The 72,089-nt window shown below is 44.6% G+C and overlaps 1 pseudogene; it reads left to right on the top strand.

Moving 5' to 3' along the window:
• Positions 1-30,662: 30,662 nt before the first annotated feature.
• Positions 30,663-69,649, top strand: LOC147702355 (uncharacterized; annotated as a pseudogene).
• Positions 69,650-72,089: the final 2,440 nt, after the last annotated feature.

Below are 72,089 nucleotides of genomic sequence, written 5' to 3'. Positions count from 1 at the left end.
CCATGTCAGGAGGCCAAGAATTTAGGAATCTGGATGAATCCTTCTCTCTCATATGAAGGCCATATAAGGCGCCTTGTGGGCAAATGTTTTGGAGTTCTAAAGACCCTAAACAAAACCTTAGACCTCCTCCCTATATCGGCCAGAAGAACACTAACGCATGCACTGGTGACCTCGCGATTAGATTATGGCAACATTTTGTTCCTGGGGGCAACTGAGGGCAGCATAGGTCGCCTACAAGTTATACAGAACTCCGCCGCCAGACTGGTGTTAAGAAGACCCAGGAGAGCTAGCTCGAAACTGGCACTGGATGCGCTTCATTGGCTGCCGGTGAAGAAGCGTGTGCTATTTAAGTGCCTCCTTTTTTGCCACCGTATTGTCTGGGACAAGTCACCGGCATATCTGAAGGATCTAGTTAGCCGCTATGAACCTACTAGGACCCTCCGTTCAGAGGGTACCGGATTGTTGACAGTCCCCAGGATCAGGAAGGCGAGAATGGGCGGACGCTCTTTCACGCTCCAAGCAGCTCAAAACTGGAACAAACTCCCTCCTGTGTTGAGACTGGAGGGTAATGAACTGCGGTTTAGGGCTCTGCTTAAAACATACCTATATACTGCATAGAGTCTGGGTGTTCTATACTGGTTCACTGGTAGCTTAGCGCGGGGACACGCCGTGATGGCGTTACTGAGCGCTCTATAAGCTCTTTATTATTATTATTATTTATGTCATCAGTTATATTATAGGTAGAGCTACATGTGATGTCATGGTTTATTTAATCGATGATGCAATTTGTGATGCTGAATATGCTGCAATGTGTGATAACAGAAAAGGAAACAAAATTGAGAAGTGGTAACCTTCTAATAGTTGAAGATCAGGGGCCTCATTTATGAAAAGTGACGCATCGCTGCGTGAAAACAGCGATGCGTCACTTTTCACTGCGCACTTCTTACGACTTTCCTGATGAGTCATATTTAATGTATGACGCATCATGTTGCAAGGAGTTACAGATACGTCAGTATTTCTGTTGTATCTGTAAGCGCAAAAGTGGCGCATTGCTGGAGTGTTTCACAAAAGTGACGCAACTCCTGCAATGCGTCCTTTCACATGGGGAAAGCCTCATGTGAAAGGGCTTGCGTCAGTCTTACGCCTGCTGTGAGGCAGGCACAAGATTTTGACGCAACAGCGTCCTAAAAGAGACGCAGTGAAATCTCATAGATTTCACTGCGTCACTATTACGAGGCTTTTTGCGGGGGAACGCCTCCTCTGCATACATTATACCTGACGCAGGTATAATGTGGCGCAGGGGTTTAAAAAGTGACGCATCTACCTAGATGCGTCACTTTTTAAATATGGCGCAAGGAGGTGCATTTTTTACACCGCTGGTGCGTCACAAAAAGTGACGCACTGGCGGCGCAAAACTGACGCAAGGCCTTCATAAATAAGGCCCCAGAACTTTTGTATTGTTAAGATGAACATCTACTTTAACTAACTCAGAGATGGGCAGTGAGCAATTCTTCAACTTAAGTTTGTTCCTCGCAGTCTCTCAGTATCAATCAGGCTCATCCCTCAGAGCCAGATATAGCTACCCTAATGAATGCCTTGAAACTGGAAGGGAGTTTTTTCAAATTGTACAGTGAAGTTTGTATTGCTGGTGATATTGATATAATTTTGGATGCTGAACATACAAAATGGATGTGCACTACTGCTGCTTTTATTTGCCTTCATTAGTTCTACAATTTGCCTACATTTTTGGCTGCGCGGCTAATTTTATTATTCCAGTCACATTTCCTCAGGGCGTTGTTCCCAGTAAACACCAGTTCTTGGAAGGCATCTTCAAAACACATAACGGCCAAGAGCCAACAGGACAATATTATTCCTTTATTAAATGCCAGCAAAATAATGTTATGGTGGCTGGATGGGTTATTCTGGATCTTACTGAGTGCAAGTGTTGATTGCTAATGGCATTCTTTCGGTGGAAAATGTTGTTTTGTATGGTATAGAAACTGTTGGAAACTTGATATCTGGCTTATTTTGAGTATTCAGGTGAAGCACTGCTGACTCGTTTAACTCAGAACAGTGATTCAATCTAATTCAATCAATGTTCGAGGCCAACAAAGTGGGACTTCCTCAACTTCCTGAATTTAAACTTTGACAACTTCACCAAGTTAAGTAAATTGGCAGAGCTTTATTAAAATCCTATGAAAAATATGTTTTTGGTGGGAATGTAAAGTTGCATACTTTTGGAAACCTCTCAGAGCAAAATTATCATTTTCCACATCATGGGAAGCTCCTGAGGCCAGATGTATCAAAAGGGCAGTCCCAAAAAGTGATTGGGAATTGTGTGCTAACTTTTTGCGACAATTCTATAATTTTGCAATTGGACCTATAGGACACATAGCAAAATATCAATTCACAGGGGGTTGTAGAAGGTCGCTATTTGTTACCCTCTGTGTTTGTCTACAAACAGAGGGATTATGGGCTGCAAAGAACAGCAAACGACTACCCATGTGTTTGAATTCCCAAATGGGAACTATTTTTGCTTTTTTTTTAATCAGCCATGCTCCTTAACGGAATCAGTGCCTGTTTTATTAAAAAATAGGTCTACTGTTTGGGAATACCTCAGGAGAGCAGGCAGTGGTTTTATGGTCTTAACTACACCATACCCATGGAACACTTTCCCATTTGTTAATCATGTTACCACGTTCTTTGTGTTGGTAACTGATTAATGGTTTGTGATCACAATGACCACTTCACCATAGACACCACTTGTATTGTGTTGCAGCGCTTAATATCTCACAAAAACCGTTTTTTTTTGCCTGAGCCTCTCCTATGACTTCATTGATGCTTCATAGATACACCACTCTTTGCAAATTTGGCACTGCACAATATGTTACCCTTTCACGGAGTAATAATAATAATAATCCACATTTGTAAAGCGCACAATCACCTGTAAGGGTCTCCAGGCGCTGTCAGGAAGATTAAGCAAGCTATTGCACATGGTGCTGGGCTAATCTGCCGCCGGCCCCGGGAATCAAACTGTGATCCTCAGATTCCAGAGTCAGTCACCCTGGCCGCGGCGCCACCCCTCTCCCCCAGAGTATACAGTGCAGCAGTGTATGAATTTAAGCAAATCTGTATGTACTCTGGTGTACTAAAACCACTGTTTCTCAAAACAGGATCTTACCTCAGGAAGAATTGTCTTACCCCACCTGTTCTGTGGGTTCAACAGTTTGCGCTTTAAAATGAACAGTCCCATCCAATAAAAACGATCACACCTCATTTATCCTTCTCGTTCATTTTTTTGTGTTTTCGGTGCAATGCAATGGCAGGCAGTACCGTAGCTGCATCCAAACGAAACACAGCCCAACGCAAACTGGTTTGGGGAATGCAGGGAGTGGGTGTCTGCCGCTGTATACACTGTAAATTCTCAAACACATTGCACGAAAAGTCAAAGATTTTGGGAAATCCCCAAGTATCCTGTCACTGTGATTTATGGCTGGTCAAACTAACATGTACTCTACCTACTTTTTCCTATGCAAAACGGTCACATAAAAAATGCTTGTAGAGAAAGGTATCTTTTCGAAGGATGTTTTGACTTCTGCACATTTTTAATGATTGAGGCAAGGGTTTGTGCTGTAAGTATAGGGGTGAGAGAACACTTACTTTGCCACTAGTATAGTTAGTGCAGAAACTGAGGACAGCCATTTCCAGAGAAATGAAGTAGCCGTTTCGACGTATGGCTGTCCTTCTATCTAGGGTTTATAATCTAGCTGCATGCTCTGGAGCTGCTCCAGAGCTGTTCTAACACCAATGCATGCCTGTATATAGCTTAGGGCTCTTTCAATCATACAACTGCAGAGTCAACATGACCCAATCACAGGGCCATTGAACTCAGCCTTCAATGGATGAGCAGCTACAGGAAGACAGGCACAGAGAGGTGATGTTGCCAAGAGTGAATCCTCGAACAGTCCAACCAACAGCCTTCTGTGATCACGAGCTTTCCCCTCACAAACGCAGTTACAATAATCTTCATTTAATAGGTAATTATTCACAGGCATGTCTTGTGAATACTAGTATGGTCAATATAAAAATCCTCAACTACATATATATATATATTCACTAAAAAACCAAAGGTAAAAGGGCTTTATAGTTAGGTTCAGATTTTACACACACAAAACCATAGAAATTCAGCAGTTCTCTCAAGTAACTATAACTTATTTCCTAAGATAACTACGACCTGTGCTCCACCATGCAGTTTTCTCATCAATAATGTTATTGAAAAAGTTGCAGTAATATTATCAATGATGTGGGGGTCTCTAGTAGGAACCCTTATTTGAAGTCAGGGTAATGGGGATACACCCCTAAAATAACCCCTGCTCACCCCCTTGGTAGCTTGACATGAGCAGACAGGCTTATCTCAGAGGCAAGGTGAAAAACACTTGTGAGCACATACAGTAATACATACAGTGAAACCACTACAAATAGACACCAAACCGGTTTAGAAAAATAAGGAATCTTTATCTAAAACAAAACAAGACCAAACGACAAAAATCCATAATACAGTAATGAAAAATGACTTTCAAATGGTAGAAAACAGTTCTGTTCCAAGGAAATGTGAGATGCGACACTTTTACACAAAGTACCTTGGATGCGTTGAAAAAGGCAAGCAAAAAGGGGTGCAGGGAGGGTCATGCGTCGGTTCCTTACACTCAAGGAAGGTGATGCGTCAGTTCCTTGCTCTGGGGGAGGTGATGCATCGGTTCCTCACTTCTGCGCAGGAATGGTGCTGCGTCGATTCCTTTCCGGCATCGGTTTCCTACTGCGTGGGGAGGTGATGCGTTAGTTTCTTACTGCGTCCCCCAATGATGCGACAGACTTGGCGCTTCGATGCGATGCATGATGATACGGTGCACCGGGTCGGTTCTTCTCCAACCGGGCATGTGTCCGAACCGTTGCAGTGATCTCGGACTTCGGAGATCGGTGCACAGGATTCGTCGCACAGCAGACACTTCAGCCGCAAGCAGGCGCTGCGTCGATTCTTCAACAGCGGTGGCAATGCATCTGAAATCTTCTTTCGCACCGCTGCGATGCGTCGGAAACAGGCGATGCGTCGATTTACACAGTTCTTGCAGTTTCCAGTCCCAAAACAACATCTAGAAGCCAAGAACACTGGCAGGCACCTCTCAGCAGGTCAGAACACCTAGCAAACGAGTTCAGGTGGGACTGGGGATGAAGTCTTTGTGTCACTGAGACTTCAAAACAGGAAGGTGATGCGTTGGTTCCTTTACTGAGAACAGGTGATGTGTCCGTTTCTTACTGCGTGGGGAGGTGATGCGTCAGTTTCTTACTGCATTCCCCAATGATGCAACAGTCTTTGCGCTGTTATGCAATGCGTGACCCCCTCCTTGATGCAAGCCTTGACCCTGTCAGTTACCCGGTAAAGTTTGTGCTTCATAGGATGACTATCCCCAGTGTTAACATTATGGACGCACCACTGAGTGACACCAGGGGTCAGGGAGAACAGAACAGCAAACTGTCCCAACAGTTGGCAGCAGTCATTTTGGGTTTCAAGGGTCAGGGCGGGGGATAATGTTACACCGTCCACTGACCCATCATGATCCTGGGAAGGTTTACTGGGAGCTTTCTCCCAGCCTTCTTTCCCCAGACTTAGAGGTCCTCCTACAGGATGCCCATACATGAGTTCAAAGGGACTGAACCCCAAGGACTTCTACAGTACCTGTCTATAAGCAAAGAAAAGGCATGGGTTCACTAAGACCCATAATCATGCCTTTCAGGGCCCCTTGAATCGCTCAACCAGCCCATTACCTTGGGGGTGGTGAGGAGTGGTGAACTTGTAGGGAACGCCTGCCACAGGGACTTCATATACTTAGATATGAAGTTGGCACCATGGTGGGACACCACCTCCCTGGGGAACCCCACACCAGAGCCATCACAGTCCAGAGAGGGTTGGCTTCCGGGTACCGGGTGGAATGGTCCACCAAGACCAAGATGAAAATGTTGCCAATGGCGGTCTTGTGATCCAGAGGCCCCACAATGTCAATACCCACCCTCTCAAAGGGAGTGCTAACCACAGGGAAAGGTTGGAAAGGAGCCTAGCACTTCCCCCCACTCTTGACACTTACCAGGCAAGTCTGGCAAGACCTACAATGAGTGTCAGAGCTCTTACACATTTGGGGCCTGTAAAAGTGGATGTCAACAAGCCTTTCAAAGGTCTTGTCTTGCCCTAAATGCCCTGCCAATGGCACATCATGAGCCAGACCCAGTATGGAGGCTTTGAAGCGATGGGATAAAACCAGCACATGGGCTGACCCAGGCTCAGCAACCTTAGGCTTGCTATACAGAGACCATTCTCCCAGTAAATCCAGTGTGATCCAGACTGATCACCTGCTGCCTGGTTAGCAGCCTGCTGCCGCAAACCAACAAGAGAAGGGCATTTCTGCTGCTCCTGGCAGAAATCCTCCTCAGAGGGCCCCCTTCCTGCTGCCAATAGGTCAGCTCCGGCAGGTCCCCCAGTTAAGCCACTTGTTCCCTTGTAGGCTCCATGGCATCCCCCACAGGTTTTGATGCTTCTTCAACCATGAGAACTTCGGGACGGTTTACCATGCCGCCTGCCTCTTCTTTTTCTGGGAGGCACCTGGGTCACTGTTTCAGTCTCCAGGTCCTCTTGAATGCCCTTACCGGCTGCCATAGACTGAGTGGTCACTAGGGTTGGGTGTAATTTGCGTAGTCGCGCTACGCAAAGCTCCTCGAAATGGTAAAAAATCTCTGCGAGCAGGCAAAAGTTCCGGGAACATGCGGAATTGCTTGTTCCGTCCGTTTGCAATGCTTTTTTCCTGTTCGCGAGCTCTGTTTGTATGCTCGGGGAGAAATATCTTGCGAACACGCATTTTGAAAGCGCGAACAAGCAAAAATTCAGCGAAGCCGCGGCTAGCGGATTTTTGGGCAATTTCGCATTCTTTGTGGTAAGCGAAATTACCCAAATTACCCAAATTACGCAAGAGGAGTGGAATTTACTGCTCAGACCTGTGGTCACACATGCCCACTCAGCCGACCCAACATCTCCAAATGAGACTTACGTCCCACCTTTTCCCAAGGGGAGTTCTCCAAATTGTCAACGGTCATGGCTGGTCGCACAGCTACTTCCAAGGTATCTGAGATCCCCCCACTCAAAGGGAACCTGTGCCACTTTGCAGAGGCACTTAGAGTTGTCAGATGTAACTACTGGGTAGAATGTGTTGGGGATCACCTGCTCTTCAGACACCAGCTGGCAACTGACAACTGTCACACTGGACCCAGAGCCTCCACAGTATGGCCATTGATGGTCACCTACTGCCTGTACTTCTTAGTGCTATCGGACAGATGAGCTCTTGGGGCCAACTCACTGTCTCCTAAGGAGAGCAGGGTCATCCCTGCAGACCCCCACCCCTCCTGGACACCCCACTCCTCCCCCAAGGCTACACTAGCCATCTTCCAGGGTGGTGCACCAGTGGGTGTGGTCGTAATCTTTTTGAGGCACCTAGGGTCCCCCTGGAAGTGACTCACTTGATCACAACGATAACATGCCCTGGGACCCTTCTGACCAGGCTTACTTGTAGGGACACATGGCTTCTTGTCAGTGGGAGGCTGGAAACCTTTCCCTTGTTGCCCTTGGAAAATACTTTGGGGCCCTGTTCTGCTGGGGACCCTGCCCAGCTTTGGCAGAGTGTCCCACACTACCTTTTTGGACCCTAGTACGGACCCAACGGTCCGCTGCCACATCAAGCTAACTGGGGTCAGTCAGCTTACTGTTAATCAAGTGCTGGCATAGCTCTGGAAAACAATTATCTGACAAGTGCTCCCATGTAACCAAATCATAGAGCCCCTGAAAATCATTTACCTTGCTACCATTCACCCATCAATCCAGTGGTCTGCAAAAATAGGATACGTATTTCACCCAAGTGCTTGACTCCAGCTTCTTACAAACCCTCAACTTCTGCCTGTATCGCTCTGCAATCAAACCATACCTCATCACCAAGGCTTCTTTCATGGGGTCATAGGATATCTGATCCTCAGTGGGAAATGCTAGTAAGGTTTCCTTCCCCTCAGACAGGAAGTGGCTCCACAACCCCTCTCCCCAGTCTCTCTCAGGGATTCTATAAGATCTCATAGCAACCTCATAAGCTTTGAACCACCGACCAAGGTCCTCATGCTTTGTGAAATCCTTAATGACCTCTTTGAGGATTATACCTTTCCATCTCTAGGCACTGATGGTGCGCTACCACCATGGGATTGGACTCTAGGCTCTTTGCCTTTAGATCCAGCTCCCTCAGTCCTTTTTCATGCTCCAAGAACATCTTTTTCTCATCCAGGGCTAATTTCTCCCTCAGAAATGCCATCTCCCTATCCTCTTTCCTCAGCTTGAGCTCCAATTCATACATCCTGGTTTTCTCCTTGTCCTCCAGCTCTTTTCCCCGAGACAACCTCTTTGAAGAGACACTGCTGCCCCCCCGGGAAGGTACTCTTCCCCAGGCAGACACACAGGCCCATCCTGTTGTCCATCTAAATTCTCCACCTCCTCAATAGGCTTATCAGCATGCTTGCTGGCATCCCTTAAAATGTCTGCAGATAGTCTTCAAATGTGGCACAGTGTAGATTTCAACCCTATCATCCTCAAATTCAAAATCAATGGATGTAATTGATGCTGGCTTTGACAGGCTGAAGATGGGTATTTCTTTTAGACGGAACCCGAGTAGGACGTCGTACAACCATTTCAACAGAACCACCATTAGATTTGGCTGACTGGCGGTGCATTGATTTATCAGCCCCCTCCTTTTTTCTAATCCCGTTATTGACAGCTGAACTATTTGGAATTTAATTCCACTCAGGAACTTCTTCATTAAGTCCCATTAAGAATCAGCATTTTTTGGATTACTTTGGCACACCATTGACGTGTTGCCTACCTCATTGCTGGGGGCGTACTTCAACCTAGGCCCCCTTCCACCCATGTCCTGAGGAAGACACATAGTTGAGGTGTTGATTCACCCTTATTGCGTCAGGGTCAAAATGGCGACGATCTCCCCCCATTTGGGGCCTGCACCCTTGCTGCTTTTCCCCCGCCCGCTGACCATTTGCACAGATGCTGTGTCACTGTGACAAGAAACTACGATAGAATATTTGAAATGTCTTTGGGGGCAGGCCGTTCGTTTGCTAAGAAGATTGGACCTTAGCATAATACAAATTAGTGGATTCTCTTTTAAAACCTTCTTAATTCCTTTTTCCTTTCTCACTTGAGCATTTATCTTTGCACTTCTCCCTACTGTACCTGGCAGTAACCCTTAGCCTTTACTGTCTTTATTAAAGTTCTCATTGAAATATAATGTAAATAAACTGCAATGTATGTTGCCCCATCAAATCCATGTTTAAAACTACTTTGGGTAATGTGAAATTATACATGTATTTGGCTTTTTGTTTTTTATCTCCTTTTCACTTACAGGATTGAATCGCATACAAATATAAAATTGTTTCATTCAATGTTATGAAGAAGCTACGTCTAGGACCACTATTGTTGTCTTTACCGGGTATTTCTAAATGGCAAGCAAAAATAGTCCCACAGAAAAAAAATCCACCAAATGTATATGGTCGCAGAATGGTCTGCACTATACTAGTAAAATACACCAATCACTGTATGTAAGACACAAGTTCGAATCTCAGGACGGCTGCCAATGTTAGAAAACGGGGTCTCTACTTGGCAGAGGTAGGTACCTTCATCTAAATAGAGACCCTTGCTTCTAGTCAGGGTAAGGGGGATACACTCCCGAAATAACCCTTGCTCACGCCCTTGGTAGCTTGGCACGAGCAGACTTATCTCAGAGGCTGAGTGTAAAGCATTTGTGAGCACATACAGTAATACAGTGAAAACGCTACAAATGGACTCCACACCAGTTTGGAAAAATAGGTAAACTAAAGCAAGACCAAACAACAAAAATCCATAATACAGTAATTAAAAATGACTTTGAAATGGTAGAAAACAGTTCTATTCCAAGAAAATGTGAGATGCAACACTTTTACACAAAGTACCTTGGAAGCATAGAAAAAGGCAAGCAAAAAGGGACGCAGGGAAGGTGATGCATTAGATCCGTACACTTAGGGAAGGTGAGGTGTTGGTTCCTTGCTCTGGGGGAGGTGATGCGTTGGTTCCTTACTGCTGCGCAGGAGAGGTGATGCATTGGTTCCTTACCCGAGAGGAGTTGATGCATCGGTTTCTTACTATGTGGGGAGGTGATGTGTCATTATCTTACTGCGTCTCCCAACAATGCGACAGACTTGGTGATTCGCTGCGTTGCGTGATGATCCAGTGATGATCCAGTGCGATGTGTCGGTTATTCTCCAACCGGGCATGTGCCAGAACCAGTGGGGTGATCTCAGGTGTCGGAGATCGTGCGCAGGCTCTCCGTCGATTCTTTGGCGGAGGTACGTCGGAAATCTTGTCTTGCACCACTGCGATGCTTTGGAAACAGGCAATATGTTGATTTACAAAGTTCTTGCAGTTTCCAGACACAAAACAACCTCCTGAGGCCAAGAACACTGGCAGGCACCACTCAACAGGTCAGAACTCCCAGCAAAGGAGTTCAGGGGGACCTGGGGGTTAAGTCTTTGTGTCTCTGAGACTTCAAAACAGGAGGGAAGCTCCATTCAATCCCTTGGAGATCTTCCTCAAGCAGAGTACCCAGCAAATAGCAAAGTTCTTCTCCTTTCCTTGGCAGCAAGTAGCCAATGCAGGCCAACCTCAGACAGCAAACAGCGCAGGGCTAGTGTTCTTCCTCAGCATCTACAGCTCTTCTACTTGGAAAATTATCCTCTTGATTCCCAGAGTGATCGAAAGTTCAGGGGTTTGGACCTCTCTTTGTATAATACACAATCCTTTGTTCTTTGAAGGCAGAGATTGTCTGTGCCACGCCAGAACCAGTTCTGTCTTCACCAGGGCATCTTCCTGGCAGGAGGTGGAGACAGTATTGTGGAAGGCAAACCAGGCCCATTCAGGTGAAAGGAAATCTCCTCTCCCTACTCTAAATACAGCCCAGGTCTTTTCAGCCCAGCCCTGACTCATCAGACTCTCTGGAGATACTGCACCTCCCCAGCCCCCTGTCACACCAAAAGCCAGACAGCCAATACACATCCTGGCAGAGGCACACTGGTTGGCTAAGCAAGAAAATACCTACTTTCTAATAGTGTTTTCTTTTTTCAAACACAGAATGTAAAAATCACCCACACTAAATGATGCATCTTAACATTCTGAGTACAGGCATACTAAACTTTATTTTCCTACCTAGTTCCCAGGGGCAGCTATGTTTATAAGATGTTATAAACAAACTCCCCATTCTATCCTATGGGAACAGGTAGCCTTGCAATAGTGAAACACAAAATTGGCAGTAATTCCCAAGCAGGACATGCCACACATATCAGGGCATGACATACCTGTCACATACATTGCACCCTGCCCACAGGGCTACAATGGGCCTACCTTAGGGGTAGCTAACATGTAGGAAAAGCGAAGGTTAGGGCCTGGCAAGTGGGTGCACTTGCCAGGTCGACGTGACAGTAGAGACAGCGCACAGACACTGCAGTGGCAGGTCTGAGAACCTTTTGCAAGGCTGCTTGTGTGGGTGGCACAATCAGTGCTGCAGGCCCACTAGCAGCCTTTGATTGTCAGGCCCTTGACACACACAGTGCAACTGCACTAGGGAATCAAATAATCCATTCATGGAAACACCAATCTATCATAACAATTTACACAGAGAGCATATGCACTTAAGCAGTGATCAGCAGTGGTAAAGTGTCCAGAGTCCTAAAACCAACAAAAAAAGGTCAAAAACAGGAGGCTCAAAAGCAAAAGATCTGGGTATTAACCCCCTTGAAAAGCCAGGTCTAAAAAGAGTTCTTTAGGAGTAATTTAATGTGAATTTTGCATTGATGAATGGAGAGCACCATTTGGCAATTGCTAGATGACTGTTAAGCGGCATTATCTAAAGGCTTATAGTCATAAAAAAATAGGGGTCTTTTTTATCAGTTTGCGTTTGCTACTTATGGAATAACGAATGGAGCAAAACAGGTTTGGCCTAATCCTTGATGTAGCAAATTTAAACAAGGTTTAGAAACAATTAAATAAACAGAGAAAATCATCTCATGGTATGTTACCCAACAAGGTATGAAGCAAACATATTTAGCATAGATGTTTCAGGCAAAAAGATTGCTTCACTACTTATTAGGCAAGCAGCAAACAACCCAATTGTCAATTTGACCAGTGAAATGTCATCCTCTAAAGTAACTACCAGCAGATTCCCCAGATACAGCTTGGTTCTAAGGATGCAGTAAGAATGGGACGGACGCCTGGACATACCCATGCCACTTAGGATGGTACCACTCTCCATAGTAGCAATACTGATAAATACCTCCAATGTTCTACATCTTGTCGCAGTCTACCAAGTAACAGGTCCCAGGATGCTGTTAAAAAAGAACTCAGTGTCTTGTGTAATATATATACAAAAGTAATGGCAGCCTGTCCACTCCATTGTTGCTGCACAGTCCTGAGGGAGCTGCAGGACCTGACCCTTAAGCGCATACACCACTGACTTGTGTCAGTTAATCATGTATGCCAATCTTTGTGATAATTTGCATTAATTGCGTCAACGTTAACTCCGGCTCAGTAATGTAGAGCTATTGATATTTCATCTTACTCTTGTCCTCCCCCCCCCATTGTAGTCCTATGACAAGCGAATCCTGACATATCCATGCCACCAAGGGCTCCAGGACCATAGCAAAATCAGTGGGGGCAGGGGGTGGCCCTGCTTGGTCCCTCGCTGAAGTTGGAACCCTCTGGAGTTCCCGCCATTAACCTTAACTTTCGCCATCAGTTCCCTCCCAGTAGAGGAGGCAGACCATTGCACAAAGTGATGGCCTAATCCCAACCTTGCCAGCAACTTGAAGATTTAGTCCCATTGCACTATATCAAATGCCATTGTGGCATCTAATGACATCGAGAGGGCCTGCCTTTGAAATGTGGTCCTCTCCCAAATCCCCTATGGAGGCACCAGAGATTAAGTATGGTGCTCTGGTGGAGCTTAATCCTGACTGGTCAGAGTGGATCAGGGATTGGATAACTGTATTAGGGGTGTGGCTAACACTTTGGCCAGTATTTTGACTTCAGCATTTAGGAGCACGATCGGCCTATAGGAGGCACATTCCACAGCTTGCTTCCCCTCTTTATGTATGATCACTACGGTGGCTAATGTCTGATCTTGCAGCAGAGAGGCCCACTGTATACTCTTCTTATACATTTTTAGCAGGTGAGGGGTTAGCTTGGTGGCAAGCATTTTGTATAGCACAATTGGTATTATGTGATGCCTATTTCTTTTTCCGGAGTGAAGCGCGCTCACCACCGCCACCAGTTGCTCTTCTATAATATCCGCCTCCAAGAATTCCTGATCCACAACCGCCAGTCACGAGAGGCGTATGTCTTGGGGGAACACTCAAGCATCATCAGCCATCATAGTCGCAGGCGTGGAGTATATTTGAGCAGAGTAATCTGCAAATGCTTCCGCTATACAGCTTCTTTCCCTACCCGTTCCACTTCCCCAGTCTTGATCTCAAGGGCCCAATTTTTTGGAAATGATATCTCTTATCAGGCCCTGCCAAGTACTTGCCCGTTTTATTCCCTATATCATAGAGGTGAAATCGTGCGCGCGGTGGAGGGCCCAAGTGTCGACAAGCAAATATTCACAGGTGCTTAATGGAACTAAGTAAGATGCAAAGAATGCTGAGGTTTCTGAGGTAAAAGGTTACAACACCTCAGTAAAATTTGAAATGCTCTGAATATTTTCTTCAAAGCATCCTTGGCAAATAATGTGTAGGCTAAAAGTATGTTTGGCATCGTACGACTCAAGTGTTTTGGCTTAAAGCAATACAGCAAGCTCGACTTCCTGATCCCTCTTCTCCTCAACCATCAATTCTAGTGAGTGAGTGGCTTTGCCTAGCTGGGACCAAAGAAATGTACCTGCTTTCCCACAGACAACATGACAAATGTCTTTTGGTTACATGAGTTATGCCAAGTGGAACCTCAATTCATTACGTATCAGGATTTAAATTCTGGGATCCAAGTAATTTCATCTCTATTCATTGCAGAAAGGATAGCTCATGGGCAGGACATGTAAATCCTTTCAATTCAGACACACAATGCACAGCCGATTCACACAACAAACCTAAATCTATGCAGTCTGTGCTAATTGGACATTCTTATATGGTATTTATAGGATTACTCTTGTTTTCTGAAAATCGTTCACTTTCTATGAATGTATCAGTTACAAAACCCATAAAGATTATGTTCAGAAACGGATGAATACACTTGCATTCTCTAATCCTACTTAATTCTGTCTATTTTCAGAAGGCACATAATATGTTAGTGTTAAGTTGAGGGAAAATAAACAATTGTACATATTAATATTTGCACCGTTTTCCCTTCACAAACTGTACTTATTTCAAGGTTGAGACATCCAATCACCTAGTCACTATAAATATAAAGGTCCCTAGCCACAAGCATCTTTGTAAAGGTAAGGGTAAAGATCAGCATGGCCGCCTCCACTTACTTTAAAAAAGGTTTTCTATTTATAATAATTTCCAAAAGTATGGCTGTTAAGATGTGCTAGCAGCAGGGTTCCAGGCATACTGCTGTGAATGTCATGTGACTTTTCCTAAAGGCCCCTTGGAGAAAGTCTTTCCCATGCACTCACAACAAGTTTTAGGGGGACCCAGTCCGCTTTCAACCCTAGAAGGGGAATTTGTCTAACATTTGGTTAGAGGTAATCTCAAAGTATTTCCAGGATGGAGAGAGGTCAGATTGGGGCCTGGGAATGCCCACAATCCTGCATACTTGTGGGTGTTCTCAGTGTTCTGAGATAAACCAAACCTTAAATCGCCCATTTCTCACCCCTTGAGAGGTATGTACAACTGTGCATTTCTCTGCACTCGTGGTAGAGAAATCTGCACTAGTATATGCATTTATTCCTATCAGGGATCACATTGTGGATTCTTGGTAGGCATAAAAACTTAAATTCAATAATAAACTTACATTTGCAACCAAGTGTACATTTTTAAATCTGGTCCACAGTTCTGTTTGGTGCTCCAGTCCTTTTGTTAGGAGTAAATGTATGTGTGTGTGAAAAATGCATGGTAAAACACATTGATACATGTCCCAGCCCTTTCAACGGCCATAGCAAAAAGAGAGAACACCCAAGATTTGACAATATATACCCATATATGTTCAAACGTTTGGGTGTTCCCTCTATTACCTATGCCCATTCCACTGCCCCTCACTGTGGGCACATATAATGCCAATCCATTTCTAAACTTATATGAGAGGACAATCAGCCCACTTGGTAGGTGTTCCTCAGCAGTAAGTGGAATTAATTGAAGTAAAATAATATGCAAATCCTGATGCTGTAAATCAGAATTTGAAAATTCCACTTGTAAATTTCACATTTTCATTGTTAAAACTTTTAGCCACAGTCTGTTCGCTAATCTGAAGTATCACAAAAACCTGTTCCTTCATCAGCCACAAGGTTGAGGCTCTGACCAATGTTCTAAAGGCACTCTTTTGGACATTAAGGAGAAATTATGAAATTTTGAGCTCTTTATGACTATGAACAAGCCCGTTCATGCTGAAATCTTGCCGCCTATGCTGCACGCTAACGCAAAGTTGCATTCAACCCAACTGCTAATTCTAAGGCAACCAACAACTGGCAAAATGAGATCTTGCCTCCTTGATACAGCATATACAGCCCGCGGTGACCACCAATGTGAAGCTCCAACCACGATTGCCCACGAAGCTCTTCAGGATCTTCCGACTATAGTGAAAACAATCCGTGACTCACAGCCTTCTGTTCGTGCTGCAGCAAAGACCATCCAAAACTCTTTGCCTGCTCCTCTTGGCCTCCTCCACGGCAAACTGGACACTTTGCGCTGAACTTTGAGAAGATTACTTCTTCATTGGTATTAACCTGGTCCCTGTATCTGGCCCACACTCCATCATGGTTGGCCAGAACTTGTGACTTTCCCCGGTATAGCACGACTAGATGACTGCAAGTGCTGCTTTTTGCTTTAAGGTGGAGTAATTACCTAAATCTCTGAAACTGCATATCTCTGGTTCTTCTGATTAGATTTTTGTCAAACTATTTGTTAAATGTTACACTATTATTCTAAATTAGTGTGGTATTTTTCTTGTGCTGTGATTTCGTTGTATTACTGTTTGTGTGCTGCATAAATACCTAAGGCAGTGGCTCCAAGTCTAGCTTTTGTGCCAAGGTATCAGAGGGTTAAGCACAGGTTATTTTAGTGACTTTTGCAGTTCACCCTGACAAGGAAAGTGGTTGTTGCTTGACAAGGGTTTTCCCCACCCTAAATCAAAAACCCAAATTCTGCCACATGGTCTAGGTTTTGATGGGTTTCAGATTGGTATGCAAAACTTACCTACAAACACAAGGTACTGCTTTCAGCAGGAGAAGTGTTGAGATGCAGAAAAGTAGAATTTTTGCTTTTGACTGCTAGCCACAAAATGTTCTTTCACATCAATATGTTATGTTATGTTATTTTATTTGTAAAGCGCGTAGCTGCCACAGCCAAGTGGCGTCCCAGCGCTATGGTGGACAGAACAACACAACACAGTGGAGGACCATACCAGAGACAGAATACTAATAAACCAAGGTGAAGAGAAATGTCTTCAAGGCTTTACTGAAAGGCAGCAGGTCGGGAATGGAACAAATGTTAACAGGGAGTGAGTTCCAAAGTCCTATATGAGTAAATTGGATATTTCTAGGCATACTTATGACATTTCAAGGGTATTCTAGTTAGGAAAATGTACTGGGATCCATCTGAGCAACATGATCCTGGTTTGTCCTGGACGTCTAGGTTTTGGAAAAGTTCAAGGTTGGTAAAGTTTAGATTAACATGGAACAACAACTGGACTGTGAGAGGAATTTGATTTTTTTGGCATAATTATGACATTTGCAAAGCCTTTTGGACAAGCAAATTTAGTTGGAACCTTTTGAGCTGAAATATCACGAAGTCTTGGAGAGTCAAATCTTCTGAAATGTCTAGGAGTAGTTGGTATTACTGGGTACTAGCCATTCCTGAGCCCACATATCACAGCTACCCACATCATAAGAATCTATGTATCATCAAAGCAAAATTATTGACTTTCAAACGTGTATTTTTGGGCATTTCCTGTTGCAAGAGTTAGGCCCAACCAAATGAATGAGATTGCATTTTTATTGGAAGAAGCGTGGTAATACTAGGCGGTAAGCCCTTTTGTCAAACCCTTCAGTTTTCAGAGCACTATTGCACAGCAATGTGAGAACAATATGTAATTTTATCCAGTGTTTGATGATTTCAGGGCATTCTGGGGAAGAAAAAGGAGTAGGATTAATGCAAGTCACATCATCATTAGCTCACCTGGGTGTTTAATTTTCAGAAATATCAGGGTTTGGTGGGATTCCCTAGGTGCCGGTTGAGCAAAGACCCAATTCACACCCCTATCTTCAACTCCAGAGTTATTAGAATTCAACAGGAAAAATCCTGATGTTTTCACCTTGCATTTTAGGGTCTTTCCTCTAACAGACAATAAGCTCATCAACACAAGTGAGGTACCATTTTTATTGAGACATGCAGCGCTTAATTTGTAAAAGATTAAGTGCTGGTGCAAGAAGCTCTATAATTAAATGCCGGTGTGCATAATACCCATGCTGATCAGTCTTAATTTTACCTCATGATTCTCTCGTCCAACAATGGATGGTTTCTTATTTCTCCCTTTGTAGCAATTTTCCAGATTTCGTTTCCTCACTGTTTCCACTTTGTATGTTTTTCCCTCTTTTGCTCTCTGTTAACCCCTCCCACACTGGTGACGGAACCGCTCCATCACGCCCCTCGGGTGGGCTGTGCTGGTGATGGAACAGTTCCGTCACGGCCCGCTCGGCGCGCCTGCGCGGCACAGATTCCACACCTGCGCTGGACGTTCCATTGAGCGGGCGGGGCTGTGACGGAACCGTTCCGTCACAAGTACAGCTCACCCGAGGGGCGTGACGGAGCGGTTCCATCACCAGCGTAAGAGGGCCGCGCGGCCCCCCCGCCCCTTAGTAATGAGTCGGAATTGCCACAGCAGCGAAAGGGTTAATGTTTGATGCGGGAATATAACCGCTGGTTGGCAAAAATGAGTGCAAGTGGCCCCCACTGGGAACCACCAGATTACCTTAAGCACTGGGGACAGTTGTGTGAACACTGAATAGAAGAACAGTATCTATTGAACTGTTTTACATTTATGACTTCCAAATATAAGTTATCATGTACAAAAAAGCACATTTTGTAAAACCCCTTCAGAGTTGCCAGATTGTATCGATAACCCCAAATTCAGATCTTTTCCTATCCTTAAACCTATATTGTACGTCACTTTTCATAAATTCATCGTTTTCCTTCATACACATTCTTCTTTCATTATATTCTACCTAATGAATTGATGCATGATCAAAAAACAATACTTTTAAAAAAAAAATTCCTTTCGGAAAGCATGGGCTAAACAGGGACTTACAGCCTACTTTGTAATCAGGCGGTATGCCTGATTACAAGGTAGGCTGTACGTCAGGCCATAATAAAACTATCGCATGCTTCTATTTGTTGATTTTTGCTTTAACTGATTACTGCCGGTTAGATCTTTAGCAAACTGGACCGATTTTTCCAGCTGATAAACCTGACCAGAAAATTTGCATGAGACTGTGGCTGTAGCAGCAGAGGCTCCTTCGCTAAGGCGGAGGGGCGTTGCCCTACTGCTCTCTGAGCAGTGCATAAGAAACATAAATTGAAAATAATACAATGTTATTTCATTTTATTTTTTAGTATGGAGCCAGGTTAGGGCAGGCTGGGCTCTCGTCAGAGAGAGGAGTGGTGGCATTCTCGAAGTGCACATGACTGTTTGTACGGCCATCTTGGACCGGCCAAATTGTCATGTGCACTTAGCATTTCTCTACCTGGCTGTGTTTCACAGCCGAGTGGAGAACTGTCCCAGGCTCCCATGCACTGCCAGGGTGGCCAAACAGACCATTCAGACCAATTATGATGCTGCTGTCATGCTGGTAACAGCACCGTCATGATTGGCTTAGTGGATTCTGGGAGCCTGGGTGGTCTCGGGAACCAGGAACAGAGGGAGGATGGAGGAGAGGCCGTGGCCAGCGACCAGCAAGTAAGTTGTCTTTTGTTTTTTTCTAATCCCCACCACCCACCGCCGTTCCCTAGCAGCCACTACTAAGCAGCAGCTAAGTTTTTCTTTTTTAGTATCTCGGGGAAGCATACAATGCTTTCACCTGCTAGAAAAACAGCAGCACTCTCTTCCCTCCCCTACTCCTCCAGTGGCCTTCTTCACCCCATGTATTCCATAGTTCACTAAACACACCATGCTCCACCACTGCCCCTCCCCACCACCCTGCAGCACTCCCACCACGAGCCGCTACTAACAGGAGGTTATACTTGTAATTGTATGGGACTGGGTCAATTTTACTGGTCATTAACATCTCATATGGTTTTATCCCAGAACCAGCACTGTGCAATTCAGAATCAAGTTCTAGGGGATAATAGGAAAGTGTCTATAGATTGGAAAATAATTTTAACGTATGGCACAATGTCGAGAAACCTATATATTTTCTCTAAAATTCTGATACTGTAAATATTTGCAAAATGTGTAGCAAATGACTTAAGCCTTCGAAACATTTTTTACCTTATAAAATGTCCATAATCGATTCAACAGGAAACAACACACAATGCACAATCCACATATGTATGAAAATCTCTTCTAAGAAAATATAAATCTCAGTCTTCACAACCACCTAATAAGATCAGGAGTATCAGTGCTTCCTGATAAAGATTCAGTATGGAGAATCAGAGCCTTCAGGTGTGATCAGTATGCCTGTGATCTCAAGCTCAGGAGAGAAGATATTACCAGAAAGTATCTAGTGGACAGGCCATGATCCTCCTCTCCATCATAAGCAGCTGGTAAAAGATGACTGGAATCAGTTGCCCTCATGAACTGCAATACAGAACTTGCAAAATATTATCTGTGGGGGTTGTCCAACCTAAACTGAGCAAATTTGTTAAAACAATATTTTAATGAATGTGCAATGTCTTACACGAGCTTACAAAGGACTTCACTGTGTCATATACGTTTGGTGGCAGCGGCAATACAGCCTTGTTTTCGTGTGCTTCAATTGTGTGCAGATCTACATATTGTAAATGGCACTGCATCCACCCAACAAAACACCATGTGTACGAGGATGCAGTTAGAGTGATTGGAACACCTCATGTTATATGCACAAATGACATCTCCAAAGGCCTCACTGGAGTGAACATCATTGAAGATAGCACTGAAAAAAAAGGCATTACTCTCCAACACATCTGTTGATTATAGTGGAAGTCTATTTTTTTCAGTAAATATCTATTGGAAGCACATCTGCTTATTTAAATAGGTACTACAGTAACCCTGGGCTTAGGACTACACTACGCTTGCGCAGTTTGTGCAACTATGCATTACGTGAATTGCACGAAGGACAGTGCAAAAATGCATAGTGTAGCAGGCATTTTTTGCTTACTTGCGGCCGTCAACGTCAAGTTGGTGCCCGCGAGTGAGCAAAATAACATCCCGGCGAGACTTTTTCCTCATTCGCGATCAGCAACATCAAGTTGCCAATCACAAGCGTGGAAAATAAACCTCCCAGCGAGATTCTCAACGTGGGGAGGTCAGGTTTCTCATTGCGAGTAGTCGCGTATGCTCGCGACCACTCGCGATGAGAAACTACCAGTCCGCATTGAGAAAGCTGCAGCTCGAGTAGAAATCTTCTTGAGCTGCAGAAAACGATTGCTTGCACTGTGCAAGATGCGGTTTGCAATGATTGCACAGTGCGGTCCAGCATCCGGCACTGTGCAATCAGTGTGAGCAGCATTTTGCACAGTGCACTACGAAGTTTGCGTAGCTTGCTGAGTGCGAAGTGCACTTCGCGTAGCTAGGCGTAGCGCTACTACGCAAACTATGTCCAGGGTTGTACTATAGTCTTACAACAACAATTAGGGGCCCATTAGGATGTCGGGCGGATCGTCACCGCCATGCAGGCGGTGGCGGTGGCAAATGCATCACAAGCATTTATAGCATTGCGGCGGGTGCTGGTGGGAAAACCGCCCGCCGCAATGTTATAAATGCATGATGCGCCCGCCACTGCGGCGGGTGCATCATAATATGCTAGGCGGGACCGACGCTTAGCTCGCAGGCGGTCCCGTTTTCCGCGAGGATGGCAGGTTGGCAAAGTTCGCCCGCCATCCTAATGGGGACCATAGTGTTTAGTATTTCTAAATTGAATTGTTACAATATCGTTTAGTCTCTATACAAATTTGACATTTGAAATTACATTATAAATGATTTTACTTTCCCCCAGTGATATCATCAACGTTGCCATTTGTGATGTCTTCTTTCAGAGATCTTTAGCAGAGTATTGAACAGGAGTTGTGCTAGTTCTCAGTGTCAAATATCACTATAGGAATCTTGATTTTGTTTGATGGTGTGATAAGGTTATTGATAATCATAATCATTTGGTACAGTTATTCATGTTCTTCAAGTTGTTTGACAATGACAATAAGGAAACAAGCACTTGCTTTGCAATAGGTCTCGCATTAGCAACGTTTGAAGTTGTTGATATTGTAAATGGCATTGTTTTTTATCTATTGGTTTTTAAAAGCGTCCGTGGTGCATTATTTATTCTAGTTTTATGTAGCACTATGCTCCAACATTTTAGATGTTGCAGCACTAAAAGTGACAGCTGTTACAGAAAACGGCACGGGTTTTAATAATGTCATGAATAAACGTCTGTATTGTAGAAAAAAAGGCCGCCATTGGAAATAACAATGCCTCTTATTTTTGTTTTCTTTTTAAAAACATAAATAAAAGGCATTGTAATTTACAATGCCAATAGCTTAAATTCTAATTACTGCGAGACCTAATGCATTGCAAATGTTTGTTTTACTTACATTTATTCGCCTGACAAACAAAATGCCTCCATGCCTTTGAAAAGAGTCACCTGTTTTTCAAATCTATATCACCTTCTAAAATACTGCTCATTATCCATTTGCCCTAATGAGATCACGCTCTTAAATACCTAAGTTTATTCCCACTTTTGAGTTAGCAGCTTGAAAGTATGCTGTTTGGGACAGCAGTGAATCAGTGTGGTCACTCTTCTGCCAGAGAATCTGTGTCATAGCTTACATCATAGAAAAGTTGAGTGCGCTACTGGGGTGTAGGCACATCCCTGTGGTGGGCACACTTATGTGGTTCCATGTGTCGGATAACACAATAGATTCCAAGAAAGTTCAATGAAAGATTCCAAATGTCAAAGTTGTAGAATTTATTTGAAGGTTTTCATTTAACTGTTTTCATGTTTCCTTCATATGAGTTTTCAAATGATCAACATAATCGACATTGTGAGATTAGAATGGCTCCAATGCATTTCGGACTAACCAAGTCCTTTCTCAAGGAGCACTACAACAGAAGATACAAAAAATGACCCAAATCAATGATAATGCTGGAACAGCAGCGTAACTGATATTGCATGAGTGAATAGGTGGGTCAACCACATGCTACCCTCTGGTATTAAAAAAACGTAAGGGAACCCCATAGTGTTCAAAGGGTGATGATAGGGAAGGTACAAGAGAAAGCGGAAGGGAAAGACTGACTGTGATGGATAAAAGACGTAAAGGTCGTGCAAGGAGGGTGGGGGCAGTTGGAGGACACAAACGGTGGCATGCCGCAGGTGTCGGAAAGGGCTCTAGGGAAGGTGAACAAAGGTAATGCAACTCCTCAAAGGGCGAGGCTTACGTGGTTATCTTCGCATGAACTGCGAGAGCTGTAGAGAAAAATGGTCACAGGAGTGCGTTAAAAACGGAGCGAGTTTCAAAGAAAGGAATTAGTCCTGACAGTGGGGTCAGGAAAAGACTTACTTGAGCCGATGTCAGCGCGTGTGTGTAGGGAACAGGTTCAGAAGGCTGGAACTACGCGGAGTGAACGCGGAGTTCTGGGGTAAAGAGGGAGAATGAAGAAAAGAGAAGAAGGACTGCTAAGGAAACGGTGAAATGGCGCGGCCATCTTGAAGAAGGGAAGAGAAGGATAGAACCATGGGGGGTGTGGGGAGGGTGTAAACAAACATGCTATGAAAACAATCAGCAAAGCAAAGGTACAGTGTATCAATAAAGCGCCACTCGGGCGTTATAAATAGCAACTCAATTCAGTCCGGTCATTAAGACCAAATGGCTTCAGTGATTAGAGTCTGTATATCGAGGCTGTTTCTCTTTGTAAGAGAACCTTGTTGTTGTCTCTTCCTTCAGTCTTGGGGACAATTTCGAGAACCATATATTTCAATTGAGCCACATTATGGTTTGCCTCATTGAAGTGGGTGGCCACACTGGATTTGGTATTTTTGGTGCGTATGTTCCTCCGTTCACCACACTGGAACACGTCCATGCCACCATTGCAACAACTGCAATAATATCATTAAAGGCAATAACATCAATCACCCCATGAGAGGCTTTGACATTAAATTAAAAGTGGACGCCACATGCGACTCCTCCAAACTCATTTATCTTCTCAAGTGCCCTTGTGGCAAAATTTATGTGGGCAAGACTAGCAGGAAAATAAAGACCCGTTTGAACGAACATAAGTCAAACATACGCAGCAAACACGGGAACACAGAGCAGAACGCAAGTAAATGAACCCCCAAAGGAAAGAGGGTTTAAGGTTTGACCCATAGAAGCATAATCACAACTACCGGCACATCACGGTAATAATAGACTTTGCAACTGAGGCCGGGGAAAACGCGACCCGCGTCCCCACACTAGCTGCCCGCCATGTACCCGCCCCAGAAATTCTCCCCTCCAATAGAAAACTTGTCTTGTCATCTTTTTACCTCGTTTTCAACAAGCAGTAAGAGTGGCTTCAATTTCCATTTGGCTCCCTGATTTCCAGGTTCTTGCAGACCGTGCACAGGGTTCGATGCATTCTGTGAGCAGCACTGCTGCGCGGGGGTTAAACGTGCCACCAAGGGCTTCCAAGGAGCCTTGATAGGGCGTGCATTCTGCAGTGTGGCAGCAGGAAGCAGGGGTGTGGAGCTGACATCACATGCACTCACTCCCTCCCTTTGCCTCTTCCGGCTTTGCTGCAGGATGAAACTGAAGTCCTCCGCAGTGAGTATTCACTCCCACCCCATTTTGAATTGTTGCTTTAATGGCAAATGAAGCTCGAGACTCTGAGGTGTGTGCTCTGCTGTTAGAAACAGTTTCCGACCTGTAGTTTGATGAGATGGTTTATGAGAGTGTCCATGAGGGCAGAAGAGAGGCACATAGTTGTAGTTTAATGGGGATTACCAATGCAACAAACACAAAAAAAAACTTTGCTGAAACTTACCGCAGAAAGAGGAATAGCAGCGTGAATACGTAGTCTGTAGTTTGTATGCCGCAACATTGTTGTGTATGGCCCAGGTCCGTTGTTTTTGCCATTGCCCAATGCATGTTGTTTGAATACAGCACTGTTAGCACGATAGCCACCGGGCACAGCCATAAAATGAGCAAACACATGGTAAAGGAAATGCATGGCGATGGTTTGAAGATAGGTAGGTGCTACTAAACAGCATCGGTGATAGTAAATAGCGAGAATCAGTCCCCTTAATGTCGGAATGTAGAAACCAAAGCTTTCTCGTCTACAATTTAAATTTTTTATACATTATAAAATATAATCATGACTTGCTAATAACTTTGCCGAAAAGACGCTTAATAGAAAGTAAAATAACATATTGTTTAGTATAGCTTTGCGTATTTGTTCGAAAACGCGTTTGCATTACTTTTCATTATAGGCAAAACGTATTAGGAGTATAGCAGAATGGATTTCTATATGCACACTATAGCTATGGAAGTTTGTTGAGCAACTTGTAGCGATAAAAAAAAATTGTAATGCAACACAATATACACAGTGTTAAGGCAGCAGTGCTCTTAGGGACAGTGCACACTAGTTTGAACACACATGTATAACAGCACTAAATTATTGCAAATTGATAAGATTATCAATGTAAGTAGAATATGGTGCACGGAGCGCAAGCTGTATAAAAACAGCATCAATTGTAGAGACGGTAAGTTCGATGTTATACTTCGCTTAAAAGCTTAGTAAGGATAGAGCTGCAACGCTTGGCTTTGCAGTTTGATGGCAGGTGTAGCTGGAGTATAGCAAAGGGGTACATACTTGTAATTTGATGTAAAGACTAGTAAGGTATAGCGGAGGGATACAAGATTGTAATGTGATAGGAGTGATGGTAAAGCACAATATAGGGTACTGAGGCAATAATATAATATAAGTGAAGGTGGGAGCAGAGCAATGAAGCACAAGCTATTGGCGCGAAAACTAAACAGAGCAGAATAGCATGAGGCCGTAATCTGCTAGGAGTGATGTGGCAAGTAGAACGTAAACGTTACAATTGTAGGTTAGGCAAAGTTGTAACGAGAGTAGAGCATAACAGCATACAGCATAAGAGTAAAGATTTTTAATTTAACTACACGGGATATACAGTGGCAACAACGTGACCGCTGAGGAAATGTACGCGAAAGCATTCCTGGTTTCACGAACTTCCACGGGACAGGTCGAGAGATTTATTTATTTAATGCGTTTTTATATAGCGCGGACTTTACCCGCTGAGGGCCCAGGCTGAAAGAAACACAACGGAGCGTGCCGCGTTTGCAGCGCGCGTGCGCATTCCAAAAAAGAAAGTGAAAATAACCTCGAGCCTAATTAACGCACCGCGCCACGCCGCCAACCAGCTGTACACACTTTAGAAGAAAGCGCGTCTTAACAAGCACGTCCACACACCCCAATCGGCGCAGGCCCCGGTCTGTACCGCATGAGAGGCAAGTCAATAACAATAGATCTCCCTGGCGACAGCGCTTTCGCGCTGCATCGCCAGGCGAGATCCTAAAAATGGTTTTAGTCTGATCGAGAAAAAGTCAATTATTTTTCAACCCTACTCGACATTCCCAAAAATGAAGTCCACAACTTCCAGCTTCTATGCAGAGCAGCTAGGTAATCACAACGCTACATAGGTGTTGTTAGTATAATTATGGAATCTACTCCCCTGTACCTGTAACAGATGCGGTACAAGCTAACTATAGAATTTGAACAAATGGGGTAACAGACTTTACCTCTGGGATACCAAATTTCGCCAATGAATAGATGGAAAATGATTTTGTGAAAGCATACTCTGAGTTATCTATTGCTTAAAGAAGATCTGATGTCATATGTGTACTGCGCTTTTTGTATTAAGAAAATGATGAATAAAACTATTAAAAATACAGAAAAGATTAAAATAAACTTTTGGTCTTCTTACGCTCTTCTCAATGCTTGACAGCAGAAGAAAGTGTACAAAGTGTGCCCATAACCACAAAGAAAGAATAAACATCCAGTTTGGTCATTAAGCAGGTAATAATTGAATTTTACTTTGTTTGTCCATTTTTTTTGAGCGGCCGTTTATCCTCCTCTGAGGGGAGTTTGGATGATTTTCGTTTTTGTTCACTTGATCTGCTACTTCAGAATTGAAGTCTGGAGTAATGTTGCTTTTTGACTATGTATTTATTTAAGCAGTTGTTTTTTATAATATGACCTTGGCAGTGTCAACTGGCCTTTAGCGTAATCAGGCAGTGCCTGATGGGCTGGTCTGACAAGTCAGTGTGTGCACCAGTTTTATGGCTGTTTGTGGGCCTGGCTTATGGTTTGGTGGGCCGGTTTCTACAGTTGATTTTCCTGATATTGCCACAAACATTGCCTCGAGCAAGCAGGAAAGCATGCATTCTCCACTACCTTGCGAAACGTCTATACAATGTGCCTTTGAATGTTCAAAAGTGCCCCATTTGCAAATGAGGGACACTTTATTAGCTATTTGGTTCACTAATGAAGGCCACTTTTATTTTTTGGTGTCCAGACCTATTGTCTACCCAGTCCGACACTCAGCCTTGGCCCAATCGTTAGAAGGAACCCAAAACATAAATACCGAACACAAGTGAATAAGCAAGTGAACTCATAAGCAAATATGCAAGTCAAAAGCAAGGTCGTACAAACAAAACGCAGGTTACAAATTGTGGTTAAGATAGATGAAAAGTAGATTCACTCAAGGAGAGAGGACACCATAAGCAGCAATTGGGGGCCCTGAGAAGTTGGCAAACACAGAGGTGATTGAAATCTAAGGGGCATATTTACACAGTAATTTGCGCCACTGCGGGGTCACTATTACCAATGTTTCAGTGGCGCAATGCCCTGCACCATATTTACAAAGTGGCATTAAGCCACTTTTTGTGGCGCAAAGCCGCTTTGTAAATATGGTACCCCTTCACGCTGGCATCTGCATGAAAGGGGCGTGCAGTGGGTATTGTTGTGGGTGCTCCACCGAAACACCCATTGCTTTTTGACACTTCTCCAGACTTTCAAGGATCTGCAATTCTGAGGCAGTGCCATGCAATAGCAGGCACTAGAGTGGCTCATGAGGAATAATACTTTTATTTCTCCTCGTTTTTGCTTTAGCACATAGAAATAGCAAAAAGCCATTAATGATTGTTTATGTGCAGGAAGGTGTCCCTTCCTGTACATAAACAATCATTAAATATTGGCTATATGCTACTTCTATGTGTGCCACAGAATGCAGCTCACATAGACGTAACAAATCAACATTATTGATTGCTTATGTCCAGGAAGGGAAACCTTCCTGCACATAAACAATCATTACCTGTAAGCAGGCACCCCTGCACTTTGGCGCAAGGGTATCTGTGTTGGCGCTAGGCAGCTATTTTTAGCGGTAGCGCTAGGGAAAACACAGGGGTGCCCCGTATTGTTATAAGTACGGAGCATGCCTGCATTTTTGAAAGGACAGAGTGTGGTGCTGCAAAACATGCCGCGCTCTGCTATTTCCTTGTAAATATGATCCAATTCACCTTAAGCCCCTCAGATACAGTCGTAATATCTATGTAAGAAGAAGATATTGAGCTCTTCTTTGAAAATTACAGGAATGCACGGTTACCTGTTGGAAGCGAATTCCAGATTCTTGTAGTGATGCCGGAGAACAGCTTTATATACAGGATTGTAGCAACCGATTTTCTATTAAAGTGAATAATGTTCTTACATTGTGTTTTTCTATATTGTTCGTCCCATGACCCAAATTATTGCAATATCCGATTAAAATATTTTTTAGAACGAATATCATGCTCTTATGCCCTCTTGCCTACAGCATATCTCAGCGGTCCCTAAAACTGCCATTGACCAGAAAGAAAGGTTCTTATCTGTTCTTAGCTCTGGCGCTAAGGCGTCTTGTGACCATCTACTCGTCAGAGAATGAACTATAGCTATGAATTGGCAAATTGTAGTGCTGCAGGCACTGACGTAACTGCCTCCCTTTGGCTTCTCCTTCATTAAAGTCAATATTTGTCCCTTATTTTCCCTTCACTTTAATCTTTGAAAGCTGAAACCGCGTGCAACGAAGCTAGGAGTGGTGACAAACACAACAGACATATAACCTTTTAAAACTGGGCAGACCGCCAACAGAAAACAGAATTTCACCATAGCACAAGTACACGCAGATACCCCAGGCTCTTTAATGAGAATTTACTAGAACAGCATCTACTCAATTCTCAGATCTCAGACGTCAGATGCACCCTCTGAATCAAATTTTAATCAGAACTTCCTATGGTTCAGCTGCACCACAGAGAAAATCACTTTAACTCTTACAATATTGTTTGCATTCAGCTCATTAATCCAGCAGAGACCGCGGAAAATAATGGAACAACCCATAGTCGAAGACCCCATTTGTAACTGCTGATGACTAGTAAAAAGCAATTTTTTTTATGTCGAGTCTACCAGACAGCACAGCTGTCTGGTTGCAAAAGGACTTTTGGAGGCTTATAAAGACCACAGGAGTGCTTGCAGCCAAAACATTGCTTTCCAATAGTTGACTTTACTGTCACTCTCATTTGCTTTCTTCTTAGTCGATAGCTTGCTTTGGCCATCGAGTGTCTGTCCCTTCCCTGGTGTATACAAAAAAATTAATGGATGAAATGCTTGAATTAATCTCACCCACTGTGTCGAAACTGAGGAGGCATGGTGGCCGAAAAACAATAGATTGGTATGCGGTCCGAGTGATTGCCAGTGGCTGAGATTAAATCGAGCATTCCATCCATCTCCTTGTTGGTGTTACAGTTGCTGCCCTAAGCGCAGCGGGTATGCAGAGACATGAGTCCTGTGCTTACTGTGCCACTGGAATCAAGCTGTACTTGGCAGAAGAGCCCATAATATGGGCAAAACCGGACCTGGGCTGCTCGTTTTCTGGTTTAGGGAGGACCTGGCCTGGCAATTCCGAATGGACTGTTCTGATTGGAGCAGGGTCAAGGCTGATTTGGATAGGACTGCTTCCCAAGTGAGATGGTATGGTCAGTGAAAAATTATGGATTGGAATGCTGCACAAGTGGTTGCCTGTGACAGAGATGATTCAAGCATTCCATCCAGTTGCCACCCTAAATGCGACGGGTATGTCCAGACAAGCGTTCCGTGCTGAGTGTGCCACTGGAATCCACCTATACCTGGCTGATGAGCCCATAATAATGGTCAAACGTGTCCGGGGTTACTTGTTTTTGCTTGTTGTCTGATTCAGGGAAGGCCAGGCCTGGCAAAATTCGGGCTGGACTGTTCTGACTAAAACAGGGTCAAGGCTGATTTGCATATGGCTGAGTCTAAATTGAAGTGGTATGGTTGACGAAAAAAGATGGATTGGGATGCGGCCCCAACCAATTTCCTGTGGCTGAGATTAATTCAAGCATTGCATTCATCACCTTGTTTTTGTTGTGGCTGCCCTACATGTGACAGGTATGCCCAGTCGAGGTTCCCGTGCTCACTATGACACTGGACTCAAGCCATATGTGGCTTATGAGCCCAAATTAAAGGCAAAGCCAGTCCTGGTTTGTTTGATTTCCAGTTCAGGGAGGACTTGACTTGGCTGTTCCTCCTGAATTGTGCTGATTGGAGCATGGTCATGGGTGATATGCATATGGCTGTGTCTGAACTGAGGTGGCATGGTGGGAAAAAAATGATGGATTGGGATGCGACCCAAGCAATTGCCATTGCTAAGATTAATTGAAGCATTCCATCCATTACCTTGTTGTTGTTGCTGTCCTTCCCTGGAACACTGACAGTTTTTACCGAAGGGTGGAAGGGGGATACTCTGAGTTTGTCCTGGAAAGGAAGGTGGCGATGCCTTCAAGAGACTTGCTTTGGAAGCAAACAATGTTTAAGGGCTCTTTGGTGTGGTTGGTGATAGCTTCTAGGTGGATGGTGAGGGCTTCATTTTTGATTTCCTTGAGCCGGTGGAGGTAAATGTTGAAGGAGTTGAGATTTGCAGGGGTCTTGTCGGAGCACCAGAGTTTTTCCAGCTTCTTGAAATGGATTTGAGGGTCATTAGTTCAGAGGTGAACCATCTGGCTTGCTCAGTGGGTCTTCCACTGGGATTGGGATTGTTTGTCTATGAGCAATGTTGTCGACCGGTAATGATGGTCCTGTTCGAGAAGTTCAGGATGTCGAGTGCAAGAAAGTCAGTGGGAGTTGGTCTGGTTCCTTTCGAGGCAATGGTCCAGATGGGTTTGATGACTTTGCTCCAGTTACATTGTGGAGGAACGGGGTGTCTCTTGGCAGCTTCTTGCGGGCCGTCAATGAAAAAGTGAACAATGCTGAGGTATGTCCAGGTCAGCTCACTGGTGTGGGAGAACTTGGCGATACAAAAGGGGATGATGGACGGAGCATTTGAGCAAATCAAACACTCAACCCCAGTCAACTGATCTGGGTTTCATCCATTACCATTCTTTAGCTCACTCAGCCACCCCAGTTCAGACATGGCCATATGCAAATCAGTCTGACCCTGTGCCTCATGAGAACAGTTCAGCCCGAACTGCCAAGCCATGTCTTCTCTTGACCGGAAACAAGCATCCTGGGACCGGTTTCGGATTCGGATTCATAATCCTCATCAGCTAGGCTATCTTGAATCCAGTTGGCAAGTGAGCTAAAGAATGGTGATGGATTAAACCCAGATCACTTGACTGGGGGTGAGTGTTTGATTTGCTTCAACGCTCCGACCATCATCCCCTTTTGTATCGCTTTGTTCGCCCTAAGTTGGCAGGGTATGCTCATACGTGAGTCCCTTGCTCACTTTGCCACTGGATTCAAGATAGCCTGGCTGATAAGGATTATGAATCCGAAACCGGTCCCAGAATGCTTGTTTCAGGTCCAGGAAAGACATGGCTTGGCAGTTTGGGCTGGACTGTTCCCATGAGGCACAGGGTCAGACTGATATGCATATGGCCATGTCTGAATTGGGGTAGCAGAGTGAGCTAAAGAATGGTGATGGATTAAACCCAGATCACTTGACTGGGGGTGAGTGTTTGATTTGCTCCAACGCTCCGTCCATCATCCCCTTTTGTATCGCTTTGTTCGCCCTAAGTTGGCAGGGTATGCTCAGACGTGAGTCCCTTGCTTACTTTGCCACTGGATTCAAGATAGCCTGGCTGATGAGGATTATTAATCCGAAACCGGTCCCAGGATGCTTGTTTCTGGTCCAGGGAAGACATGGCTTGGCAGTTCGGGCTGGACTGTTCCCATGAGGCACAGGGTCAGACTGATTTGCATATGGCCATGTCTGAACTGGGATGGCAGAGTGAGCTAAAGAATGGTGATGGATTAAACCCAGATCACTTGACTGGGGGTGAGTGTTTGATTTGCTCCAACGCTCCGTCCATCATCCCCTTTTGTAGAACTTGGCACAGTCACTGGTGGAAAAACTGGGGTCCAGGATGTGTCAGGGTATGTCCTGCACTGTTCATAGGGGTGGTGACCAGTTGAGAGAGGTTGATGATTCGCAAGTCGCGAAGAGAGGTGGTGGTGAAGTCAACGGGGTCTTCAAGGTGGAAGTTGAGTTCTCCCAAGAATATGTAGTGATCGGAGTCTATTGCTTGTGGTTTAATGAAGTCCGGGATAGCATTTCAGAAGCTGGCACAGGGGCCTGGAGGTCCGTAAGTGAAGGTTCCTCTGATGGTGGTTTTGGCTTTGGGTTTGATTTGGAAGTTGTGCTGTTCCATGATCGGTGTGGTGTTGTCGTCCAGGGCGATGCAGTCGAGGGAGTCTTTGTGGATGATGGCAATGCCTCTGCTGGGTCTGTTTGGGCAGTCGCAGTGAATCATACTGTATCTGGGGGCGTAGCTGAGGTGATGTTGGGTGCAGACACGAGGTGAGCCAGGGTTTGGTGATGAACATCACGTTGGGATCGAGGGTGGTTACGGTGTCCCAGATCTCGGTGGCATACTTACAGAGGGATCTGACATTGAGTATGCTGCAGCATAGTTGGGGTTTTTGGAGAGGCATGCGATGGAGGTTTGTGGTTGTGGGGGTTCGGACGTTGCAGGAGAAGCAGCGGTGGTGGCATGTGAAGGGTCCTTTGGTGAAGTGCTGAAAGGTGGTTCGGCAGTTGTTGTCTCGTAGCTTGGGTTGGAGGTTCCGGATTTTGCAGGCGGAGTAGCGAAGGCGGGTGTGGAACCAGGGGTACCAGTGCGGGGTGTGGTCCGGGCATGGACAGGCACAGACAGGCTTCCTTGCAGCGGCGCACCGACTGCGAGCGGCCACACAGCAACCTTCATTAAGTAGTCCTGGGGAGGTAGAAGGAGCAAGAGAGGGGGCAAGAGAGCAGCAAAAGAAACTGGCGCAGGCCAGTTGGTCGGGTGGGGGCATGACGCTGGGCTAGGCTGGCGAAGGGCCAAGTAAAAATACATTTTTTAAAATCTACACACTTCTGGTCAAGTGCACAGAAGGCTCTGCAGATAAAGCATTTTTGTGATGTAAACAAAGCAATATGACAGAGTTAGAGATCCTTTCAGACTCCTGCACTATGAGAAGCTGTGTGTAACCCCTGGGCAATCCCAGATAATAAAGTCAAGATATAATTAAGGTTAATAAGGTTAATAAGCAGGGGTTGTTGTGAGCCTAAGGCCTTTTTAGATACCTGCCTATTATGTAAATGAAGAGGTGAAAAGTCATCTAACAACAATTGTTCATCTCTTCTTTTCTAATGGCCTCACTGCCCCAATGCCAAATGATTCTGCAACTCCATTTGTAAAACGAACATATAGACCTCCTATTTTAGAACAGTGCCAGCAGAGTCTTTACAAAATGCATTTATCAATATGCTAGCTATTACAGGTAGACTTTCTTTTACCAACTAATTCCTATTATTTCTTCCTAAAATTGTAGTGTTTGATTAAGGAAAAAAGTTATTATAATTTGCAGTGGGCTTCCTTTACGTCCTCGCATTGGTATAAGAAACATACTTTTCAGTTATTCATGATACCGTCCAACTCAAATCTGTGGCAGTTGGAAGAAACAAAGAAGACAGTGTTCCACGAGGGGATATTTCAAAACTCTTCTTATAAATCTATTACCTTGTTTGTGAATCACCAATTATACCGTCAATGAACATTGAGGTCTGCCTGGATAGAGCGAAAAGCCAACTTTATTTCCAAAATCTATTAGGTCAGTATTTCACGGGAATGTTCAAATCGTAAAATCTGTTTACAAAGAAAGTATGGCAGCAAACAAAACTGAGGCACATGTAGTCTAAAATAAGTGTGCAGTCAAGCATAGATCTCAAGTGATGAAAAACACTGGCCTGCTACCAGTAGCAGCCTGTGGTGGGAGTGCTGCCGGGCGCTGACGTGGGACGGAGGAAGGGCAGGGGGTAGTAAACTCTGGAATACGGCCGCACAGAGGTAGGTACACAAACAAATTGATAAAACAAATTTTGTTGCGCGCGCTGCATCGCATTTGGCGATTGCAGTGCGCGCAACAAAAATATTTTATCTATTTGTTTGTGTACTTACCTCTGTGTTGCTGTATTCTGGAGATTACTACCTCCCACCCTGCCCCCCCACCCACATCTAGCCCAGCAGCACTCCCACCACAGGCCGCTACTGTCTGCTCCATCTGCGCACATATTACAGACTACGCTCCAAATTGTAGGTGGTGTCTCTGAGACATCTTTAGCTATCTCACCAGACTGCTGTTTTTCAAAATAATCATAAAAAATATACAAACATAGAGGGGACCTCATTTATGAAAAGTGATGCATCGCTGTGTGAAAACAGCGATGCATCACTTTTCACTGCGCCCTCCTTGCGACACCAATGATTCATCATATTTACAGTATGACGCATCATGGAGCTAGGAGTTACAGATACGTCAGTATTTCTGACGCATCTGTATGGCGCAAAAGTGACGCATTGCTGGAGTGTGTCACAAAAGTGACGCAACTCCAGCAATGTGTCCTTTCACATTGGGCAAGCCCCATGTGAAAGGGCCTGTGTCAGTCTTACGCCTGCTGTGAGGCAGGCGCAAGAAATTGACGCATTTGTGTCCTAGAAGTGGCACAATAAAATCTTTTAGATTTCACTGCATCACTTCTATGCCCCTTTCTTGCTTCAGAACGCCCCCCTGCATAAATTATACCTGGCGTAGGTATAATGTAGCGCAAGGGTTTACAAAGTTACGCATCTACTTGGATGCGTCAATTTGTAAATATGATGCTATAAGGCATATTTTTTATGCTGCTGGTGAGTCACAAAAAGTGACGCACCGGCGGCGTAAAAGTGACACACTGCCTCATAAATGAGGCCCAGGGTCTTTTGGTCAGCGGGCTTCATCTACTGGTCTGTTAAATTGTCATTCATATCTTGCTTCTGCCCACGAAGTGATGTGAATCAACCCATTTAACCCATTAGCTCTCCTCACATTTATTGACTGCACAAAGCCTTTACACATGGTTCACAACAATGTAAACATAGTTAATTTCTCTTTCAGTGATACAATTGGTTTAATTATGCTATTTAATTTTATCTATCATGACTAGTATAGTTGCCACATCAGTAGATTTTTCTTTTTAATTTAACATTTATAATAAAAAACATAAGGATAGGATGCCAAATGTTTTCTTTTGTTCTTTTTGTGGCGCTTCTTGCACAAAAAAAATAAATAACCATTGGACCAGTTTGCGAAGGCCAGACCATTTGACTTCAAAAATGCTTGTTCCTTTATTAATAGCTTCTTCTACTATCTTCCTGAGTGGGTGTAGCATTTACAAATTGTTGCTACGCAGCCTGAGCAAGATCCAGTCTGACTTTGAGAGTGGAGTAGACACATCTACACATCCAACCAACAGTTTTCCCTTAAAATAATCAACTTCGAATATATTTAGACAGTAGGACTCTTCATTTAATTTAGATTTTATTATTTTTATTTATTATTTGGGTTTCATCTGCGCACATCAACAGTGACCATCACACTAACTGCAGATGTTTACCACTTTTTGTTTGCTTAATTCCACCTGATTAGGTGTTAATTATATTTACCTTGATCTTGCCTCATAACACCTTGATAAATCCCAGGAAATACACAGAAGTGTAGCTTAATATAAAACAAGATGATTGTGCCAAATGAGCATTTATTAGTAAAGTATGCCCTCGTACTTGTGCATTTACATACATCTTTGTAAACCAAGTATAGCTGATGATGCGTTTAAGGCCTATTTTTATAACCATAAAATCAGGGGTGTGCACTGAAAAATCACTTGTACAATCAATCCCACACATATGTTGAAGCAATTATTATGTGCGTTAAAATCAGTGCTTTAAATGGAAAAAAATAAGTGCAGGTATTCATTAAAATGAGGTAGCGGTGTAATGAAGGGGCGGGGCAAGGGGTGGGGCTAAGGGCAAGACATGCTGAAACTTAACAACTGCTATATTAGTTGCAGCACACAACAAACACATAAGACATGTGTTTATATAAACAAAGCAGGTTAACTCATTACAAAAAATGAAATAGAAATGAGATATGTTAACATGTCCTTTTTTTGCAATAGTTGCACCTTCTTAATGTCATACTGTTAATTGCTGTTGTTTGGCACAATACTTTATATTTTTGAGCACGTGAGTAAAAGAAACTGAAAATACTACCATGTCGCACCAAACCTCTTATGACACCAAGTAAATTAAGCAACTAATCATGACCCTCCCCCGAAGATATGTCTTTTCTCTTCCATCAATCTATCCATTCATCCATTCACCCTCCCCTTCACACCTGTCTTGCTCGCATGCCCTTCTCTCTATCTCACACCCAAATGTGCTCTCTCTTCAATCCTCTCTTTCTCATGTTCACTCTGTATCTCTCGGTAGCCTCTGTAGCTGACGTTGTCACCCTTGTGTCCCTCCCAGCTGCTTCTCTTTCTGTCTTTCACTGGCACCCCTCCCCTCCTGTTTTGCGCACGCCAGGAGCCCATCTCTGTTTCTTCCACATCTCTTTCATTGTCATTTACACATCGGATTCTTTACCTGCTTCGCGCTTTTTTGCTGTCCACCCTCTCTCACCTCTCTGCTCGCCTGAACGGACCCTGCTCCATCAAGCCCATCACAGCGTGATGGCGAGCACCCGGACAATATTCAAAGGAAGCCCTGCTGAATAGCTCAGCAGGGGCTCAGATCGGCGAGACAGAAGCGACGCCTTGGCTGCCAGAGGCACATTCCACTTCTGCTCCCCAGCACAGCCAGTGAGCCTACCTTTTTCATGAGTACTGGTACTCTCAAGGGCAGTAGAGAAGTGCCGGTAGTCAGAGCGATAATTCTAAGAAGTGCCGGTACTCAGTACCAGTGAGTACAAGCCCATTTAAAGCACTGGTTAAAATCTTACCAAGTATGTATTATATATAAGTATGTATCTATTATATATATGTATTATATATCTCACGACCTCCATTGAGAAAGTCGCGCCCCTACAGACCCTCACTTCCCGTAGATCAAAACCTTCAGCTCCCTGGCTTACCCCGGAATTAAGGGAAAACAGAAGCCGATGTAAAAAACAGGAGCGCCTTTGGCGTCGGACTTATGATCCTGCAACCAAAACTCTCTACAGACAGGCCCTCAAAGAGTTTCATAAACTCAAACGCAACACGATGAGTAAATACTTTGCAGTAACTATTACTAACGCAAAAAACTCTACCAAGGCCCTCTTTAATATCGTTAAAGTGTTTACCAACCCCACTGCTTTGTCAGTACCCGTCACCCCCTCTCAAGCATTTAGCGAAGACCTATCTGATTTCTTTGTGGAAAAAATCGCAAACATTACGACAACAATCCTTCAGAATCGGATAGAAGCCTCCTTAGATCCTGACATCCCCTGTACAAAAGTATTCACCACTTTCAAACCTCTTACCAAGGAGTATGCCCTTAATCTATTCTTATAATGCAAATCAGGTTCCCTATTGGACCCAGCCCCTGAATGAAATTGCCCCACTAGTCATCAACCCCCTGCTTGAAATCTGGAACTCCTCCTTATACTCATGTGTTGTCCCTCCCGTATGGAAACATGCGGTATTAATCCCCATTAAAAAAAAGCAGGTGTCGACCCAGTATGTTTGAGCAATTACCGCCCTATCTCGCTCCTTCCCAAACCAGCCAAAGTACTCGAGAAGGCGGTACAAGAACAGCTGTCCAACTATCTTGAGACAAATTCGCTGTTCCACGACTCACAGTCAGGATTCAGGCTGGACTTCAGCACCGAATCTGCTCTACTTGAAGTATCCGAGTCGATTCGCGAATGCACGGATAGGGGAGAGGAGGCCATGCTGGTTTTCCTCGACCTATCCGCAGCATTCGACACCATCTCCCATCTAACCCTACTTATACACTTGCAGGAGGTGGGAGTTGGTGGGACCCCTCTTGCTTGGGTCAAATCATTCCTCACGGATAGATTCCAACAAGTAATGCTGGGCTCTTTCTTCTCCACTAAGAAACCGTTAACATGGGGGGTACCACAGGGTTCTGCCCTTAGCCCGCTCCTTTTCAATGTTTATCTGAAACCTCTCGCTAAACTGGTGGAAGCTTGGAGCGTCAGGGTGATCTTTTATGCTGACAACACCCAGCTGGTGTTTTCCTTTAAAGATCACTCTGAAAGCTCCTTGCTAAACTTTCGACACTGCTTAGTGAATATCGCAATGTGGATGTCTTCAAACAATTTGAAATTAAATACTGACAAGACGGAAGTCTTATTTTTCAACCAGAAATCCCCCATCTCTTCCAGCCTCTGGTGGCCTGCCGAATTGGACCCGCCTCCTGTACCTGTCCAAGCGGCCCGTAATCTTGGCTTCCAATTTGACACTGCCCTCTCCTGCAAGACCCAAATTAACAAAGTGACAGCGTCATGCTTCGGAAAGCTCCGCATGATTAAAAAAATCACCCCTTTCCTGCCATTGGACTCACGCAAGATAGTAGTCCACGCCATCATCACCTCCCATCTGGACTACGCAAATAGTCTGTACGCCGGAGCCCCAGCATATCTCATAAACCGTTTACAGACAGTACAGAACTCAGCGGCCAGGCTGATCTGCAATATCCCCTACCGGCATTCCATCTCACCCCATCTGATTAAACTTCACTGGCTCCCAGTGAGACTACGAACACAGTTCAAATCCTTGACCCTGGCATTTAGAGCTCTCAATGGTCGAGGCCCCACCTATCTGAGACACAGACTGAAGATCTGACGAGCATCCCGAGATCTCAGATCTAAGTATCTCCACCTCATGATCTGCCCCCACTTTCATTTAGCACGAACGGGAGGCAGGGCCTTTGCAGTGACCACCTCTAGACTGTGGAACCACCTTCCAACAGAACTGAGATTCCTGACTTCTGAGCCGCTGTTTCGAAAGAAACTTAAAACCTGGCTCTTTTCCCTGATTTAGCCTACTTTTTCTTTCTGATCCCTTCTGAACTTTATGAGATATTGTCTCCAGCGCCGGGACACCTCCGTCGGAGGTAGCTGTGCACTCTACAAATCTCTAAATAATAATAATAATAATAATAATATATATTCAGCTCTAGCCTGAAGTGAGAAGTCTACCATTGAGATTTGTATCTAAAGCCCTTAATATGTTTCAGAGCCCATATCAAGTTAATAGATTTGTGGTGGAATCATTCCAATTTGCTGTTCAAAAATGCATAGAAATTCCACTGGCAATAAACATACATTATGTAAATGCAGAGGGTTGCGCTGTCCCACCATCGAGAGTTCTCTGTTCGCAGAACTCTAAAAAACATACATTATGTATCCATGTGGGTCTGGCATCATGCACTGCTCAATTTAACGCAAACAAATTGCAACATAACTAGTAGGTTTTACCTCCTACAACTTCAAAGACCATAAATTCAAGTCTGATTAAGGGATCTCACTCATACTGCTGACTAATTCAAATACCACCAATGCAAAACTGTTTTATGAAATCCAGTCCTGGATATATACATGCAAAAAGTGTAAGATTTTATAACGTCTTACCTGGAAATATTGTCAATTTGTTTTCTAGGTGTTATTTTAAATAGCTTCGGTTCTGTCTGTCTATTCCTATCCTAATATGTTCGGAGCACACATAGAATGGCAAGCTGTTTACGCACAGACTACATATTGAAATTTGCAGTAGATGCATCAATTCATTGAGCTAATTCACCTTTACCAATTGTGACCTAAGATTTTTCTGTCATTATTACAGCTCGAGATGCAAAAATAGTTTTAGTAATGATAGCCGTTAACTCTACAAGTAATAACAAAGAGCAAAAAAACTACTTCTTTTTGTGATTTGAAATACATGCTGTGACTTTCATTTAAAAAATCGCAGATGGTGGGCAAAAAGCATCATCAAAAACATTGGTGGACACGTCCCGGGCTACGCCATGTAAAATAAATAAAATATGATGTTAAAAAAAAACATTGGTGGTGACAAGATCGTCCTGAACAAACTTCTACGGGACGTGAGCGGCAGCACTATGAAGTTAAGAGCTTTCAACAGTTCCTGGGAAAGTGAACATCTTTTGACGGAGCACCTCCTGCCCTGCCCTGTTACCACACTAACCACAATCCTACGAAAATATTTTGGTTCCTGATGCAATGTGCAATTTTTCTTAATCACGCGAATGACAATTGGGCCTAAGCCATGGTCGCCAACGCACAACAAGGGAATGTTATTCTAAGCGTCAACAGCAAACTGGTAAGGTCACTGTCATAAAACTGGCTGCAAAGAGAGAAAGAAAATACAGGGGGCACAAACAGGCAAACGCTGGCAGTCTTAATGCAGACATCACGATGGAAAGAGTTATAATGTACTATTTTAAAAATTAAAATATTGATTAAAACGAGAAATGTTCTTAATTTCTCACTAACGGAGTGGTGTAGGCACGTGGCAGGTAACGAGTGCTGCAAAATTCCCTAAAGGCAAAATCTTTGTTACTCAGAATTTAATGTTCTTTTGTTTTTTCATAGCATGCACTAATGCTGGTGATTTAATGAAAATGAGGCCATGGAAGAAAAGGAATTGCGGCTTAGTATAACATCACGGGATTCAGTCAAGTAGAGAAGCAAATATTACAGCTAAAATCAGGGGCGGCTGGAACCCCTTGAAAGTGGCCGACGAGTGAAGTGCCTCACCAGTTCGCTAAAAAGCTCAAAATAAAGTGATAATTTACTGCACCGTCAGGACCAGAGAAGCGTGCAGCCGCCAGCAGACGTAGAGGGAACAAAGACTCACGCTACTGGGGCAAGACTTATGCGCCTCTGGTCTAACGCAGCGCATTTGAAAATTAAAGCGCTGTGCAACAAAATTAATTTGACTCTACACTGCCATCCAACCTAACAGATCGCAGGTACTCTGAACCACAAGGCCAGAATAAAAGCTATTATACAAGGAATCATTTTTGTGTCCAGACCTGAATCACCTTACCATAAACTTTCAACACGTTACGGATAAGGGACAATTACAAAGACAAAGCCCGAACGTTGCTCTAAGACACTCTCGGCCCAATCAACCACGCCACCACAGAGGAAGATCATTCTAACCATACAGATTGGTCTCTCATACTAAAGAGGACCATATGTACACCACGACAGAAATTGATTTTTTGTCTTGATAGAGGTGGATAGAATTCCAAAGGACCACCGAAACGCGTCGACGCCTTAATACAGTGTGATTCGTGGCTCAAACATCGTTGTTGATACAGTATTACCACATATGTACATTACGTTGTCCCAAAAAAGCATCAGAACACACGCCTTGTATTGTACAAATCATATGTCTTACTGTTTTTCTGTCTGTTCCTAGCAATATTGCGGGTCAATATTGTTTATGTACTGTTATTTTATAATTTCTATTTTAACCTGTGTTAAGCAGTTTATTATATTTTCTGCTTTTTAAACTTTACTGTATACAATACATTTTGCTAAATTTTTTACTCCAGATCTAATTGTCATAGTTCCTTAATTTTTTTTTTCTCATTTATAGTGTTTATGTATATGACTTTGTTCAAGGGAATTGCTTTTTTATACTGGTTGGTGAACCCTATTTCCCTTGACTCTCGTTAAGGGGTACCTCTCCTATTTTAACCAACACTGGGAATGCGCCAACATCCATGGGCAAATGCATGGAAACACCCACACTACACCCATGGAACGCCTTCATGGCACAGATTAATGCACGGCAGCGACTTGTGCTGCCTTGCATTTCTCCAGATTTACCAGGCACCCAGGGCCACACAAGGTGACCTTGCGTTGATTGGTAAATCTGACTTTAGTGTTGTGTTACCCTTGCGTTACCTTGCGTGATGGAAAGGCAATGCAACACTATGATAAATCTGCCCCTGTCTCTCTTATCCTCGAATAGTGGAGATTATAACATTTAGAAATATTAGGTGTGCTAGAGACAGAAAAAGAAATAAAAAAAGATAGTGTAAAAATAGCACAAGCAAAGAAATACCAAACATGCATTAACATGTACATTCATCTAAGACATTTCATTCATATATCCACCAACAGAAATACATCCATTCATCCACTCACACTATGTGCATCGATCAACTTATCAATCCACTCACACACAAATCTTCATCATCCATCCAGCCTTCAACACACTCATCCATGCAGTCATGCAGCCTTCCATGAATCAGGCCCAGCATAAGTTGGACAGGGAGGGTCCGATAAAAAATGAGAAACTTCCAGGGTGCTAGTTAAATCTGGGTCCATTCCCCCAGTAATTCATCCTTTTCCCTTGTGCTTTGATGCAGCCACCATGGCTCTTTCAGCACCTGAAGGGATTGAGTGAAAGGAAAATATATCTGCAGTATTCCCATGGATCTCGTTGTTACCAGCCTCATCTCACTTAGGATGTCACTCATTATAAGTATCTTAGTTTAAGTACCACTCCTTTCTGCTGAAAAGTTGCTTAAAAGCCCAGGCCATCCGAAGTCTATCCAACATGTTCTTTCAGTGCATGCATTTAACTTATGTCACTGCAGCTTTATGATCATTTTAGCTTTTCCTTATTGGAGACGTGTGCAAGCTTCATTAACATTCACAAGTACAACAACAGAGCAGCACCAGTTCTCTCTCTCTCATATGGCTGAGATACCCGCCACCCCCTCTCAACACAATCCCCAAATGAGGGAAACCGGAAACGGTTCTTGAAGTTTTTGGAAGTGGGAGGGAGTGACCCTCCCGGCCGTATTTATTAAAAACAAAAAATTAGAACATTTAAACATTAATGTACAATTTCATACCACACTGCGATGTTTGGCTAACCTTAACAGATTCTCTAATACAGAGGTTCTCCTAGCCGATCTAACATCCTACAAAACATTTACTTGAAATATTGAAATTGTACATCCTAACGTTTAAGGGCCAACGGCAAGGTCGTAACCGGTGTCAAGATCCCTAACCAGACATACCCCCCCACTTGGGAGGGGCGACAGCACTGAGGCGTACTCACGTGCAACTACTACAATTTCCCTTGTCTTGACGGGGGCACTTATCAACTCGACGCCAGTTAAAGGTCGTTCGAAGACTCGTGTGAGGTATCTAGAAGGTATCGTAGACCTCCCCCCAACCCCACACAACTTACCGCATCTGCCGTCGCAGATGTCACTGGCCCCGGGAAATTCCCCAGGAGGGGGCTGTAACCCCTCCTACACAGGAAGGGGCCTTGACCGCCTTTCCTCTTCTTCCGGCGACCCATCCTTAGAAGGGACCGCCTCCCCGTTGAGGGGCCAAAGGCCACCTCCCCCGAGCGCTCCCATCCGTGTTGGGTGACGCCCACTCATAGGGATCTTCCAATTAGTGCTCACCGATCATGACCTTACCGCCTACCGCCTGACCGAAATAAATACGACAAGTGCTAACTAAACGAAACTACATTGGCCACTATGACCGAAAAACCTGTGTCTAAATGGACCTTAAATCCGACATACTTTAATCACCAACTTGTAACATTATACCAATCTTTATTACACATTAAATATCAACATAACACCAAAACAACCTGAAAACGAAATATAATAACTGATCAACTTTATTAAAACAACTAGCTGTCCCCAGGGGCTGGTGGGTGGGTCAAAATTGGCTCTTCGTTCCGTCTCGAGCTCACGTGCAGCGGGGAGGTGCAGCTTCAGAGCACAGGAACAAGAGGATGTCTTCTGGTCTTGCGTCTCTTTTTATCCATCTTCAGGGTGGGCGTAAACCCGCCCCTGCCTGCCCCGAGGGCGTGGCCGGCGGCGTCCGTGTCTAGGCCAGCCCACTCAAGGGCGGGAAAAAGCGCGCCCCGGCTACGCCGCTTCGGGCATACCAGCCGAGACGCGCCTCCCGCCCAAAAATGTCTTCCCGGGGGGATCGAGGCACTCTGCCATACGTTCGGGGGGACCGAGTGGTCGCCCCTTTCCATATGGCTGAGATACCCGCCACCCCCTCTCAACACAATCCCCAAATGAGGGAAACCGGAAACGGTTCTTGAAGTTTTTGGAAGTGGGAGGGAGTGACCCTCCCGGCCGTATTTATTAAAAACAAAAAATTAGAACATTTAAACATTAATGTACAATTTCATACCACACTGCGATGTTTGGCTAACCTTAACAGATTCTCTAATACAGAGGTTCTCCTAGCCGATCTAACATCCTACAAAACATTTACTTGAAATATTGAAATTGTACATCCTAACGTTTAAGGGCCAACGGCAAGGTCGTAACCGGTGTCAAGATCCCTAACCAGACATACCCCCCCCACTTGGGAGGGGCGACAGCACTGAGGCGTACTCACGTGCAACTACTACAATTTCCCTTGTCTTGACGGGGGCACTTATCAACTCGACGCCAGTTAAAGGTCGTTCGAAGACTCGTGTGAGGTATCTAGAAGGTATCGTAGACCTCCCCCCAACCCCACACAACTTACCGCATCTGCCGTCGCAGATGTCACTGGCCCCGGGAAATTCCCCAGGAGGGGGCTGTAACCCCTCCTACACAGGAAGGGGCCTTGACCGCCTTTCCTCTTCTTCCGGCGACCCATCCTTAGAAGGGACCGCCTCCCCGTTGAGGGGCCAAAGGCCACCTCCCCCGAGCGCTCCCATCCGTGTTGGGTGACGCCCACTCATAGGGATCTTCCAATTAGTGCTCACCGATCATGACCTTACCGCCACAGGCCGGATAGTTGACCGGCTATCCGGACCCCCCACAAAACTCCTACCTAAAGGTCATGTTTCAAAGATTTCAACCATGCTAAGAAGTCTCCTAAGAACAACTCATTCCCCTCCCAAGACAAATGCACACCATCCCCCGAATACATCCTGTCATCATTAATACAGCTATGAGAAATAGAATGCAATGTCCTGGAACGGAACAACCTACTCACTTTATTGTTAAGCTTCCTAACAGAGTGATTCAAAGCAGGTATAGAGATAGCCCCCCGCCACACCTTTCGTGGAATCAAATGGGACCATGCAATCGTGCACCCCGGAACTCTCCTCGCCAACCAACTTACCGTGGAAAGCATTGCCTCCAGGAGTAGTCGTCTACCGATGGTGACCAAATCATTGCCCCCAACATGCACTATAACTATAGACGGCGGTGACCTTGTCCGCCCTAACAAACCCTCAAAAAATGTTTGAAACTGGTCAATACAGAGACCGCCCCTTCCGTAGAAGGACATCCTGTACCCGTATTCCCCAGCTACGTGAATCATGTCACCTGCTTTGAATACGTCTGCGGCACGCCTCACGTATGAGTGGCCCACGACCCACACCTCCTTTTTCACAGCCGGTGATGTCTGACCGCTGGCCCGGTGTAAGGTCGACTGCATAGTCCGCCCCGCCTCGTAGGCTTGCGTAACTGAAACCAAACAAAAACAAGAAGCGTGAGTACAGAGTACATAATTACAGCTTCACAACATGTGCAACCGCACATATCTTTTATAACAATTGGAGGACCAACGCCCCATTCGTTTCACTTGCTCCACATTAAGACCCCTGGCTGTAGCTTCCGTAGCAGCCCCTATCCGAAAGGAATGGGTCCCAAATTCGCCCGGGTTCAAGCCCGCAGCGGCAACTGACATCGCAAGCACCCGCTGAAACTGAAATTTCGTCAGTGGGGTGGCGTCCGCGTGTCTTAACAAAGTCCCCCCCCATGATGCCACCCTTCGTGCTAGGTAATCCTCTAAACACTTTACCGGACATATGGAGGACCCTGGAATCCTGCGTATGATGACGCAGTCACCCATCCCATCCTGGTCAGTCTTAGACCTTACAAAGGAGACAGTCATTGTTTCTCCCCTGATCTGAACGTGTTCCCGGCACAAACCCCCCGCCACATCGAGTTTGTTCCTTGCAACTAGTTCGCCTACCCGCATTGCTCCGTGAAATGCTAGCGTAAACGCGGCTCGGAACAGCACTGCCTCAAACTGAGATGAACATGTGGCAGGAAGTGTAGCCAACAACTGGGACAATCTATCCAAACCTATCGGGCGCCTTTCATCTACTCTGCGACCCTCAAGGCGTTGCCACCCACGCAGCGCTTTCTGTACAACGAAGGACGCTGTTGGGTCCTGGATAGCGTGTGCTCTGGCAACAAAGGAAATGGCAGCACGATGCCTCTGGGCCGTAGCCACCGATTTCCCAGCCCTACGTAAGGACATCAGGAAATTCACCACCCATTCCTCATGACCCCAAAGTCGCTCTCTATCACTCCCCAAAAAGGCTAAATAGGCCCGAAACGCCCCTTCATATGCCTTCCTCGTCCTTGGTGCTAGACTCTCTCCCACGAGGTGACGAAGTTCGGGGCACCGAGAGACCAGAGAGCTTCGGTAAAGGGTGCCGGCTCCGGGTCCGCTGAGGGAAGGAAACCCGAAAAAGCCTGCATTTGAAAACGAGACAGTGCGTCAGCTGCCTGATTCATCACCCCTGGCACGTGTTTTGCTCTGAATAGCACGTTCAATTGCATACATAGTAAAACAATTTCTTTAAGCAGTCTTAAGATCAGTTTACAACGTGCTGCCTGACTATTGATGCACTCGACCACAGTCATATTGTCCGACCAAAATATGACCGAGTGATTTTTGAACCCATCGGGCCATGTTCTCAAGGCCACCAAGATGGGAAACAGTTCGAGGAAAGCAATATTACTCGTCAGACCCTTCTCATGCCACCAAGTCGGCCATCTTTGTGCCGACCATTTTGTGCCGAAAATGGCGCCAAAACCTATGCTTCCCGCCGAATCTGTCCATAGCCCCAGCTCCTCAGAAGAGACGGCTGGTTTGTTCCAGACGATTCTACCATTGAAATCCGCCAGGAATGCTAACCAAATACGCATGTCCTGGCGGATCTCGGCCGATAGTCTCGTGCGATGATGGCCTTCTTTAAGGCCGACCATCGCTTGGGCAATTGAACGGGAAAAGGGGCGGGCCATTGGTATCACCCTCAGGGCAAAATTCAACTGTCCCACCACTTGCTGTAATTGTTGCAGCGTAACTTTTGATGCATTTATACACAGTTGCAGCGCAGCCCTGAACTTCAACACTTTCTCGGCTGGCAAACGGAAACACCCCTCAATGGAGTCCAACTCGATCCCCAGAAACTCGAGGCAAGTCGTAGGACCCACTGTTTTACCCGGCGCCAATGGCACGCCTAACTGTTTCATTAACACACAAAATTCGGCCAAGGCCCGGCCACATTCAAAACCCCCGGCTGCCCCCAGAAATAAGAAATCATCAAGGTAGTGCATTACATCTTGGAAACCCGTTTTCTTTGTGAAAACCCATTGTAGAAAACAACTGAATTTCTCGAAATAAGCACAGGATATAGAACACCCCATTGGCATACACCTATCCATGTAATAACAACCCTGAAACATGAAACCTAGGAGACGCTGGTCGTCTGGGTGTACCGGGAGCAATCGGAACGCTGACTCGATATCTGACTTCGCCATCAGCGCCCCGGGCCCCAGGCGATTCAAAATGGCTACGGCCTCATCGAAGGATGCGTACCGCACCGAACACACTTCTGGATCGATTGCCTCATTTACGGAAAGACCTCGTGGAGCTGATAAGTTATGAATTAATCGGAACTCCCCAGGTTCTTTCTTGGGGACTACCCCTAAGGGAGAACAAACAAAATTCTGGACTGGGGGTACACTAAACGGGCCAGCGACCCGACCTCGAGTCACCTCTTTTCGGATCTTTTCCTGTACTACGGTTGTATGCTGCAGGACGGAAAGTTGGTTTTTACTCTTATCCACGCCCTGAAAGTCCCCTACCGGGATGCGGAAACCATACGAAAAACCGTTTCGCAGCACCCCAGCAGAAGTACGATCCGGGTAGTCACTGAGCCAAGGGATCATTGCCAGGGTATCAATGGGAGTGGGTAAAGGCGCCCCTCGGACTATATTAGACCTGTTTGGCACCTCCTCTCCCCCCGTTATCACCCGTTCTGGCTCTGCACGAGGCCTCAGGATGGGACGACCCACAACCACTACATTCATGTTTGAATTTACACGATCCCTGCGGTCTCGTACATTTTCCTCTGTTGTAATTAAAACAGAAACCCTTTCTTCCGGTATTGCCGGTAGGTTTCGAGTGATCGTCGGCCCCCGAACCTGACCGAAAGGGCGTCCCCGCATATTGTCGGGAGGATTCACCCACATTACTTCCCACCAATGGCATTTTTAACATCCCTGACTCCTTCATTTTATCCCAGGTCAAGGCATCATAACAATCCCAGGTTAAACTTTTATTATGCTCCTTTTCCTTTCTGAACATATTATCGTAACAAAACCAATGATTCCCCTGATGCGATGTCGAGTACCCCATGATTCGTGATTGGTAGATTGGGAACTCGGAAAGCAACTCAGGCCTACGTTCGCCCAGGATTGATGTAAAGATTCCCCAGGCATTGCCCCAATTGGCGATATTCTCATTCACTTTAAAGGCGGCCATTTTTGCGCGCCAAACACTCGGATGCATTAAGTCCTTCTGACTCTTTACATGCTCCACCTCATAATGATCAACAAGTAACGAAAAAATGTTCACATACTCCCCCGCCCAAATCTTTTCCTTAATTGCCAAAGGAACATGTTGCCCCAACTTTTCTCTCCGAGAGGGTGTTGACTCATCCCTCGCAATCGGCAATGGCCGCTTACCTGCACCTGACGCTGCCTCTGTGGTCGCAACCGTCCCTGGTGTCTTGTCCCCCACTGCAGCCGGCACGGGCACCTTGGCTGCTTCCCGCTTCTCACGCAATTGCTTAACCAGCTCCTGCGCTTCGACAGCCGTGGCGCCCTCGTTACCTTTTCCCAACCACGCTGCCAATTGTGCTGCCAACTCGGGCGGCATATCATCCTCGGACACGGGGGTGATCGGATTCCCCTCCTCTGGCACGGGAGTTGGAGCCTCGAGCGGGGCACTGGGACCGGGGATCTCCTCTCCCGCTGCCCCCCTCCTGGGCCTCTTGTTTTTCCCTCCCGGGGTTGCTCCCGCCAAAGGACGTTTTGGACCCCTTTCCTCATTCATGTCCACCCGCTTCCTTAGCTCGGACATCTCCTTCATGAGAACACGCAGCATCTGGTCGGTATTCATGCGCTTTCCAACCTTCTTCGGCATTCTCCAACAAAATAACTGAAAAACAAACAAGAACGATTAAAACGCTCAAAATTGGCTCTTCGTTCCGTCTCGAGCTCACGTGCAGCGGGGAGGTGCAGCTTCAGAGCACAGGAACAAGAGGATGTCTTCTGGTCTTGCGTCTCTTTTTATCCATCTTCAGGGTGGGCGTAAACCCGCCCCTGCCTGCCCCGAGGGCGTGGCCGGCGGCGTCCGTGTCTAGGCCAGCCCACTCAAGGGCGGGAAAAAGCGCGCCCCGGCTACGCCGCTTCGGGCATACCAGCCGAGACGCGCCTCCCGCCCAAAAATGTCTTCCCGGGGGGATCGAGGCACTCTGCCATACGTTCGGGGGGACCGAGTGGTCGCCCCTTTCCATTCTCCCTCTCTCTCTCAGAAACACACACATACACACACACATGGTCTAAGTCACAAACTGTATTTTTTACTACACAAAGTAGTGTTACAGTAGTACAACTTACTACAAGAAGCCACTTGTAATTGTAATGGTAAACAGTATTTATATAGTGCTTACTTCCTATGGTGATTTATTGAATGAATTTGCATCCACTAGTATGGAATCCATAATTAGAGGTATATAGTTAGTAAATGAGCGTTTTTATTTTGCATTTGTTTCGTTAGGTTTGTGCTCTTGGTTTCTTTGTGTTTAGTAGAGTTTAGAGAAGGGATACAATGATGGGAATAGATTTGAAAGGGAAAGTAGTAACTTGATGTTGTAAGTTTTGTCGTTATGCCTGATAACTGGGTGCTGTTAGAAATTGGGTTACTGGTTGATTGGGATATGAGCCCTGGTCAGGCAGCAACCACAATCCTAGTGAAGGTAAGGCAAAAGCAAACGCCAAAATTAACCTGTTCTCAACTCCATGGTAACTTGGCACAGAGCAGTCAGACTTTACTTGGGGAGAGGAGTTGGCCTAACGGCGAGGGCATCCGACCTCGAATCTGGGGAACTGGGTTCAAGTCTCTGCAATGACGCTGAACATCCTGTGATTCTGGGCAAATCACTTAATTTCCCCGTGCCTAACAAAATGAATCTGTCCTCATGTAATGCAACTGGTGCTATGTAAAGCACTCCGATACCCGATTCGGGACAAGTTTGTGATATATAAAACTATGTAAAAAAAAAAACTTAGAGGCAATGTGTAAAGTATTTGTGCAACACTCCAAATAGTTAAACAGTAAAAACACCACACAAAAAGATCCCACACCAGGTTAGAAAATGGAGCTTAATTTAACAAAACCAAAATGACAAAATCCAATCAGTTGAACCAGAGATATGAATTTTTAAAGAACAAACAGCAGTTTGGCACCTAAAAACATAAAGTGCCAACCACGGCTAGCTGTTTGTGCTGGACCAGGTCAAAGTCAAAACTTCAAGTCAACTGCAATGTAGCACTTGTCAGATACAGTCCCGCATTTAATCTCGCTGAAGTTTTAACTTCTCAAGTTTTGTGCCAAGAGTCCCTTTTGCGTTAGAGAGGGCTGCGATGAGCAAGGAAAGCACTGTGAGTGGCAGTTGGCATGCTGCAAAGAGCAGGACAGTAGTCGCTGATTGGCGAAATGGAGCTTCGCATTGTGGTTCCCTGTGAACTGTTGATGCTGCTGTGCAAAGAGGCATTGGCAGCGCCTCACACTGATTTTCAGAGTGAGCGGTGTGGTTCTTTTGTGAACTGGCCCATTTGTGGTCACTAACAGCCCAAAAGTTTGATTAAGAGGGCCTGCGAGGCACACAAGGTGACCAGGACATGAGAAGCACCACTTGGGGGGTCAGGTACATCTTCCCCATGCAAGAGGGCAGCAGATCAGCACAACAGGGCAGCAGTTGTTTTAGAGCAACAGACCTGCAGAGAGGCAGTCTTTTTGTAGCAGCACAGAAGTCTTTCTTCTATCCAGAGTATCCACAGGTCCAGAAGTGTGCTGAAGAGCTGGCGTCTGAGGTCCTTCTTTTATACATATTGGTGTCTTTGAAGGAGCAAGAAGCTTCTAGAGCATTCCTTTGAAGTACACCACTGTCCTACCTTCTCTGCTTTTTGGATTGCTTTGTCCCCAGCTGTACTAGGTCTAGGGATTTTGGCCTAGGCCCCCCCTGCAAGGTCAAACCCAAACATTATTTCCCTCACCCCTCCTGATTTCTGAAAATCAGTGTAGTTAGAATTAGGACTCTGCACTGCTAACAAGTGTCAGGGTACTTGCACTTTCTTTTAAACATGGTAACATTGGCTTACACCCAATTGGCACATTTCATTTACTCTAAGTCCCTAGTGAAGTGGTACTACATGTACCCAAGGTCTCCACATTACATACTACAGGTGGGCCTTCAGTAATTATTGTTCCACCCATTTAGGTAGCCCTTTATAAACTTGGCTCAGGCGTGCCATTGCACCAAGTGTACAGGTTTAAATTGTCAATTCCACCTGGCAAAAGAAAGTTTTTGCCTGGCCTAAACCTCCATTTGTAATAAATATAAGTCACACCTACGGTAGGCCTAAAGTGCCCATGGGGAGGGTGCATAGCATTAAAAAGTGGGACATGTGCTTTAAAGTTTAACATGTCCTATTACTGAAACACTCCTTCATGTATTTTTCACTACTGTAAGGCATACCTCTCCCAAAGAATAACATATGGCTACCTTATTACATTTAATAAGTGCTAACATTTGGTTGGTGCAGGTAAAAAGTTCATGTTCGAACTCAAATAAATTGCAATCTAAAATCCCACTTAATGATAAATTTGGATATTTTTAATTGCAATTTGGAAAATGTCACTTTTAGAACATTGGTATTTTCCCACTCTAAACATTCTGAGGTCTTCTTGGAGTTTCCAGTTTCCTGGGCCTGTTAATTGCTTCTTCTTCAGGAATGCATATTGGGCCCAGACAGTAAACAATTGGACATGTGAAAAGCTGGGAGATGGCAATCCTGCCAGGATGGGAGGGACATAGCTGTTCCCTTCCCCTCTTCCATTTCGAAGGGCTGCCTCCAGCTCACTCACTTTTTTTTTGTTTAAATATATTTTATTGAAGATTTATCATTATACAACGTTGCTCCAGCTCACTCACAAAGGAACTTGGCCCCAACCTTTTCTTTCCCTAGAGATCTTGGAGCATAGGCAGGGGAAGAAAGGGGAAGGAAGGAACTTTCCGGAACCAGACATGGAGTTGGACTAGAAGTTCCCCCCACTTCAAAAAGTGGTACCTGAAATATTGAACCTCTTGAGCCACTCATCAGTACACTCCTGGACCCGTATAAGACTTCAGAAGGACTTCTTGGTACTTCAGAGGACTGCCACACTGTTTGAGACCTGCCTTGTTTCTCAGAGAACTACCTTGCTGCTATCAGAGGAATGCCCTGCTACTTGAGGCCTGCCTTGTTCTTCAGCAGACTTCCCTGTGAGTTGAGGCCTGCCTTGCTGCTTGAAGGAAAGAGGACCCCTCCTTGAAGCCAGGACTACCAGAGTGACTCCAAGGGTTAGTTGGTTGACCTCCTGTTCTGCACTACAGGGACACAACAAGCTCCAGAGGCCTCCCTTTAACTGCCAAACTGACCTGCTACAACGATCCCTGCCTGGACATGAAACTGGACCTACCTGGACTTTCAATTGGATCTGCCTGAGCCCTGCTAGCATCTTCTGAAGTGAGTTCCTGGTCCCCAAATGGTGCCTCCCCAGGTGGTCCTGGACCCTTGGCTGGCATCAGTTGAGCTCCTCCTGTGAAATCCTGAAGTTTTAAAACTCTGCCTGCCAGACTTTAAGAAGGTAACTTTTTTGCAGGATTAGCCTGGTACCTTTAACTGGTATGCACTCCATCGCGGCCAGCCTGAACTTGTGACTTTGTCCCAGTGTAGCACGACCAGATACGGACAATTAGTGCTTTCTGCTTCTTGGTGCCATTTTTACTTCAACCTTTAATTTTGCATATCTCGGAGTCTACTGGGTGGATTTTTGTAGTTTTGTTCCCATTTTATTTATAATACTTTACTCTATTGTTCTTATGTTGTGTTTTCAATTCAGTACTGTGTGTGTGTTGCATAAATACTCAACACAATGCATCTAAGTTAAGCCTGACTGCTTTTCTGCAAAGCTACCAGAGGGTTAGGCATAGGTTAAGTTAGTGATGTTTGTCCTTTATCCTGGGAAGGATTGCTGTTGTTGCTTGAGAATGGTATAGACCCTTCTCAACCAATAACCCAGGGGCATATTAGCAAGAACCTCGTTAAAATTATCGCTGTTTTAGCAGCAGGAAACTGCTACCAAAACGGCGATAGTGGGCTTGCTAATATGCGTCATAGAATTCCAGTAGAAGCCCAGGTTAGATGTGCAGGACTCCTGCCGCTAAAACGGTGATAATTTTAATGATGTTCTTGCTCATATGCCCCGAGTTTCTTACTAGGGTTTTTTGGTTTAGCTGAACAATGCAGCTGTCTGCTTGTTGTATTATTATTATTATGATTTTTATCATAGACATAGAGTATATTTTAGCTGTATCCAGAGGAATATAATCTTCTCTCCACATGCTGTTGGCTGTTTGATGTTTTGTTCTGCCTCCTTTGGAGTGTTTGCACTGCATTGCACCAGGGGCTGTCACATCTCAAAAATACACAGAATAATCACACAATATGTTGTTTAGCTCATAGATTATGTTAATACAGAAAGCATACTTTTTCACTGCAGCAGGAGTTTTTGTTATTTATTTAGGACTCAAAGTCAGGGCTAGGGAAAAGGGCACTTCCTGCAATTTTTGGCTGGTTCAAGTTTGAATTTCCGGCCCCCTTTATTCAAGGGCTAAGATAGAGCCAGAAATTCAGCTTGCACCTTGCTTGGTTTGTTCGCATCTATGTAAGTTACAGACTTTAAAAGAAAACAAGACTAAACTAGCATCCTATATCTGACATGAGTCAGTTTGAGATATACTGTGTCTGCTGACAGAGAGATGAATATGATACTGCTTCATTTTTTGTCATATGTATTTTAACAAGCTTACAGTGGTGTGAACTCCATGGATGGACAAAGTCAGCAACGTGTCCTAACATTGTTTGAACGATAAAGAAAACTAAATGCCTAATTTTCTTCTGCAAGACATCACATGGCACAGGGTAGGTGGAACATAACAGGTTGATGGGCAGTGGTTATAGGCTTTTAAAAATTAAAAGAACACTGATAAAGTGTGAGTTTTTAATTCTATACTCATACTACTGGGACAAACGTATTAAGTGTGACTTTTGAAGGCAAGGCGTATACTCCTTCGCAATAAAGGCCTGGACTACATTTGGGCAGATATTCAGCACTATTTGAAATGAACTTTTAAAAACAAGCATTTGCAATGCAATAGGTCTCGCATTTACGTCAGTTTGAGCTATTTGCATTGTAAATCGCAATGCCTTTTATTTATGTGTTGGTTTTCAAAACATAAATAAAAGGCTTTGACATTTACAATACCAATAGCTTAAACTCGCTAAAATGCGAGACCTTTTGCATTTCCAATGCTGGATGAATTTAGTATGCGGCCTAAAACCGGAACGAACAGGCACTTAGCTAGTCAGCCATTAGAGTTACAAAGGGGGGAAAATGCGGCCAACCAAGAGGGACAGGGGAGACAGCATTGAAGTAAGTGGTTTTGCATTAAATTGAAAGCGTTTCAATATCAGAACATTCGCACCCGTTCAAACACGCTTTTTATTAGCTTGTGGAAAAGAAACAAAGAATAGCGAGAGATGCTATTTGTAGTAGCAAGTTCTGATACCAGGGTATGCACTTTTCTATTGTCACACTTTTCAAACAGCGTGAGAACTTGAAATAAACTAGTCTTTAACACAAGCAGGGTTACCAGCTCTTCCTAAAACATAACAGAAATTATAAAAACATACTTTGCACACCTGTAGACAGACTTCCGCTCATTGTAGAGGTCACGAACTGGCACTCAGGTGAGCATTCTGATGTCAAATGAATGTGAAAACATTTTAAACCACAAAGAATTAAGTGAACCTTACCCTGTTTGCACGACTGATGATCCGTGAATAAATCGCGTAACTGCATTTGAAATACACATATTAAGCACACGCTGAAACGTTTCCTCTTTTCCTTTTAAAACTAATGTGAACATTATTTAAAACACGTTCTTCAATTGAGCGTGTACCGTAAATGTGCAAAGTAACTAGGTCTATGCCACAAATAAAACTGACGGAGTCAGAGAATATTCGTAAACTTTGCTTTAACTTGCACTAAGAAGTTCACGAAATACTCATGTCCTGATTCGCTAAGCACTTATGCAAACTACACAGTGCACACTAACGTGCCCCAGAGGCAAGAATTCTTAGCATATAGGAGCAAAAACAGGGAGGCTCTCAAAATGCATACCCATCTTTGATTAGTACTGGGGTTTTATTGTGAAGATGAGCATAAGAAAATTAGGCAAATGTTCCCCATTGGCAACTCTTTATCATTACATAGCACCAGGAGGCCTTCTGGTTGGTAATGCCTGGCTTAGCTTTGGGTGTAGTGCTCAGGAGGGCTCCCTACGGTAGATGCACTTCACAATCAGCTGCTGTATAGGAGGGAGCATGGTGTACCCTAAAGTTGTGTGTGATGGTGAGGCTCCACGTCACATCATGGCGCTACTTGGAGAGCACAGTATGGCAGTTTGTGGTGCACTGTGGTGTTGGGTTCCAAACGCATAATGATCTATTAGCCAATAGCGTGTGGAACAATGCGCTACCAACAGGGTTAGTAGTGCATAACGATGCGTGAAGCTTTAGTGCAATGACTGTACAAAAATGCCACCTGACTGGTAGCGTACAATATATCATGTGACTTCGTTTTGCGCACACTGAAGAGACAGAGGTGTGAGAGTGTGTGTGTGTGTGTGTGTGTTAGTTATGAAATGCACATTGCGTCCCAGGCTACTGGCAGAGCATGGAGACGTAAATCCCTCTTACAGCGAATAGTGACATTTTCCTTTGGTTCAGTACTGCTTGGTGTAGTCTGAAACCGAGCAAATAGGGTAGAAGAAACCAGTTATGGCCACTGTATAGTGTTGTTTTAAGAGCACAGAAGTGTCCTGAAAAGTGTAATCAACCAACAGTGCAGATTGAAGTAACAGTCACTATGGAGGAACACTTACCTCCTCCTGCTCCTGTCACAAGGACCACTTTCCCATCAAATCTCAGCGGAGTTGCCATGCTGCTCTTGTCGGTCACGAGCCTCCTCAAATAATGACAGCAGCGACTAACTCAAACTCGATCAAAGGAGCACTGGTCCAGGATGCGCAATTTTTCTTATTGCGTTTCAAGACTCTCTCTGACAAATTAGACCAATCGCTGCCTAATGTGATGAAAGCCGCACCTATGACGCCAACCGATCATGCTCAAACAGGAAGCCGTTGCCGATTGGATGTAGAGCTGGGGAAAGCAGTGTGTGCAGTGCTGGTATACACTTTCACAAGGCTAGTGGGATTATTTGTAGATAAGTATGCAGATAGTGACAAACTCGCTCAGAGTTACTGGAACTTTATGCGCTCGAGCTGCAGTGGAGGGAAGGTCATGCCAGTCAGTGAATAGTGTACATAGTGTTTTTACGATACATGATTCCTCTACACTGCAGAGATGATTCCTCTACACTGTAGAGGAATCATGTAGAGTCTACGTTCTGAATGGAATTAGAGGTGGGCGAAATTGTCACAAAAAAGGGGATGGGTTAATAGAGTAGAAATTAAGAAGTGGGCGGTTAGAAAAGGGGGTGTGAAAATATATTCTTCCAGAAGAAGAAGAAAGGGAAAGATCTGAAAGAAGTAAGGCCATGTTGGAGTGTACACCAGAAGGAAGATGGGAGGCTGAGCAGGTTATGTAGCCAGTGAGTTCCAGTTTGTCCATGATAGGTATAAGCCTACAAGTCCCAGCATGCATAGCTTTGTAAGAGGAATACCTGGACTGCATGAATGCCGTCCTTGGGGCTCGAGTGTGGTTGTCAGCGACGGCTCGCTCTGACTGTTGCTGTCCTTTGACCAGATGTGTGACCTGCGTCTCCTTGCTTGGTGTTACGCCAGCGGCCACCGGGCCCGGTGCCCGCCTCTTTCCGGGGTCTAATAGCGTAAGATGTTAGGAGAGCCGGAAGCGAGCAGGCCCCCATCTTGGGAGGTTGGTGAGAAGCTCCGAGCACACAGAGGCGAGCAGCCCTGCCCGGTTGCGACACTTGCAGCTGCCAACAGCATGGCCCATTAGCGCAAACTGAGCCTGGCCTGCACAAACTGGGACATCTGGTTGTCTTTTTCAAAATTATACAAATAATGAACAACAATCACATGCCGTCATGTGTAAACATAAAGTTCAGATGATACATGAAGGTATAAGCAAAATAGAAACAGAGATGAATTAAAGGATTTAAAAAATAATATTTTAAGTCCCATAGTTAGAAACAAAGATGCGGTGGGGGGTGTTTAAGAGAGGGCGTCAGTCTAGCCAGAGAAGTAACAATGTTAGTACATAACACAAGTGCCATTCATTAAGATCTTGTGGTGCCTGCATTCACCCGCGCTTGATCAAAGAAGCTGCATGCCAGCTAGGGGTAGGGGAAAGCATTTACGCGCGCTTGATCAAAGAAGCCGGGCCAGCTGTGCGCGTCGCGCGCGCTCTTGTGCGTGTTCTAGCAAGCTGGTCACCGGCAAAGTAGCACTTCTCAAAGCAGCTACTAAATGACTCTCCGAGCAGCGCATGCGTGCTGACTCAGCGAGACCTAACTAGCATGACTGGCTATGTCAACCTCCCGAAGACCCGTGAAAAGACATAAATTCTCAAAGCATCCCTTAAACTGGTTGCATTTATGGGCTTACTGAGGGGTTACTCAAACCTCCATGTCCGAGTTTGAGCCACCCATCTTAGTTCACAAAATGAAAATAGTGTGCGTAATTTGGTTTGATCACTGTTTAATAGTGTTTGAAACCTGTTTTAGCAGTCCAATGAATCACAAAACATAATTTAAAAATGAATAGAAACTGCCCTCACATTTCTCCTGATGCTTTCATAGAGGCAGCGTGTATGGAAATTGTCTCTACTCCACCTAACCAGGATTATTAATCGTTTGCCACGTTGATCACTGATACATTAGACACAAGTTCTGCTTTCAATGAAAATTGTATCTTGGTTTGCAGATTTACTTGTATTTTAAAACATACTACAAGAGTGACTAAACGAATCTGGCAAAAGATTATTATTCCAACTCTCGAGACAAATGCAAACTCAGTTAAATAAATGTAAGGCAGCAATTAAAGAAGCCCATGTTGATTTTTACTGTAGCAACTACTAAAGGTATAACATAAATAAAGAAAAAATATTCAAATACTCAGAGTGACCTTCATATACCACTTCTAGATCTTAGGAGCGGCCCTGTGCAAATAACAGCGGTGGGTGGGGTGGCGGGGTACTCGACAGACAGCCACAATGTGTATTTAATATCTATGTTCAACCTCTATCAACTTTAGTTCATTTCTGTGGTATGCAATTTTGTACCAATGCAGACAATATGCAAATACTATTTTGAATGTACTGCCCTTCAGGGAGACGTCAATATGATATACAAACTCCACTAATTGAACTCAGACAGACAGAGGTTCATATAACAGTGAAACAGCAATTAATTTGGACGAGTAACGTCTGACTGGTGGATCATGGTTCCTATTGTGAAATGTCAGGGGGTAAAATTCGATAATAAACTACATATTGCACAGCAAATTTTGCCACTGCAAGTAATTTTCGGATAAGGATATTATGCACACTCGTGCCTCTGCTTTCCATGGATGGCCATCAAACCGCAGTATCCACCATAATCATATCTAAACTAGACCACTGCAATTCACCCTAAATTGGCATAAACCATTTCTTAATCCACTAGCTCCAGTCTATTCAAACCAAGCTGCAAAACTAGTTCTTCTAGCTCCTCCCTTTTATCGAGCTTCCTGCTTGTTAGATCTTCTCCAATATCTACTGATGAATTCTATAATCCAATTCAAGATTCTATGCTTAGTTCATTAAAGATTCTGCAGCTCTCACGCCCATGACTATGCCCAATACATTTAAATAAATGAACCATCTATATATCTCCACTCTGCAACACCTTTTCTATAAAGGCCATCAGTATTTTTAAAACAACAATAGGATGTAATTCCTTCTCTTTTCAAGCTTATAAAGCCTGAAATTTACTTCCTTTGCCCCTAAGATCGAATGTTTCAACATAGAGTTCCAAAAGAACCATAACACGTTATAGTTTTAAGACGGACAGCACTGCATTCCTTTCCTTCATGCCAAAGGACATCCGGGTGACCATGCTCTTTACAAAAACCCATAACATAAGAAAAAACAACCCTAAAACAACGTAACATGACATAACAGGGTCTGTTTATGAGAATGTCACTCAGTGCAGTGCAGCAGGTCACCTTGCTGTGCTGCACTGCGTGACAGGGAAAGGGCAGTATTGTGCCATTTTTAAGGCAATATTGCACATTCCTGTCTTTTCCCCTGCACTGGAGCCCTTTTAGCAGTCTACTGCCAATGCAGACCTACGTGCACTATGCTACAAAGGTGCCTGAGCTGCATGCAGCATTCATTTTGTGGAGGACTTCCTGCGCAAAAACAATTGTAAGAAATATATATTCCTCTTCTGAGTACTGCAGAATGCAGCACACGTAGAAAGACAAAGTAAAAAGGAGAAATAAAGATGTTTCTCCTCGTTATGTCTCACCGGAGAAGGCATATCTTTTTGGCACATTCCCAGGTCTACCAGTTCTGCTAAATCTGGGAATGCATCAAAAGCCATGGGAGTTACGTGGGAACCCTTCCCAGGGCAGAGTAAGTCAATGCAGGTATTTGTGCTGTGTTGCCTTACTCCATATTTATGGAGCCTCTCAAGGCCACGCAAAGTGGCCTTGCGTGGCTTCATAACTCACATGTAAGGTTTGAGTCACTCTTGCTCCGTGTTGTATGGAGCAAGAGCAACGCAAAATGGTTCATAAATGGATACCAAGGCATCCATTAGAGAGCAGGAACTGCTATGCCATTCTTTCACCAAGATGTGCTTTTGTGAGATGGAATGAGATTCAGAGTTAGGGGCACTATTTTCTTCCAAGCATAGACAGAAGGTAGAACTTCAAACAGCATTTCCTCCTTGCTTTTAAAGCGACTATTACCTTGCATTTAACTTTAAAATACAAATTTCTGAAAAATTGTTTATGAACAACCATTCTAATAATATTTCATTAGAAATTACAAGTGGTCTTTCAGTGAGTAGTGAGTGAGCGTGTGTCTACGTGTGTGGGCATGCTTGGGCACGCCTGTGTGCATGTGCAGGTGCATTTTAAGAGTCTTCTTTGGTGTGCTTACTGAATGGTATGTGCATTTGTGTCTTTGCTAGTTTGGTATGGTATAGTTGTTTTTTTGTCTGTGCATCTGCATTTTTGTATGTCTATTTCAGCATGCGTTTCAGTTTGTGAGTGTTCGTCTATATGCATGTTTCTGCAATGCTGCAAGTGTACGTGTCCGCATGCCTGGGGTGTGTACGTGTGTTGGTGTCTACATCAGTGTGTGTGTGTAAACTTGTGCACATGTGCATGTGTGTAAGTGTGTGTGTGTGTGTGTGTGTGTGCACGTGTCCGTGTCTCTCTATAAATCACAGGTATCTGTGCTAGTACGAGTGTGTATGCTTCTGAACCTGTGTTTTAGAGGGCAGGGGCACCGAATGCCCTTGAGAAACTGAAGCTTATTATTCCCTCCAGTCCCATCAGGTTGTTATTAGAACCAATGTCATCCACTAAAATAACCACAGATAGCAATTAGTCTGTTTTTCCAAAATAAGCCTGAATGAACATTGCCAGCAGGTGCAGGTAGTTCAAACAATAAGGTACCTGACAAGAGCCAGCTCTTTCAGTCGGCTTTCACCGAGGCTGTGTGTAAACAGAGGTCTGTTAATCCTGGTGTTTGGGGTCTGATCCTACCACCCCCTGGCAACTAGTCTGCGTTTGTCTGTTGGGCGAGGTCAAGGCTTGCTTGTGCAAGGTCAAGCTGCATGGGAGACAGCACATCCTTCGGGATCACAAAGTTGTGAAGCCTGACGTTATAATGATTTGTTTATGAAAATGCCAGTGCTTCCGGGTTAGAAAACACTGATGCGCAATGTCCTACTAAGGTTCAACTTCGTCCTTTCATATCTTCCTCGGGGCATTAGTTTGCTCGGTGCCCAAAGTACGCTGCCATCTGCATGTTCTCCTTGTTCCGAGTCGTGAGTTGGTGGCCCGAAATGATATATCTGAGGGTGAATAGAGCATACTAGGGCCCGGCTCCGATTGATTTGAAGATAGGAGATTCGAGGTAGCAGGGCTGAGCTCTTAGATGTATTGGGGAATATATGAGAGAGTACCTCTCATATAGGTGGCTGTTCCTTTACGCTTCTTACGGCGATGGACATTCCATGCCATTGGTGCTGGCAGAGTCCGTAGCTAGGTTGAAGAGAGATGTATGTGCAAAACTTGATGTTATTCTGGAAAAGGAATTTCTCTTGCATAGAGTGCTCAATGCACAATAGTGAACCACACATGGTCTGCACCTTATTTTACAATGCATGTTCAATGCAAGCAAATTGTAATTGTCAGTAACATGTACGTGGCTCTATGTGGGTATTTTGAGGGTAAAGGGTATGTAGAATGTATTTCAAATTCAACTGATCAGTATCGACATGGACTTCCGAATATCATTTACAATAAAATAAAAAGGGCAGCTCTTTTGTGCCTATGTAGAGGGTTATGCTGCTGTCGTGTATTGATTGCAGCAACAAAGACAGTATACAACCCATTTTCAAACCATTGGTCACAGGAATTTTAATGGAGTATTAATTTCTAGTTTCTAGAAGTAGTAAATACTGTTTACTTTGCTTGCACTGCTCCACCAGGCTAAGGATACCACCATCATTTTTAGCCCTGATTTTTTAATTCTTCATCTTTTTTAAAGTGTTTGTGCATTTGTCATTTTTGCATTTTTCTTTTTTATGTTAAAATATTTTATTGATCTTCTAACATTATTTAATTCTGCAAACAGTCGTAGACCCCTTAAGAGTTATCATGAACCCTCAAAGGTCTGTGAGCCATTGGTGGAGGAATCGGTGTGGCACTTTGTTCAGGAGTGAAAGTCAGTGTTGTTGAGTATTGTGGGAGCAAAACTGTACCCCAAAATGTAACCACCGCAAAATGTACTTAATTCAGTTCTCCCACAGGGTGCCGGATAGAAGACAGTTTTAAACCTCAATTTCTGTACGCAATGTGTCCCCGCCATAAGGCACCTACTCTATGGTCAAGACAGCACAGTAAACAATTTTAAAGAGCAATGGACCCACTCAATAATTGAATTCAAGATCAATAAAATGTTAAAGGGTTTTGTTACCGAATTCAAAAATAGGCAAAAGTAAATGCCACAAAGGTTCTCAGAATCAGTTTTATACAGAGTACCTAAAAAATCTAAAATTATTTAAATCCCAAATGAGTAGCTCAGTTCAGTTCATAAACTTTATTTCGATTTTAAAAATCACAAAAGTTGATACAAAACACATATAGCGGTGAGATAAAAACACTTCCAGTTTTAGTTTGTTGTGGACATTCATGCAGTTCAATTATTAAAATGATTCATATAATATCGGAACAACCACTCTAAAAAAATTAAATTATGCAGCTACTATAATAAAAACTCTAAAAAAGCCCTGCCAGGGTTGACACTTGAGATACCAACTATCATAGTTCCATATTACGAAGTTACCAATTTCATAAAAAACAATAACAGTGATATAAAGTGCATAGTGCAAGTACAAAACCTGATCATCTACTTTGTGCTACTAGCTTTCCAGCGAATAACCCGTACTCATCCCAAAAACTTAGCGACAGCGGTCACAATGGACTCTTCCGTAGATGTCTTTAGAATCCTAAATGCCTCAATGCTAGACCGGGTACCCAAGTTCGAACATAGGAGTTTCAACCATCTTAGCCTCGGTTTTCTATAGGCTGGACAGTCAAATAATATGTGTATCGCTTTCTCAATCAAATTCGGATAATGTGGGAAATTACTGGTGTTTGAGCTACACCATTTGTTGGTGAATGCATTAGTAGGGAGTGAACCCACCCTGAACTGATGATACAGTTTTCTATCGTTGGGGGTGGTGATTAGGTCCCAATAGCCTTCGTACTTTATTTCATGCTTAAAATCAAGGAAGGCTCTAGACAGAGAAGGTGAAGTGAGGGCCGCAAAGCGCCTGGTTATAATCAGATTCCAATATGCTACCTTGAACTCTGTTTTAGATGGAAAAACAGTATCAGCAGGGGTAGTCCATAAGCGGCTCATCCCCATCTCACTGAGTGTAGTTTTGACACACCTTAGCCATGGGATTTTGTTAGTGACATCCGCCTCTTTAACATCTTTTAATGCCAATGCATAGTGCGTAAGTTCAGGGGTCACCCATAGCCTCCTCCAGTAAGCAACTGGCCTATAATCCACGTCCCTAATAGAATGACAGCCCAAATCCGAGTAGAGAGGTAATAACGGAGTGGACTGTGGGAGGCCAATTAGGGACTGCAGAAACTTATTTTGTGCACGCACCAAGGATTCCAAATTGGCACATCCACACAGCTCAGCCCCGTATAGGAACAAGGCTCCAATTTTGGTGTGATAGATTTGAAAAGTATAGAAGCAATGGGTTTAGTATATGAGAATCTCTGCTCCTTGAGCAATACACCCGACAAATGCGCGTGCTTAACTGTGAGCAATTCTATTTGGGGATTCCAGCTCATTTTTTTGTCAATGGTTACCCCTAAGTAGGAAAAAATATCAGTTTGTTCCAATGTGCCTCCCTTCATTTGAACTCTACCGCCAATAGTCTTGTGCTGGACCATATACTTAGTTTTGTCCACGTTGACAATTAATGGTCCACACAAAACTGCTCAAATCTAGAGAGGGCACATTGAAGGCCCTTTCTTGTTTTAGAAAGGATGAAGGTGTCGTCGGCAAACATGAGTAGCGGGATCCTATTCCCTGCTAATGACGGCGCGTCAGTAGGGAAATTCTTAAAATAGTTCACCACCCCATTTATGTATAGAGAGAAGAGGGTGGGTGCTAAAACACACCCCTGCCTAACCCCCTTCGCTACTGGAAACTTTTGGGTGATACTTCCCTGTGCATCCCATCTCACCTGCGCATAGTTAGCGGTATGTAGCTTGACCAAAAGTGCCAGTATGTCTCGCGGCATACTTAGCTGTAAGAAAGTGCGCCACATATTGGCTCTGGGAACGAGATTGAAAGCCGACTTTAAGTCGACAAAGGCTGCATAGATGGTGCCTCCCCCTAAAACCACGGTAAGCCAGTAAATAAGGACAAACCTGAACACCTGGTCAATGGTGCTTGTACATGACCGAAACCCCGCCTGGAGGTGAGACAGGATGTGGCATTCCTCCAGCCAAGTCTGTACCCTGTTTAGTACCAACCTTGCCGATGCCTTTTGTATACAATCGATAAGACTTATGGGCCTATAATTCCCTGGTATGGCACGATCCCCTTTTTAAAAAATTGGAAGAATTTCTGCTCCTGCCCAAGTACCAGGCATAGGTGCTCCACTAGCTATGGCATTCACTAGGAGCTCAATGTATGTGCCCAGTTGGGTAGGTCGTGAAGGAACAGATCACGGGGATGCAATCAGGCCCTGGTGCCCTACTTCTTGGTACTAGCTGGAGTGCATTTTCCACCTCTTTCTTGGTAAAATATAGGCTGGAGGCTGGAGATGGCATAACATGAAAATCTTGATTGACGCCTGCACATGAAAACTGAGTTTCAAAATGAGAGACCCACCTATCAGGCTCCACATAATTCTGAGGGACCTTGTTAGGGGCCCCACTACCCCACCTCACCAAGTGTCAAAAAGTAGCCATGTTTCTCCCCGAAGAGGCTTCAAACAGAACCGTCCAGTGCTTTTCATCCCACTCCCTTTTGGCACGATGCTGCACTATCTTGTAATCTACCCTAGCCTTGCGTATTTCAATCCTGTCCTTTGATGTAATTGCTGTTGCTAAGGTTCTATATGCCAGGCGACAAGAAGTGCCGTACCAGGCTGCGGCTTCAAAATCAGATTGGGTCGTGGGCTTTTTGCTTTTCATAATACAAAAACTTTTAAGCTGTGTGAACAGTTTCTCAGGGACCTGTTCAACTTTGGCTTTAAGCTCACCCTGTGTTACACAAGTCTGTAAAGTACCTAGAGCATTTGCTAACAGACTACTCATCTCATTCAGATGCTCTTTCCTTTTAAACACGTTTAACCACTTGACACGTCTAGTATCGCTTGTCATTTGGGCCTCCACATAATCTGTACGTGGAGCCTGGCTGACTCCACATAGTATAGACATGGGTAATATGAAGAGCAGGAGAGGGTTGTGGTCACTCTCGGGTCTTTTGCAGACCTCAATATCTACAAGATTGGACCAAAACTCCTTATTTAATAAGAAATAAATCTATTCTACTGGTACGTAGTCCATTGCTAAAGGTATGGGAACCTAGTTTATCAGAATTGGATCTACCGTTTGCAGCCCTTATCCCATGTTCCAAGCAAAATATTTTTAATTGGAGTGCTGCACACGACCATTTTTGTATTGCAGGAATTTCTAACGGGGGGATGGACCACTGAGCATCCTCCTCTGCGCCAACGTTTATGTCATGACTGTCCGGAGGTTCAAATGTACAATTAAAGTCACCAGCTATTATGACATTGTTATCACCTCTGTTATCGAATAAAAACATATCTAAAGAGGCTACAATAGGGGAGGCGTTCCCACCTTGCAGGCCTCTAGAATAAACATTAATAAGTGACGTGTCAGGGAGATTTACCCGAGATAACCTTATTATAAGGATGTCCCTGCAATTATTATGAAGCTCCTCTACCGAATACTGGTCACTTTGTCTGACCCAAGTGCTCAAACTCCCTTGGGTCTACCACGTTGCCCTTTTTCCGCAGCTTTCACAAGGTTTAAATAGCCTTGACGAAATACTGCGGCAATTGCCCATGTTTCTTGGAAAAACAATATATCCGCCTGCTCAATAAATTTAGACAATTCTACAGAGACTGTTTTGTGTGAAAGCCCTTCAATGTTCCAGGAAACAAGTTTAAATCCTGCTACATCACGAATATTATTACCATAACCTGGCTGACAACATACATCAGTAGACAACCCAGAATCGAGGGCCCCTTCGCACATATAACTGTCTATAATTCTCATGCCCTTATCCCTTCCCATGCCCATCCTGGACGAAGCCGCAGGTTTTTCAAGCCTTGTCCCATCCAACGGGGGTTTACGAGGGCTACCTAGCGTGATAGGATCCGGAGCCCCAGCACCCACTCCCATGTTCCATAATGACTGTGAGGCCATAATGCTCTTCACTACAGGACGTAGTCAGTCAATGTCCTCCAAAGTGGAGAGGAGCTCAAATCTGTTTAGCGTAGGGACTACATAGTCGTAGGGACCTCTAGCCTGGACCTTGAGCTGACCCTATCTAATATTTGCGGTGGTAGTGTGAGATAAAAAGAAAAGGCAGAATATGAATATTGTCCCTACTCAGAGACCTCGATCATGCCCTAACTAAGATTGTTTGAATAAGCAGTGGGGACCCAAAACTCAACACCACACAGTCACCTCTAAAACATTTCTGGGGTTTCCCTATTCAAGCGACTCTACGCATCATTTAGAATTCTTGAAATAGGCAATTACCCAACCCAGTTCTAGTAGTCAACAGGTGGAGCGCTTTGTTCTTTAGAAACGCCCAGTGTTCAACACCACCTGTAGAAATAATCGGTACATTAGAAAGTATGATGGTGTATGGTGTGGCTTCTGGCAGCAAATTAAGAAATTTGCTAGGATGCTCAATTCCACCCTGTGACGTTTCTAGATCACAGCGCCCCTGGCGTTCCCTACTATGGGCAGCCTTGGCATATGTAGTGACTGGACTACTTGTATTTGCGTTAGAGACTGGCACTATAGTACTAGCGCAAGTACCTATAATACTAGCACTGGATCCTGCTCATAGGAGGGTTTACTTGTGCTATGCACTGATGCTGGTCTCAAATCAGTAGGAGCCCCATTTTTACCCTCTCTATGGGTAGACACTGAGGGAGAAAGATGTTGCTCTTTTTTAGACAACCTCATATCTATTTCAGTCAGCTTAGTTAGTAAGGGATCCAGCATGGCTGCAATTTTTTCACCCAGTTTGGCTAAGATGGATTCTTCGAACTCCCTGAACACCTGTTTAGTGTTAGTCACATCCTTATCCCTGTCACCTATGGGGCAATGAGTACCCAGTGTTGGAGCGACTTTCAGGCCTCCCACATAGCCTAAGCAATTCCCTTTTGTTTTAGCCACCTTGATGACCTGGTGTGAGTTTTGCGGCTGGCCGAGGGCCTTCTGTTTTTTTGTTTGTGCCTCCCCCACCTTTTTCTGCTCAGATCTTTGGTGTCGTGTGAAAATCTTGGGAGGAGGAGAAGGAGCAGGGGATAAGTTACTTGCTATTAGGGGAGAGTCACTTGTTTGAGATGTTTGTACCTGAACGGACACCAATGGCATGCAATCAACAGTTGGGTCGGCAATGACTGGGAGACTAGATGAAGGAGCTCCAATCGAGGCTTTATGGGGATCTAATGAGAGTCTCCTTTCGGTGAGCTCGATCTCATGTATGAGGACCGACTGTGCCCATGTGAGAAATGCGTCCAGGGTGCCAACAACCCCTGAGCATTCTGCTCCCTTACGATTAGCCTTGTTCATCCTGACTTAAGAAAATAGGAAAAAAACACAACAATATTACAGTTCTGTAAATGCAAATAGTTGTACGAATATATGAATACAAAGGGCTAACCAAGAAACCTGGAGCACAAGACGTTCATTGCAAGTGGGGTGGCCCAGCCCTGCCTCCTCCTGGCGCAGACGGGCCTGGCCGCGCGCGTCCCGCGCTGCGGGAGCCCTGGACCCCCTTTTGAGCACCTCCTGGCACTTGGCGGTGCAGTGTGTGGTGTGCGCGCTGCACGGAGTGCTGGGAAGTGCAGTGCCTGGGGCTCTGGCGGCAATGGCGGCCTGGCCGAAAAGAGGCAGATTCAGCGCTCGTGGTTGTCTCAGGCGCAGTTCCAAAGCGCACAGGCAATGCAGGTGAGAGGGAACAAGCGGCAAGTTAGACAGTGGGTTCCCGCCCCGCGGGAGCCCTGCGCCCCCTTTTGAGTGCCTCCTGGTGCTTGGCGGTGCGGTGCGCAGCGTGATCGCCGCACTGAGTGCTGGGAAGTTCAGTCCCTGGGGCAATGGCAGCCCCGCCGAAAAGAGGCAGATTCAGCGCTCCTGCTTGTCTCAGGCGTAGTTCCAAAAGGCACAGGCAATGCAGGTGAGAGGAAAAAAGCGGCAAGTTAGACAGAGGGCTCCCCGCCAAATGAGTAGCAAAAAAGTAAACAGTCATACAGCATCTCTAGTAGCTTCAAGAAAAGCTAACAATTCTTTCTCAGTTCCAAAATAACGTTTTTTTTCTATAATGTTATGGGCTAAAGTATCTTTTTGTAGTGTATCAGAACATAAGAATAATAAATGTCATTAGCTTAACACACAACCACCGTCCCGTTAGCATCTCTCTTTAGCTCTAGTGCTGCAAATCTCTTTTCTCCCCTCTACGTGCCTGCGCTGCATGCACCAAGAAGGGAGCAAAAATCTGCGACAACCCCACATAGTAGGCCAGCTGAGGACGTCCAGACGCCTACACCTAAAAAGCCTAAAGTCCTTCCTGTCTCGGAGCTGCTGGTGTCTGTCAGAAAGGGTCCCCTAAAAGAGGCTGATCTCCAGGAGGGGCAGCGGGAGCAACAAATCCGGCAAAATCAAAAGGAGCGGCGGTTGCAAAGGGCTGGAGAGCCAGAAGACGAAGTTGAGGATCCCATGAGGCCACAATGCCCCAAGAACAGGGCAGATGAGTGGATCAAAGACAAGCACAGAGTCTTTGTGGTCAATCTGCCGGTCTCCTTTACTAAGCAGGCACTGCAGGCTCTTTTTAATGGTTTCGGGGCCATTCAGGCTGTCTGCTCCAGCTCGGTTGTCAGTGCAGAGCCCACCCTCAATCGCTAAGTAGCCACCATTCAGCGCCAGGTGCAACGCAAGCGTAAGAGCATCCACGCCTATGTTGCCTTCAAGGAGGAGGCAGCCGCCGGCTCTCTGCTGAGCATGGAGAGGTAGCGGCTGTACAAATCATTCGCGAAAGGGAGACTGGAGTGGGCAAGGGCTTTGGCTATGTCCTTTTCTAGGAGGCAGATGGCGCTCAACTGGCCCTAAAGCTGGAAGGTTTAGTGCTGATGGGCAGGAAAGTGCGAGTGAAGCAGTGCATTCAGAAGGATGGGGCACCTCGTACTGGACTGCAGAATTTCACTGGTGCCAAACACAAGTTTGATTCTTCAGCAAAATAAGTAAAACAAGCATTTGCAATGCAAAAGGTCTCGCATTTGCGAGAGTTTGAGCTTTTGGCATTGTAAACAACAATGCCTTTCATGTATGTGTTTTGAAAACCTGCAAGTATTGTGTAAACACGCACCTTGTACTTTTAGGCGTTTCTTTTTTTTTTTTTTGATTTAAAGATTTTATTGAAAAATAAAAGTGGCATATACATTGGCAATTGTACACAGTGCATTTGTGTTATCTCTTTTTCTTGGCCTGTTGCAGAAGAGAAGAAAAGGAAGAGGGGGGGGGGGGTCAGTGTGGCTTCTTTAAGTGTTCGTCGAGTGGTTCCCACATGAGCTCTTTGGGAGTGTGTTCTTTCGAGAAGTTGCCTGTAATGTTATCTGCTCCTCTTAGGAAGGTGACCCAGTTGATCCATGTTTTGAAGTTTGCTTTCGCCGTGTTCTTCCAGTTCGTTAAGATTATCTTTAGGGCGGCTGTGAGAAGCAGGTCTAGTAGGTCTCTTTCTTCCCTACTGTTCAGGTTCGTGCCTCTTTGGACTTGTGGTCCATGCTTACCAGAAGCAAGGCTTGCTGTAAAAGATGCAGTTACTGGCAGCCTTGCTTCGCGTAAACATTAAGCTTTGGAATTATTAAAAAGTTCTGTAGACTTTTAGGCACACGTCATATAGAATACGGATTAAGAAGGGAGAGGATGTAGCCTTGCGGTTAGAGCTGTCAACGTCGGCGCTGGGGAACTGTGTTCGAGTCTCGCAAACAAAGCTCAACAGCCTGTGATTCTGGGCAAATCACTTAATATTCCTGTGCCTAACAAAAATGAATGTGTCTGTCTGTAAGGAAACTGGTGCTCATGTAAAGTGCTCTGTTACCTGATGTCTTCGGTCTAGTTCGCGCAGCATAAAACTCTTTAAAAAAAAAAGTGTTTAGGAGGACTAGGTGATCATATGTATATGTAAATAGCACCAGATAAAAGTTTAATTAAATAATAAAAAAGGCTTTTGTGATATAGGTTAGGACATCATTTCCCCAGCGAGGCGTGTATCAGGGGATGTTCACATGCACAAACACAGCGTATCCATTCATTCTATATTTGTCTGTCAGGAAAAACATCCTTACTGTCACTTAAAGAAGAAACTTTCCCTGAAGTTTGAAACCTGTGCGAAAATATGATTGGATTAAATTTATTGGATGCAGAAAGCATTGGGTCAGGTTGCCCTTGCCGGGACTCAAACTTAAAACCTGCCTGCAAATCAATGCAGATGTCAGAAACACGTGTGCCTAGAAAAGGGCGTGTCTCTGGGACAGTTTTTTATCAGAAGATGCCTATAGAACGTGCTCCCGAAGTGATATTGCAGAGAATCAGGTGCTCAAGAGTAACAGTTATTTTTCTGGAGTGCAAAATGAATTCTTATATTTTTATCGTGACTACATTGTACTCCAAAAAACACGTAACTTTGGTGGTGTATGATAATAGCTAATTATACACTAATGGATGTTTGATCCAAAAAAATTGGGAACATGTATAGGGTCATTTAATTTCTAGGGATAGTCCTTAATTTGTAAGCAAACTGTATATGTATCTGCTTTAACCTCACAGCACGCATTAGGAGCTAGTGCACTGCAAATTCCTCAGAGAGATTAATAAACTGAAATACAGATTACTTTTCTACATACCAAAGGGCTGCCGGTGCCTTGCAGTGATGGCATGAGAAAGCATGGTGGACAGGGCTCGAGTCGGGGTAGCACGCAATTATTTTACCGGTGGGACGCTGTCCCCCCTGCCAAACAGCTGGACTTCACTCTTTTGACTCTTTGGGACGAGGAGCTCGGACCAATGAGCCCAATAATTCAATTCAAAATCTTTATTCGATTGTAGGTTTTACAATCATAAAAGTACAATTTATAAGCACACATTTAAAAACATTACAAACAATTCATTTCAGATGACAGATAATGACACAGTATACAGTACAATATATCAGACAGTATGAGCATGGGCAATAAATGGTTAAAAATATAAATAACTGTAATCTTAAAAAGCACCTAAAATTTTTGCAGCGTGGTTAGCCCTCCATGCTTTTCCTAAAGCAAATGGCTTTTTTAAAAAAGTTACATACAAATAAAGTGCAATCGCTATTCAGTAGTTGTAAGTAATAAAGTGCAGGTTTAATTTGTGTGAAACTCAATTTTTTAAGGCACGGTTTAAGGTATAATTTCTGTGGGGTGGAGTAATAGGGGCAGATAAAAAGGAAGTGTGCCAGATCTTGAGGAGACTTTCCGTCGCAGCCACAAGCTGGCAACACTTCGCCCCGTTGAGCCCCACTTGGGACTGCCAGTAGAAGATGATAGAGGTCAAAGCGGAACCTTGTTAACAGAAACCGTTCATAGCTAGACATAGGCCATGTCAGGTAAGGTTCCATTTGCAAGCATGTTTTTAATAATAGGTGTTTCC

This window comes from Lissotriton vulgaris, chromosome 7, assembly GCF_964263255.1.
Source record: "Lissotriton vulgaris chromosome 7, aLisVul1.2, whole genome shotgun sequence".
In the NCBI taxonomy this organism is placed as follows: Eukaryota; Metazoa; Chordata; class Amphibia; order Caudata; family Salamandridae; genus Lissotriton; species Lissotriton vulgaris.
The sequence above is the reverse complement of the archived record's forward strand: the minus strand, read 5'-3'. Positions and strand labels throughout refer to the sequence as shown.